The sequence below is a fragment of the Thalassophryne amazonica genome, chromosome 10 (genome assembly GCF_902500255.1).
Source record: "Thalassophryne amazonica chromosome 10, fThaAma1.1, whole genome shotgun sequence".
Classification (NCBI taxonomy): Eukaryota; Metazoa; Chordata; class Actinopteri; order Batrachoidiformes; family Batrachoididae; genus Thalassophryne; species Thalassophryne amazonica.
In genome coordinates, this window is record NC_047112.1 from 44,617,816 (window position 1) to 44,689,904 (window position 72,089).

General features: G+C 41.0%; 1 protein-coding gene across 1 annotated transcript; it reads left to right on the plus strand.

Moving 5' to 3' along the window:
- The first annotated feature begins 751 nt into the window (after nucleotides 1-751).
- vtg3 (vitellogenin 3, phosvitinless) lies at nucleotides 752-37,064 on the plus strand. The gene is made up of 28 exons (XM_034179161.1): nucleotides 752-791; nucleotides 1,340-1,360; nucleotides 1,490-1,641; nucleotides 2,390-2,641; nucleotides 2,724-2,885; nucleotides 7,001-7,149; nucleotides 7,236-7,386; nucleotides 12,755-12,912; nucleotides 13,191-13,356; nucleotides 13,467-13,607; nucleotides 18,939-19,157; nucleotides 19,479-19,696; nucleotides 19,792-19,889; nucleotides 19,973-20,097; nucleotides 20,189-20,269; nucleotides 20,400-20,519; nucleotides 20,615-20,804; nucleotides 20,909-20,993; nucleotides 29,930-30,115; nucleotides 30,215-30,317; nucleotides 30,425-30,590; nucleotides 32,466-32,575; nucleotides 32,665-32,754; nucleotides 33,037-33,243; nucleotides 36,187-36,332; nucleotides 36,420-36,558; nucleotides 36,668-36,728; nucleotides 36,863-37,064. Coding segments are annotated over exons 1-28 (3,738 nt in total). The 3' UTR covers nucleotides 36,865-37,064.
- The last annotated feature ends 35,025 nt before the right edge of the window (nucleotides 37,065-72,089 follow it).

The window sequence follows — 72,089 nt, forward strand, 5'->3', positions numbered from 1 at the left end:
AGGTGCGATTAAATTAAAACAATCATATTGTGAACACTGTGACAAAATGTTAAGCCAAGCTGACCGGTGACACTGACACAAGTTGCATGTCAAAAATAAGTGATTTTTCTCATGAAAGATAAATGATTAGATGAGACAGTGCTGGAAAAACCCCAAAGCACAGCAGAGTACAAACTGAAAATCACTTCAAAGACAAATAAACAAGCACACTGGTTGTTCTGTGATGCCCCCCCCCCACACACACACACACACCACACTTTTCACGCTGATAAATGTGTATGTGTATGCTTCTAACAAAGTTTTTAGATAGAATATATGAGTTCCCCCAGTTTTGTTAAGCAATTAAATGTGCGATTTTTACGTTGTTTTTAAAATAAATCATGTTGTTGCATCCATATTTATTTAAGGAATATTAAATAACTGCATTTAAAATACATTATGACTGATTATCAAAGAATAAATACAGCACTACTATTTCCAGCAACATAACATTTTTACATTGTCCAAATACTATTGCTATAATATATTATTAATTATAAAAGCTGATTTTTTACATCTGTCTTCACCATTTATTTATTTAAACTTATCTTTGGCATTCATCCATGTCACTCATGTCAGTGTCACCGGTTTGTCCCTTGTTGCTATGATCACACTGTGTGGTTCCTTTTTAAACCAAACCCCCAGCCTGCCCACAAACTTTGAGTATATAAAGTAGTGATTTGAAAAATTACGTCTGCACCTGACTATCAAGATGTGGGGTCTCCTGTTCTGTTGCCTTGTGGCCTTGGCCAGTAAGTTTTTGTTTTGTTTTTTCCCATTTTCCTTCTTTCTTAATTACAGCTTAAATGCCTCAAAGTGTGTGGCTGAGTCACTAAATTCAATAAGCTTTAAACAAAAAAATAAATAAATAAAACTGTTTCTAAAATATTGTTGTATTCAAAAATAAAGAAAACTGTGAAAGTTAAGAAGTTTGGAACTTTTGGGGAAGTGATGGTTGAAGCAGTGGGCTCGGTTCAAATGCCTGTCAAACTTGAAAATCACTCAGAGCCCTTGGGCAAGGTCCTTAGTCCCCAGGTCGCTCCCGGTCTGTAGTGAGTGCCTTGTATGGCAGCACCATGACAATGGTGTGTGAATGGGTGAATGTGAGGCATCAGTGTAAAGTGTTTTGTCCATAAAAAAACTGCTCTCTAAATGCAGTATATTTATTAATCCATTTATTATTTTTCAAAGTATCATATTCGCCTGCTCTGCTAACTTGTAGTAATGTATGTGTTCATGCATTTACAGATGGTCTAAATGTTCTAATATTAACTATTTGTTTATGTTCTCACAATTTTAGCATGCCAAAGTCTCTCCTATGGTGAGTTTTTATTTGTTTTACACAAATAAACACATGAAATATTCTCTTACAAATGCTTTGTTTTTAAATATAAAGAAAAAATACAATAACTTAAAATACCTAATATTTAATCTTGGAATCTTATTGCAGAGCCAAGCCTAAATATAAAGAAAACCTATGAGTACAAGTATGATGGGCAGGTGAATTTTGGACTTGGCTTGCCAAATCTGGCTGAATCTGGTGTTAAGATGCAGTGCAAAGTCAAGATTATCAGCATGTCTGAACAATCATTCCTTCTTCAGGTAAATGACTAATCACACTTCCTTAACTTAATTATGAACACATTAATAATAAAGTAACAATACAAACACTTCGTTAGAAGGCCTGATGATGATTTTTTTTAATACTGGAGTAAAGCAACAGTTATATTAATTGATAATGTGGCATATGTAATTTATTAATTGTTGAAATACTATAAGTCTATTAACTAGTAATCTGATGAAATGTTTTGTACACTTTGCTGACAATTATTTATTTTTAGATATATTTATCAATGGAAATTGTTAAGATTTTTCATGTAATTTTATACAAGAAAAAAATTCTAAAATTAAAAAAACAAATAATTAAATAGGTATTTAATTAATGTTAGGACCATTAAAAGTGCCTATTTTATTGGAAGACTATCAAGTGCCTGGTTCATGCACTTTATCTAGACATTTTATCTATCATGTAAAACACAATGGCAAATGTTTTATATTTGTGAGACAATCACTCTCCGCCGGAATAAGGTTAAGATGTGAGTAGGTTTGACTCGAAGATTGTTGAAGTTTTTTATTTAAATATTCAAATCATAGTGGACTATGTCTAAACAACCTGATAAAATAACTGACACCAGCATATGTTCACTCTTGTTTTGAAGACAGCGCCCCTATCTTGGTGCATTTTCTGAACACTATAATGACAATATTTTCAAATACTTTCTTTTTAATTATTGTGTTGAATAAACACATAATGTGATGCAAATACTAATTTTGTTTTTCTGGTTGAAAGATTATAGATCTGGCTATCAAGGAGTTTAACGGTGTACCAGGGAAGAGTGATTTCAATCCCTCACCAAAGCTGACCGAACGTATCGCTGCCGAGTTGGCCAAACCCATTGTGTTTAACTACACCAATGGGCACATTGATGAAATCCATGCTTCTGCTGACATTTCACCTACTGTGGTCAACATAGTCAGAGGGATACTGGGTTTGTTCCAAGTGACTGTCAAGACTAGCCAGACCATCTACCACCTGGAAGAGGTTCATCATCTCTGACCATCAGAACCTACAACAGACTGTTATTGGTTACAAATAACATAACAGTAAATGGTCTTTTCTGTAGGTTGGAGTTCATGGTATGTGTCAGAGTTACTATGCCAATGAGGAAAATAACTCAACAAAGGAACTGAAGTTGACTCGGGTTGTTGATGTGAATGACTGTAAGCAAATATCAGCTGTGTACAAAGGAATGGCTGCTGCTCTTCTCAGCCCTGTATCCAGACAGGTCAGTTTATCTCAACATACAAAATCAAACATTTAAACACCTTTGCACTTTCACTATTGTTTAACACAAAACTCTAATAGATTATGGATAAATGGACGTGTACAGATCCAATATCACCAAAAAATGGTATACTAATAATGAATGTTTATGAGTTCAATGGTACAGGTCAAGAATACATCTTGCAGATGCACTAGGACACATCATCAGTGATGTAACCTGGGGTCACTGGGTGTTTTGGGTCTTACAACATCAGACACACTCGCCCAGGCGACCCGACTGGGGTTGATCAGACTCCGGCCTGTGTCCCAGCAGCGTTTACCCACAGATCTGCCTCTTGCTCCATAGCCACCTTGTGGCTTTCTCTGCGGCATCAGTAGCAGACCTAACTGTCTTCCTCTTTGCCTCACCAGAGCGGTCCATCAATGTGAGAACTTTGCAGGGAGACCACCCTACAAATCCTCGGCAACCCACCTCCAAAGGTTCGCAGCACATCTTCCAACCTTGCCTCCTGCTTTTGTCCACGAGCTCCTGGTACTTGGCATGCTACATCTCATTGGCTTCTTCCATACAGCCTTCCCAGGGCACTGTGAGCTCCAGAATGGTCAGCTGCTTGGTTGAGTCTGACACAATGATCATATCCAGTCGGAGCCGTGTGGATGTTATCCTGGCTGGGAACTTCAGCTGTTTGCCCAAATCCACTTCAAGTTGCCAGTCAGTGGCAGAGGTGAGGAGGCCAGACTTCGTGCATGGTTGACTGTTGGGCTTCTCCCCCCGGCTCTATGGAACCTGATAGTCTTCGGCTTGTGGTGTCCCTTCATGGGGTTGATGGCTGTAGCTATGCTGTCAGCAACTGCCCTAAGCACCTGGTTGTGGTGCCAGTGATAGCACCCATCTGCAAGGGCCTTTGGGCAGCTGCTGAGGATGTGTTCCAGGGTTCCCCGGCCCAGACACTGGGGGCAGGCTGGTGATTCTGACTTGCCCCAGACATGGAGGTTAGCTGGGCTTAGTAGGACATCATAAACAGCCTAGACTAAAAACCTGATGCACCGGAAGTCTGCTTTCCAGATGTTGGACCAGGTGATCTTTCATTGCAGGACATTCTCCCATTTAGTCCAAGCTCCTTGTTGCCCTATTCCCACCATCCTGCTAGCTCGTTCTTCCTCCACGTCTGCCCGCACTTCCTCCTGAACAAGGCGCTGTTGCTCTTTACCCTTGGGCTTGTCCACCCTGGTTACTGGGAAGTAGCCAATCCCTGCAAGCCCTATGGCTATGGACCCCACCAGTGTCTTCTGTCTCAAATGTGACTCTGCCACCTCCAAAGCTTTATCTCCCCTTCATTTCCTACCTGTACACACCTGGATGCCAGCCGCTGCCACCTTTGAATCCCTGGATTCCCTATGCTGCCAGACTTCCCGTGCTCTGGACACCATGTACAAATATTTCATGAGGTGAAAGCTGAATTAAATATTTATTCCACTGAAAGAATGTAAAAGCATTCATTATTTGTTTTATATAATGGCTAAAATAGATCTTTGTCATTTGATATTATATTAATTTATAAACAACAGAAAAGGGTGCCTTTGGGTGGCAGTGAAAGTTGAGGCCCTCAATGGACCAGACCTGGGCAGCAGGGGCTAGCTCTGGGGGTGTGGAATGTCACCTCGCTGTGGGGGAGGGAGCCGGAGATTGAGCAGGAGGTGGAGCAATACCAGTTAGATCTGGTGGGCCTCGCCTCCCTGCACAGCCTCGGCTCTGGAACCACTCTCCTTGATAAGGGTTGGACCTTATTCTTCTCTGAAGTTGCCCAGGGGGTGAGGCGCCAGGTGGTGTGAGGATAGTCACAAGTCCACAGCTGAGCGCCGCTATGTTGGAGTTTACTCTAGTAGATGAGAGGGTCGCCTCTCTGCATCTTCAGGTGGTGGGGGGAAAACTTTGACTGTTATTTGTGCCTACACACCAAACAGCATTTTGGAGTATTCGGCCTTCTTGGAGTCCCTGAATGGAGTCCTGTATGGGGCTCCGGTGGGGGACTCCATTGTTCTGCTGGGGGACTTCAACGCACACGTGGGCAATGACAGAGACACTTGGAGAGATGTGATTGGGAGGATCAGCCTCCCTGATCTAAACCCGAATGGTCGTTTGTTATTGGAGTTCTGTGCTAGTCACGGACTGTCCATAATGAACACCATGTTTGAACATAAGAATGCTCATAAGTGTACATGGTACCAGAGCACGCTAGGCCTAAGGTCGATGATGATTTTGTGATCGTATCATCTGATTTGAGGCCGCATGTTCTGGACACTCGGGTGAAGAGAGGGGCAGAGCTGTCAACTGATCACCATCTGGTGGTGAGTTGGATCAGAGGGTGGGGGAGGACTTTGGACAGACCTGGTAAGCCCAAACGGATAGTGTGGGTGAACTGGGAATGTCTGGAGGAACCCACTGTCCAACAGATCTTCAACTCACACCTCCGGGAGAGCTTCTCTAGCATCCCTGTGAAGGTTGGGGACATTGAACCAGAATGGGCAATGTTCAAAGCTTCCATTGCTGACGCTGCAATGGGGAGCTGTGGCCTGAAGCTCTTAGATGCCTCAAGGGACGGCAACCCTCAAACACCATGGTGGACACCAGGCTGGTGTCTCCCTTAGAGATAGGGTGAGAAGTTCAGTCATCCATGGGGAGCTCGGAGTAGAGTTGCTGCTCCTTCACGTTGAAAGGAGCCAGCTGAGGTGGTTCGGGCATCTGGTAAGGATGCCTCCTGGGCACCTCCCAAGGGAGGTGTTCCAGGCACGTCCATCTGGGAGGAAACCCTGGGGAAGACCCAGGATTAGGTGGAGAGATTATATGTCCACGCTGGCATGGGAACGCCTCAGGATCCCCCAGTCAGAGATGGTCAATGTGGCATGGGAAAGGAAAGTCTGGGGTCTAGAGCTAGAGCTGTTGACCCCGCGCCCCGAACCCGGAAAAGCGATTGAAGATGAGATGAGATGAGATGAGAAAAGGGGCTTACATTTTGGTGCGCCACTGCACTGACTTTGTGTACCTCCATAAAAACTTTGTGTACTTCCTCACTCCAGCGAAACACGTCAGAAATTTGTCCAGCTTTGGTGCATCACTGCTGCTCTGACATCAACAATCCAACATGAACTTTAAATAGAAGTCCAAAAATAATTCTGACAATATAGTCTGCGATGCCGTGCACCGACTTTGTGTACTTCAAAAAAGAGAGAAAAAAAAACAGACTGTGTACTTCCTCAGTGCAGTGAAAAAAAAATCACATCAGAAATTAGCCCAGCTTTTCATTCTATCTTCCTCCTACCAGCTCTTTATACCTCCAGATGGCTTACAGCGCAGTGGATTTGTTTTGTGTGTATGTGTGTGCACGTGTGTTCAAAGAATTAGCACCATCAATGAGCTCCTTCAAGTTGTCATCCGTCAGCAAAACAAACTCCGCATGTTTAGCTAAACACTGCCCCCACTAGTGGGTGGGGTTCGCAGTGTGCAGGTACCAAATGTGTGGAACCAAATTTGCACCCTAAATGGAACCAAATTTGCATGCTAATTTGATGTGTATACTTCCATTTATCCAATATCCATTAGAGTTTCATATTACAATTTGATTTAGATCATTCAGAGATTTTTCATTAAAGACAATAAAGAGTATACTTTAAAACAACTTTAAAGCAAATCCTGTCTCAAAATTTGACAGAAGTATGCAATAGCCTAAGGGCTTGGAGACCATCTTTATCTTCTGTTGATGCATCTCAGTCTATAAAAAAGCCCATCTGCATTTTTAAATACTGTATTACAAAATGGTCACGGGAAGAGGATTTGGGCTCGGGGTGCTGTAGTAAGGCATCCCGCTAAGCTGACGACAACATATCCAAAAACGTTACACACAAAATTTACTATATTTCATTTCAACCCCTACTGTGTGCAAGGACATCAAGCACACACTGAAACACGCGCGCTATCCGCATCACAAAATTATTAGATGCTAGAAAAAAGCAAGCAAGTGTTGCTGTAGCACCTCCAGCACCCCCACTTCCCAAGGCTATGTACTCGTGCTTTGTACTACTATATTCAGTTGAGTTTTTCTTTTTCGTGCTGTCTAGAGAGGAGACTCAATTTCTACAGATGTCAAATATGTTTACACAATCAAACCAACAAATGAAGGTGGTGTGATCACTAAAGTTCGTGCCCGGGAGCAACAACATGTCTCACCCTTCAATGTGAAAGGTGGAACTTTCAGGATGCATACAGTGTAAGTCAAACACACGTCTTCCTCTGACAACGCCTGTTTATCCACAATGTGCAATTGTTGTACAAAATAAAAATGGTATCTTCCAGGATACAGATGGAGCTGCTCAGTGAGCTTGACACACATGGCGCCCACACCATTGGTCCAGTGAAAAGCAAAGGCAACATTACATATACGTTTGGAACCGAGGAGCCAAATATACCCATTCTACTGCAGGAACAACAGGAACCAGTATCAAAGGTAACTAAGAAGGCTCTGAGAGAGTGCACACCTCTACCACAGTCCAGTAGTCCAAAGATGAGATCTCTGTTCAGTTTTTAAGAAGGTTATTCTGTTGATGCTTTCTCTAACATTTCTTCTGATTGATGAACTTTGATTTTAATGTTTGTTCATTATCATCCATCTTTGATGCTGTTCCGTACACTTTAATCCTGTCCTTTGATTGTGACACACAGAGCTTTGATCCTCATCTTTGTACCTGATACCTCAGCTTTAATACTGGTTGCTGATCTTTGATCCTTGCCAAAGAGATTATATTTGTCACCATTTGTCTCTCTGTCTGTCTTGTGCTGATCCTGTCAAGATCAAGGAAATCAGGACCAAGGGGACTATCCAGACCTTTAATTATTATTGCTGAACTTAGATCCTATGGTATTATCTACAAGATCCACAAGTTCCACAAGATCAGTCAAATCAGAATCATAATATATAATAATAATAATAATAATACACCTAAATTCTGGGTCTTTTAGTGAAGCTTAGGGCAATCATCTTAGTATTTCCTGTATTTCTTGTTGTCTAATGCTGACTAATTATATTGTATTTCTTGTCTTTCTGATGGCTGATTCTGTTTCTCTCTCTCTCTCTCTCTCTCTCTCTCTCTCTCTCTCTCTCTCTCTCTCTCTCTCTCTCTCTCTCTCTCTCTCTCTCTCTCTCTCTCTCTTTAAGGTGCAGCTCCATCCAGAGATGAGTGTGGTATTTGTGCTGGAGACCCTCCTGTCCTGTGCACCAACAGCATTTCCTGTATATTTGTTTTGTGAATTGTTCTGTAATTTATGTCTGTAGCATGGCCCAAGCAGATAGTCATCCCTTTCAGTCTGGTCTGCTTGATGTTTCTTCCTCAGAGGGAGTTTCTCCTTACCACTGCTGCTCTGGGGGTTAGTAAGGTTAGACCTTACTTGTGTGAAGCGCTTTGGGGCAACTCTGTTGTGATTTGTGCTATATACATGAAAATAAATTGAAAACTGAAACTGAAATAATATATACATGCAGTGAAGGAATCAGGATCAAAGAATAGTGTCATTACCCATTCTTAAATGAAGCCTTCTCTCTCAATCAAGAGAGAGAGAGAGAGAGAGAGAGAGAGAGAAAGTTACTATTATGGATTCATCTCAAGCAACCAATTACTGTACTAAGTTGCAGTTACTTTAGTTCCATTTCATTAGTTTTAACTTACTCAGTTTCAGGTAACTATTTATATTTATGTACTCTCACATTAAACCAGTTACAGTTTACACAAATAGCAATACCCAAGCCCATACTCTGCAAATGTTCTTTTACTCAGCTATATTTACCAGCAATCACATAACTGACAGCCAGACAGGATCAGATCAGGAACAAAGGAATGAGGATCAACAATCAAAGCTCAGTGATCAAGGCAGGATTCACCTCTTGATAAAGATCAAAGTAGGCAGAATAAAAGATCAAAAGTAGGATCAGCATCAAAGGCAAATAATTAAAGATCAAAGGCAAGATCTGCACATGGTCCAGATACACACCAAAATTTAATTAGGTCTGACTCTCCACCAAATCTTACAAAAATCAACATCTTTTTGAGATATACATTGCTGATTAACTAACTACGTAGTTAGAATAGAATAGTCTTTATTGTTATTATACAGTGGGGAGTGGTATAACGGAATTGGGGGTGCTCCCGCAGAGCTACTGTACATCACAAACAAAAGACAAGACATTTTATATGCTACAAAACATTGTTTAAATATGAAATATGTACTGCATACTGATACTGTATGGAGTAGTGCAAAGAAATATACACACACATAAAAGTGTGTGTGTGTAGTTGGGGCCCGTGAGACTGTGGGCGGCTGGTCAGAAAGTTTTTAATCCACTTAAAGGTGGGGAGGGAGACCTGTAATTTCATCAGTTTGGTGATGAGAATGGTATGATGGTGTTAAATGCTGAACTGCAGTCCACGAAGAGCATCCTCACATAGCTCTTCTTGTTCTCCAGGTGGCTCAGAGCTGTGTGGGGAGTGAGGATGATGGTGTCCTTCATAGATGTGCTGGGAGACTGAACGCTCCAGGCACTTCATGATTACAGACATCAGGACGATGGTTCTGTAATCATTCAGACTGTCTATGGCAGTCTTTTGGGGGGATGGGGATGATGGTGGAGACCTTCGGACATGTGGGAATGGTGGCATGTTGTGTCAGGGAGAAGTTGAAGAGTTTGATGAGGATCCCTGCCAGTTGGTCTGCACATGCTATAATCACCGGCCGAGGGTATCTTCAGTGCCAGCAGCTTTCCTGGAGTTCACTGCTCTTGTGTTTTTCCTTACCTCCTGCTCCTACAACCCCTGGCAAAAATTATGGAATCACCGGCCTCGGAGGATGTTCATTCAGTTGTTTAATTTTGTAGAAAAAAAGCAGATCACAGACATGACACAAAACTAAAGTCATTTCAAATGGCAACTTTCTGGCTTTAAGAAACACTATAAGAAATCAAGAAAAAAAGATTGTGGCAGTCAGTAACGGTTACTTTTTTAGACCAAGCAGAGGAAAAAAATATGGAATCACTCAATTCTGAGGAAAAAATTATGGAATCACCCTGTAAATTTTCATCCCAAAAACTAACACCTGCATCAAATCAGATCTGCTCGTTAGTCTGCATCTAAAAAGGAGTGATCACACCTTGGAGAGCTGTTGCACCAAGTGGACTGACATGAATCATGGCTTCAACACGAGAGATGTCAATTGAAACAAAGGAGAGGATTATCAAACTCTTAAAAGAGGGTAAATCATCAGGCAATGTTGCAAAAGATGTTGGTTGTTCACAGTCAGCTGTGTCTAAGCTCTGGACCAAATACAAACAACATGGGAAGGTTGTTAAAGGCAAACATACTGGTAGACCAAGGAAGACATCAAAGCGTCAAGACAGAAAACTTAAAGCAGTATGTCTCAAAAATCGAAAAATGCACAACAAAACAAATGAAGAATGAATGGGAGGAAACTGGAGTCAACGTCTGTGACCGAACTGTAAGAAACCGCCTAAAGGAAATGGGATTTACATACAGAAAAGCTAAACAAAAGCCATCATTAACACAAACAGAAAAAAAAACAAGGTTACATTGGGCTAAGGAAAAGCAATCGTGGACTGTGAATGACTGGATGAAAGTCATATTCAGTGATGAATCTCGAATCTGCATTGGGCAAGGTGATGATGCTGGAACTTTGTTTGGTGCCGTTCCAATGAGATTTATAAAGATGACTGCCTGAAGAGAACATGTAAATTTCCACAGTCATTGATGATATGGGGCTGCATGTCAGGTAAAGGCACTGGGGAGATGTCTGTCATTACATCATCAATAAATGCACAAGTTTACGTTGATATTTTGGACAATTGAAAGGATGTTTGGGGATGATTAAATCATTTTTCAAGATGATAATGCATCTTGCCATAGAGCAAAAACTGTGAAAACATTCCTTGCAAAAAGACACATAGGGTCAATGTCATGGCATAGGGTCAATGTCAACGAGCAGATCTGATTTGATGCAGGTGTTAGTTTGGGGGATGAAAATTTACAGGGTGATTCCATAATTTTTTCCTCAGAATTGAGTGATTCCATATTTTTTTCCTCTGCTTGGACTAAAAAAGTAACCGTTACTGACTGTCACAATCTTTTTTTCTTGATTTCTTATAGTGTTTCTTAAAGCCAGAAAGTTGCCATTTGAAATGACTTTAGTTTTGTGTCATGTCTGTGATCTGCTTTTTTTCTACAAAATTAAACAACTGAATGAACATCATCCGAGGCCAGTGATTCCATAATTTTTGCCAGGGGTTGTAGAAAGAGAGGTGAGGTGCTGGAAGCAGGGGGAGGCAGGGACTGCAGGTGTGTGATGGCGGTCTCAAACCGAGCACAGAAGCTGTTTAGCTTTGTGGGTTATTGTCTGTCAGGTATCCCTCTGTTTTCTTTTTGTAGGAGTCTTTAGTCTGTTTGATGACCCTCCTCAGATCAGCTCTGGCGGTGCTGTAGAGAGCTCTGTCTCCCATCCTGAAAGCCGAGTTACGAGCGCTGATCAGGGTCTGGACTTCCTTTGTCATCCAGGCTGTTTTCAGTGATGTTTTCTACACAGCACCTGATAGAAGAGAACAGACTCGGCATGTGTATCCAGGTTGTGATCTTCAAAAATGCTCCACTCTGTGCAGGCAAAGCAGTCCTGCAGCTGGGCAAGGGCATTTTCAGGCAAAGCGTTGATGGTCTGGGTGGATGGTTTTGTTTGCCTCCTGATGGGAGTGTAAGCTATGAAAAGGAGCAGAGAAAGGTGGTCTGGGGAGGGGAGGTCATTCTGTAGGCATGCTTTATGTTACAATAAACATGATCATGTGTGTTTTCTCCCCTCATTGCACACTTCATGTGCTGGTGGAGTTTGTGGAGAACTGTCTTGATGCATGCTCTATTAAAGAGTCCTGGCAATGATGTGCACGCCATCCGGATGAGCCCTCTGCTGATCTGAAGCAGGCCGAGTGCTGTGCTAACATTAGCATTGGGAGGCATGTAAACAGCAGTCACAATGGCTACCGTTACATCCTGTGGCAGGTAGAAGGATCACAACTTGACAAACATGGCCTCTAGGTCCAATAAGCAGTGGGCATCTATTACTTGGCTGTCCAAGCACCCGTCTTAAAACACGTAAACACAGAGACCCCCTCACATGGTCTTAATGGAGGCTCGTTCCAGTCGTAGCATTGAATGGTGCGACCTGCTATCTCCACTGTGGATCCAGGATTTGCTAACAATCAGGAGACAGCACTCACAGTTGATGCAGTTGTGGGCAATCTGTGACTACAGCTCATCCATCTTGTTTGCAAGAGATCTGGAGTTAGTGGGGAACATAGTTGGTTGCGGAGGTCTGTGCGGTTGGTTCCTTAGCTGGGCTCACTGGCCTGCCAGGCATCTGCATTTCTGCTTCCTCTCCCTGCGCTACCTCCGGCGCCTGCTAGGCCTGATAACAAACCACAGGCTACCCGGCAGTCTCGCTATCTCCGCTGGCATGTTGTGGGTCCATGAAAAAACTAATGAACTGACATAAACAAACTGCACCGGGAGGAAACAATAATATACAGTGTAACATAAGATCATATTTTTATATTTGGTAGCTTAATTAAAATGGAAAATATCAGCAATGTAATGACTGGGAATAAATAAATTCTCAAATATTTAAACATATCCATGAAGAAAATATCTCATTGTAGACAATTCATTTGAATTATTAGAATTGAGTTTATCTGCTTCATTTGTAAACATTTGTACATTACATTAATGCATCAAAGCCTGTTTCCAAAAGCTGTCATCTGTTCCTCTCCACAGGCTGAGGAGATGCTCAAGCGTTTGGCTCAAGCAAATGCTTACCAGATTGACAGCGTCTCAACTGAGGACACAATAAAGCTGTATCAGCTTCTGCGAAGGATCTCTTTTGAAGGCTTAGAGGGACTGTGGAAGAAGATCATAAACAATGAAGAAGAGAGGTGGGGGTCTGGTTACAATTCTTAGGGAATAAAGAACCTGCTCCATTTAGCTCAATTAAGAAAGTCAATTATGAACATGTCTTTCGATTTCAAGTGCATAATACTGTATATGAAGTGATTCATTTCTGGTTACATTCTGAAACATCTGGAAATAACACAGTGCTTTTAAGGATGATGCCCTTATCTATCACACATTACATTTTCTCTTTTGATTAATTTCAGCAAAATTAAAGTAATAAGATGCCACAATGTCTTATGTCATCTCATTCCCTTATTAGACGCTGGTTTTTGGACACAGTTTCTGAAGTCAACGATGAGAGAATCCTTCAGTTCTTGGAAACACGATTCCATGCCAGTGATATAACCATTTCAGAAGCTCTGCAAACCCTTCTGCTGTCATTTAACCATCTGCAAGCTACTTCAAAACTTGTTGACAGGGCTAAAGTAAGCAAAAGTCATGAAAGAGACATTCATAGAAAAGATCAAATGTAAGCTATTACAAAATCTTTATTATTAACCATCTTCACTGTTTTTTTTTTTTGTTTTTTTTGCAGAAGTTTCTGGAACTTCCCTTTAGCAAATCCTGTAAGTATCTTTGGCGTACAGTGGTCCTTTCTTATGGCTCACTGGTCTATAAGTACTGCTCTCAGTATTACCCTGACCTGAGCAGGCCGTGTCCAGTAACTGCAGTTCAGGTAATTGAATGCACAAATACAGCAAACACTCTTATTAAATATTCCACAGAGTACACTGTTATATGTTTTATAGAATACACAGGATGTTTTGGCTTGTAAGTTATATGTTACACATTGTTAAAAGTTATAGGAGCCATGTGATATGTGAAGCATGTCCTGACCATCTAACCGTACGTGATCTATTAAAGATTCCTCATAATTCCTTTTGACTGATGCTCCAGACAGTTCGGTAATAGGTTTAACATATAGATAAAAAAAAAACTTTCTCTGTTGCATGCCATCTATGTAAATTGGTGATACTTAACTAGTATAGACAGCACAAATCTACATTATAATAGCCAAGTGACCTCTGTGTGTATGGGTGCATCTGTATGGCTTCAATCACGCAGAAAGCAGGGAGAGCTGACATTTGCCGTTTGGTATGGTTATATATTTTGGGTCATGGATGAACATTGCAAAAACAGATAGTTGATAGGAATAATATTTTTGGAGAAATTATCCATTTTAGCTAACCAGTAAACAATGGACACTGTGCTGCAATGCACCATGGGAGTTCAGGGTTTTGGTGTTTTAAATGTTGTTATTGTGGTTCATGTTAGTTCAACAGGGTTGTTAGTGTTATTGATTTATTGTGATTTTGTAGGTCAATTGGTTTAGTGAGTTTAGTTATGTGTCATGTTGTCGTTACCATGAGTGAAAAGAGTATTACTTTTTATGTCTTACGCAACCATCTCTGTTTGTGTGTGTGTGAAAATTAAAAGCACCTGCTTGCAGCAGAATGCAGAAGAAAACAAAAAGCTCTGTCTGCGTGTGATCGGGCACAGCTGACATTTGCCATTTGGTATGTTTATGTACTTTGGGTACAGGATGAACAGCGCAAAAATGTAACATTGATAGGACTAATATTTTTGGAGAAACTACGGATATTACTTGTACATAGTGGACTAAAGGGCCTTCCACACTGGAAGCATCAGAGGCCTCACAAATCGGTCTAAAAAGCCTAATTTTCAATGAGGCGCATTGCTTTTTAGAGGTGTCAGAAGGGTTGCGTCAAAAGCCGAGCTAAAGGGATGCTTCTGACGGGAGGATGTATTGCCGCTTGTCGAGAGGCTGACGTGGTCAAAGTTCAACCCAATCCAACTTTCGCCACTCTGCGCTGTGACGTAGCTTCACGCTGTCCAATAAGAATGACGCGTCGGGCCAAAACACAGAAGACTAGTGGCAGAAACCACTGATCTCTACAAAACAAAAATGTGTCACAGGACTGCTCATTTATAGAGCAGTTTTCTGAAGAAAAATCCTTGCAAATGTTTTTTTTTTTACCTCAAAATTTTTGATTACTGTTTAAAAAAGTTTAGAACACTTGTAAATAAAAGAGCTAAATAAATAAAAGGTTCTTTAGAAACCTTTCTTCATCTGTAAATTAAAACCACCTGTAACCTTGGATATTTATTTTTCGACAAATAAAATAACATGGAAATTTTTTTAAAGTCTGGTAGATTATTCATAGCGCATTTCAACCAGAAAAACAGACACTGTAAATAAATACAAATGTTTATTATAAATGCAACAGGAGATAATTTAAGAATGACTGTAGTGTGATTGGAAAGTAGGATTTCTGTGACATTAACATGATTTTTTTTTTTAAACTGAGTCATTTCAACTTGTCATTACATAAAAATTTGTGATTGCCTTTAATGTTGTGATCAGGACAGAGCCATTTCTAAAATATAAATTTGACTAGTGACTGAAAAGCAGAGATGTTTTCTTCCAACTGGACTTCATGGTGTTCAGCTCATCAATGGAAGTTTTGAAGTGCATCTGTACTTAGGTTGTCTGCACAGCAAATGTTCCTGATTGGGACAAATAAAAACATTTCTTAAAATATAAAGAAACATTGCAGTATATATTATATATATATAATAAAAAAAATTCAATTAAATTTTCAATTTATTTTCCTTTATATAGCGCCAAATCACAACAAAGTTGCCTCAAGGCGCTTCACACAGGTGAAAAACTGAACCATTTACAAATTAAAGTGTTCACTCAGATCAACTGTGGTAAAAGGCTAAGGGCCCTGTCCCACTGGTGAAAGGATTAATTGCGCATGAATTGAGTATACAAATTGCGGGCGTTCATTGCCGTCCGCAACAAAAATGGCCAAAAATGACAAGTGTCCCAGTATGAATTACGGATATATTAATAATATATAGCGAATATATGACGAACAATCACGGTTATATAACGTATGTAGTGAGGACACTGATCTGACACATTGAGATTATCACAGCAGTATTACGGGTGTAATATGAATGCATCGCGCATGTGTTGCACATGCACGGCATCTGCATTGCAGTCATAAAAGAAGCGCACTCGCTCCTTTCGGCATCACTATTCACACCAACAATACAGCCTCTGGAGCATTTGCTGGACTTGGACAAGTTGATCACAGAGTTTGTTCATGTTGTCATGTGAGGGTTAACTGTTCAAGAGTTTGGGGAGCGGGAGGGGGGAAGCCGCTCGGGGTGTGAGATGGTGTTTTTTATTTGTTTTTTTTTTGCGAGTGTCACAGAAAACAGACTTCAGCGTGAGCTGTGGCTAAACAAGCAACTCTTCCTTTTGTTGGTGTTAAATAAAAGTCCTGGATTGCAGCAGCTATTACGTCTTTGTGGATTTACACAGCCGGACTGGCACTGACTGGCAGGTATGTCGCTTTCTGCCACATATAGTACTTTGAGTTTACGTGACGTGTTTGTTATGCATTCACAGATTGTCCGCAAATCAGCTGCAAAGCAGATGTAATAAAAACGCTTTATTCATAGCCAATTTGTATGCATTCGCTACAGCTTATTTTAGTTTGTGATGTGGACATGATAGGCAAGCAATATATCTGTTTTACACACTGTCCCGGTCTGCTGCCAAGCCGCAAATCCCCGCCAGTTGCGAAAATCAGCGGTTAACGGCAGATATACAGCGCATAGAGCGAGTATGTATTGTGTATGAATTCAGTATGTATGGAGTATGTAAGGCAGATATTATCCGCATCCAGATTTTTGAGCTACTCAAAAATCCTGGCTGTGGACATGCGTGCCTCTGCGGATGATCACGGGCATGTTCGGATGACGGCCGACTCATACAGGCATGTTACACGGATATGGCGGATGTTTGGCGAATATGGGCCAATTTTGTGCGCAATCCATACGCAAATCCTCCTACACGCCAGTGGGACAGGGCCCTAAGCTAACGTTAGCCGATCATTAAACCTTCACAGCAGTGGAGTAAACGTCACGTTTTATTTTTATATTATTCTCACCTCGATAAAGCTGCAGAACTAAAACCATTCTGGGACTTCGCATATATCCAAAAAGTGGGAGATTTCAGACTGAGTGGGTCTGCTCCATCACCCCGGCTGCCTGCCTCATTCTGCCCGGGGATGATGCCTCAACCCCGGCTTCTCCTTGCGGGTTGGCCCGCTGTCGCGGTTCGATCAATATCCCACCAAGTTGTCAGTCCTCCCTCGGTTGGCGTCACTCCGAAAAGTAGCTGAAAAAACCTTCTCCCAGCAGGGTGATGGGAGAATCGTCCTACTGCTGTTTTAAAGCTTTTTTGTGGTTCTATATATGCAAATTCAAGATGGCGATCGCTTCGACTTTTTTCGGGTTATGAAAACAGCCAGAGTGTGACGTAGCCACAATCTCCGTCCCCCCTTGCCGCTTCCAAAGCGAAGCGTCTGATGTCACGACGCGTTGGGGGCATTGATGTGTCGGGCTGACGCTTCCAGTGTGAAAGACCCATAACATGCCATTCCAGCAGAGGGTGATAAATCATCTTTATATTAAAACCGTGAGTGTGTGATTTTATTTAGTAAATTCAAGGTAAGTACATAATATAATAAATATAGTATAGTATAGTATATAGAATATAGTAAATATGTAAAAAATACACGGATGACCCAAGAAAGTGAAAACATGGACCACATTTCCATTGTGGTCCTTTTAAAAATCAAATGATAATACTGAAGAATAAAATGTAACAATCATAACAATAATAATAATAATAATAATAATGATAATAATAACACTATGTATAGTGTGTATATGATAACAGGACTCTAAACAATTTATACATACATTAAGGCAGTAAATTAACATTAAGAATACACAATTAACAGGAAATAAAAGGGTTGAGTTCCTCATAAAAATTGTTGTAGCCTAAGGTTCTAAAAACATTCTGGACTCACATACCATTCCAAATCATACAAGCTTTGCTTAATTTATTACCACCCTTGAAAAATGACAGCTACCTATTTTACAAACACTACCCAATCTAGTAGTATAAACCTACTAACAACATGAAACACATAATTCCATTAATGACAGCATATAACACATTTAGTAAATAACATGACCGTAAATTATGCAATTAATGCATATCTTTGCAAAAAGATTTGTTTAGACCAAATCTTCTTTTTGTACAAAATAAATACATAAATAAATTTAATAAGACCACTTTTTTCACTTTTAGGACCACAGTAAGTGTGTCTCACTGTTAATATTTCCAAGGTGGTCTTTTTTTTTTTTGGCTCACCATACTCTAATATTACAATCAGTCACACCACATTTCTTGGCTGCTTGAAAGTTCTGTGATGTCCCCCCCCCCCCCCCCCCCGTATTTATCAACATGATCTTAAAGTTTGCATCATATATGTCTCCTCAGTTGCTGTGTAACGTAGCTATCCATCATGCAGCACTGTAAGCTAGCTGGGAGTGGGGGGATTAGTTTCTGTCCTGCATGGCATACTCATTTCACAGGTAGTTCATAAAAGTTACCTTGCATTCCATGAGAAATATACATCTCTTAAGTGTATAAGAACAAAGTCCAGGAACACTGCTTGCCTCATTTTTTTTTTTTTCTGTGTATGCTAAAGCAGTGGTGTCCAAAGTATCCCAGAAAGAGCCAAGAGGGTCCAGGTTTTCTTTGCAGCCACTGACTCCAGCAGGTGATTTCACTGATTAACATCACTTTGAGCAGACGGGAATACTTTGGACACCACTGCATTAAAGTATTATACCGTGAATGCAATATTGTGGGTTCAGTATCATAAGTACTGAAGAATAATGCCTTTTGGTGATATATGTTGATAAGCCAGTAATTTACCACAGGTTAACATAGTTGGCCCAACATACTGTTAGCATGGTGGGTGCACTGAGGTTGGGAGTCTTCGCCAGTTAACTACACTGTGGAGTCACAATTATGTATAATATAATAACATAACATGAATGGGTTTCAAAGTAAGCACTGATTGCATACTTGGTTCATTGTTTGTATTAGCCACTGTTGGACATGGCTGCAGCTGCTCTGAAAAATGGCCAAAATGAAGACATGCTCCTCAATCTGAAAGCCCTGGGGAATGCTGGACATCCAGGCAGCATTAAAACCATTATTCGCTTCATTCCTGGAGTGGCTGCCAACCCTGTGAATGTCAAACCACATTTGCAGAGCACCGCTGTGCAGGCACTGAGACTCATAGCTGCTAGAGACCCCCACGGCGTAAGAAAACAACAACCTGTTAATGCAGAATGATTAAAGCTATATTGGTTTGATGGGACAATCTGGTGTAATTGCATGCTCTGTATCCCATAATCAAACTACATGTAGCTGCATATAAGAGTGTGTTGAAATGAATAATACATTTATGCATGATTGCTTATTTTAACCTTTAAAATGTAGATGTGCCTACATTTTGATTATTCATGCTCAGATTTACAGCATACACTATCTGCATCTAAAAATGTTTATGTCTTTTTCTGAGCATTGAAACTTAAGAACCCCAGAAATCAGGATGGACAATAATAAAAACTGTGCTTTCAGGTCCAAGATGTCACCATGCAAGTGTTCTTAAAGAAGGACCTTGCTGCTGAGGTACGCATGCAGGCCATTTTGATCCTCTTTGAGACTAAACCACCCAAGGCCTTGGTGTCTACAGTTACTCAACTTCTATTGGAAGAAGAAAACCTTCACGTTTCTAGTTTTGCATACTCCTACATGAAAAATCTTGCCAGATCTAAGACTCCAGAGAATCACTATCTGTGAGTTCAGTAATGGTGTTAAGGTGTTTATTAATATTTATGTTTCTTGACATTACCCCACAATCAAACATTCTATTTTATGGTCTCTATGATAGATCAATCGCCTGCAGTGTAGCTGTGAAAGAGTTGAAGGACAGATTTGGTGACCTCAGCTTTAACTACAGCACAGCTTTGCACATGGACTGGTTTAATAGTACGGTCAAACACATCAGTGCACAGACGTTAAGGCAGTTTGCCAACGACTTCCTGCTATAATTAATTTCTCTTCCAATACAGATGACTTCCTAATGGGTAAGGCTATTGAATTCTTCATGCTAAGAAATGGAAAGAGTGCCATTCCTGTTGAGATCATGATGAAAGGAAAATATAATTTTATTGGCAGAATTCTGGAGCTAATGGAGGTACAGTGGAAATTGCTATATAATTTCCAAACCAATTGAAAGTAATGTGTTTTCTAACTTATAATAAATCTCATTCCCATGCATCCTCAAGTTGGGTATCAATAACAACAGACTTCCGGAACTGTTTCCTACTAATTGGAGTATGAATTATTCGCAAGCTATTTTGAGTGTGGTGAGTATATTAATAAGGAAGGTAAAAAAAAGTTGTAAATATACCATCCCAGAAGTGTCAGTGATTTATGGATCATATTATTTATTTATTTATTTATTTAGTGAAACTAATTCGGCCATGTCATTTACAGATTCAAAGATTGAACAGTATGGCTCAAGACAAGAGCTTCCTCACTGTTTATTCACGGGTATTTGGACAAGAGTGGTTCTTTGAAGATGTTAACAAAGAATTCATTAACATGGTCCTCAAGGTGAGATGATAATTTAGCTCCTTAAAAAAACCCTAAAGATACATGTTGTCTAAAATGTTTGTGACATGCCACTCTCCTGTCTTATCTTCATACAGGCAGTTGGACCTTCTGCAGGAAAAGAAAACATCTTGTGGAAAGCGATTGAGAAATTACAGAATAGATTGTCATGGCATCAAACCAAGCCATTTTTGATCTTTGAGGCTCGCTTCATCCAACCCACCATCCTTGGTCTACCAGTGGAGATCAGCAAGTACTACCAGTCAGTCAACGGGATAACTGTTAATGGTGGGAAGCTACACAGTCCCTCATATGGGCATCTGACAAAGAAGTACTGAGAAGCAGTAATTTCACTTGTGACACCATGAATATTTTTCCCTCGCTTTTTGCAGCAAAAGCTACCATTAATCCAAAACCAGAAAGTCTTGGAAATCTTCTGGATTCTGAATATGTACTGGAGACTGATGGATTCATTGGGTAACTACTATATTGGAGCTTCCCAAAATGTGGAAAGGTTGTATTGTCAAGTACTGGATTTCCATTTGCTATACTTTGATGTGGAACCTGTGTATGTAATTTTCAGAGAAATATGACCAATGCTTTACCATTTAAATAATTTTAGATTTGTGCTGAGATGAGAGCCTAAAGCAGGCCCATGAGCTGGCGATACAATACCACTGCACAAAATACTGACAGATTCACAGACAAAATTTAGTGAGTTTTCATCCACTGAAAGCAGCTAATAGCTGCAAAAAAATGTGCCAGATACAGTTGGGTTTGTAAGTATTTAAAAAGTTATATATATATATATATATATATATATATATATATATATATATATATATATATATATATAGTCTCTGTGCACCACCACAATGGATTTCAAATGAAAGGATCAAGATTTGCTTGTCATGTAGATTTTTAGCTTTAATTCAAGAGGTTTAACAACAACAACAAAAAAAAAGCTTAACTATTTTGGAATTATCTCTCTCTCTCTTAGGTGGTCTGCTCTTGGGCAGGTCCAGCATGCACAACCGCACACCATCTCTTTTGATCCATCGCCATCTCCTTTATGATGTGATAGCCACGCCCTTCTTGTATGTTGTCCAGCATTGCCAGCCTCTTCCTTCCTCTCCCTCTCTTTGCATCTGCTCTCCCCTCCAGCACTGTTCTTAACATTCCTTCTGATCTCATGATGTGGCCAATCCATCGCGCTTTCCTCTTCCAGATTATAACTTTTAGGCTTCTCTTTTCTCCAATTCTACTCAGTACTTCTTCATTTCTCACGTGCTCTCTCCAGCTGATCTTTTCCATCCTCCTCTAAAACCACATCTCGCAGCTCTCTAGTCTCTTCATGTCCTCTTTCTTCAATGTACAGGTTTCTGAGCCATAAAAGAGTACACTCCAAACTAAAGTCTTGATTAGTCTCTTCTTCAGGTTTTGGTTGGTCTTTCCAGTGAGTAGCACTTGATGTTTGTTGAACGCGTCTTTTGCCATAGCAGTTCTTTTCCTCACTTCTTTTTCGCTACGTCCATCATCTGTGAGCAGGCTTCCAAGATATTTGAATTGTAGGACTTGTTCTAGTACCTGGCCATCGATGTTGATCTGCAACTGCTCATATTCACCTTTCCCAGTCTTCATTACCTTCATCTTGGTCTTGTTTATTCTCATTCTGTATTGCTCCACCACCTCATTTAGCTTCGTCATGATGGTCTGGAGTCCTTTTGTTGTGTTCGCTATCATTGCCTGATTGTCTGTAAATCTCACAGCTTGGATCAAGTGTCCTCCCATCTTCACTCCTTCTTCCAATCCTTCCATGGCCTCCTTCATCATTGTCTCTGCAAAGATGTTAAAAAGCAGCAGAGACAGTAGGCAGGCCTGTCGCACTCCTCTTCCGATGATACATGGTCCAGCCATTCACTGGTCAGTTCGCACTGTTGCCGTCTGTCCCATGTAAAGGGCTTTGATCAATCTCCTCTCCCTCCAATCTGCTCCCAGGTCTTTCAAAACGGCCATCAGTTTCGTCCAGTCCACCCGATCGAATGCCTTCTCGTAGTCGACAAAACAAACATAAACATCTCGGTTGTGTTCGATGTTACGTTCTGATAATATTCTCATGATGGCCACTGCCTCTCTTGTTCCCATCCCTTTCCGGAATCCAAACTGATCCCATCCAATGTAGTCCTTCGTTCTGGTTCTCAGTCTGTTGTTAATTACTCTCAACAGGATCTTTGATGAATGGGAGATGAGGCTGAGTGTTCGATGTTCTTCACATCTCTGTGCATTGAGTTTCTTCTGCAGCGGCACGATGATACTGCGCAGGAAGTCCTCAGGCCATGATCCAGTGTTATATATGGTTTTTCACAGAGTGATAAGGTGCTCCTCTCCTTTATCTTGCAGTGCCTTGAGCATCTCTGCTGGGATGCCATCTTCGCCTTCTGCTTTGCCGGTCTTCAGTTCTTGTATGGCATGTAGTATCTCACTTTTCAAGATGTCCGGGCCAAGTTGCTCCCTCTCTACCTCTTCCTCTTCTTTCATCTCAATTTGCTCAGGCCTCTCTTCTTTTTTGTAGAGCTTCTCTATGTACTCTTTCCACCTCTCAATGATCTCCTCTGGTTCTGTCAATAGTACACCTTGCTTACTCATGATGGTCTTCGTTGACTGATTCTTGTTTTTCCAGGTCAGTTTTTTCACCTTCTGGTACATTTTGTCAATCTTTCCAACTCTTTCCAAGTCTTCTATCTCTTTGCATTGTTCCTCCCAATACTTTTCTCTCGCTGCATCTGTATTTCTTCTCAGTTCATTGTTAAGCTTTCTGTACATCCTCTTTCCTTTCTCTGTGTTCACTTTTTTCCACCGTCTCCTCTCGTCCATCTTTCGTATCATATTTTCTGTCACCCACGGTTTCTTTGCTCCCCTCCTCTGTTCTCCTCCAATGGTCTCCTCTGCACTTTCAGTAAGTGCTTTCTTTAAGATGTTCCGTTGTTCATTTGCACCTGTCTCTGTGTTTTGGTTGCTCTGTAGTCTGATTCTAACTCCGTCATTTAGTTTTTCTCTGGATTCATCTTTCAGAGCTTCTAGTTCCACTTTTTGTGGATGTTTGGTTTTCTCAGTCGCTTGAGTTTCAGGTTGACTTTCATTGCAACAAGGTTGTGGTCTGAGTCCACATCTGCACCAGGAAAGGCATGGGCGTTCTTTACATTGTTGTGGTACCGCTGATTCACCATGATGTAATCTAACTGCATTCGTCTCACGTCTCCTGGGGCCTTCCATGTGTACCTCCTACGTTTGTTATGCTTGAACCATGTGTTTGTAATGCAGAGCTTATTTCTTTTACAGAACTCGAGTAGCATTTGTCCTCTGTCATTTCTGCTCCCTAATCCGTACTTGCCAGCTACGTCATTCTCACCTTGCTCTCCCACCACCGCATTTAGGTCTCCCATTACAATGACGTAGTCATCTCCTCTTCCTTTCCTGATCGCATCCTCCACTTGTTCATAGACTTCCTCAACGTCTTCATCCTCGTAGTCTGTTGTTGGCATGTATACTACAATCACCACTATGTCTACTGGTGATCCTCTCAGTCTCACTCTCATCAGACGGTCGCTGATGCATTCCACTTCACTCACACTTTGACTAGTTGTTTGGTCCAGTAATATCGCTACTCCCCACTGGCTCTGTTTTCCTCCAGAATGGATCACTCTATACTTGTCACTGCTGACATCCCCGTCTCCTTCCACCTGGTCTCTATCAGACCGAGCATGTTCAAGTTGTTTCTCTCCATCTCTCTCTTGATGTTTTCCAGCTTCTCAGCTCTTCGCATGCTTCGCACGTTCCATGTCCCTACTTTAAGGGTCTTTTTGTTGCAAGGATTTTGCAGGTTGACGACCAGGGAGGCCCTGCACCCTCCCATGCCGGACGAGGCTCCCTGCCCCTGTACGTCGTTGACTAGTCTACTTCTACTTCTAGTTGGAACTGTCCACTCCCCCTTCTCCTCAAACTCCTTATGTACCTCCAGAGGAAGAGCTTTGAATGATGTGACAATGTGGTCAGCAGCAGTGGCGATGCCCACCAGTGCAGCAGTCTTCTCTGGTCAGAAGCAGAGAAGAAGTAGAGGCTGATATATCTTGCCTCTACTGGTGGTTGGCTCTCACTGCGGTATTGTATCACTTCCTGTTCCGGAGCACAGCGGTGTTTTGCTGTATCTGTTAGCTGTTTAATCTGCGCAGTTAGATTGATCTAGTTACCTAGATAACGATTTGTTTCACAGTGTTATCTTCACGTGCCTTAACTAAAGCACTCCCTCTGCTGAATCACCTCTAAATTATTTACACGTTATTCACTTTGCGTGTTTTTAGGAATCCGCTAGCTTAGCGCAGCTACTAGCTCTTAGCAGGTTTAGCATGGCAGCTTCTCCTGTCTCTCCCGCACTTTTCTGCTCTGGGTGTGAAATGTTTAGTTATTCCTCGGCCTCCTTTAGCAGTAATGGTACTTGTAATAAGTGTAGCTTATTCGTAGCTTTGGAGGCCAGGCTGGGCGAATTGGAGACTCGGCTCCGCACCATGGAAAATTCTACAGCTAGCCAGGCCCCTGTAGTCGGTGCAGACCAAGGTAGCTTAGCCGTCGTTAGTTTCCCTCTGGCAGATTCCGAGCAGCCGGGAAAGCAGGCCGACTGGGTGACTGTGAGGAGGAAGCGTAGCCCTAAACAGAAGCCCCGTGTACACCGCCAACCCGTTCACATTTCTAACCGTTTTTCCCCACTCGGCGACACACCCGCCGAGGAACAAACTCTGGTTATTGGCGACTCTGTTTTGAGAAATGTGAAGTTAGCGACACCAGCAACCATAGTCAATTGTCTTCCGGGGGCCAGAGCAGGAGACATTGAAGGAAATTTGAAACTGCTGGCTAAGGCTAAGCGTAAATTTGGAAAGATTGTAATTCACGTCGGCAGTAATGACACCCGGTTACGCCAATCGGAGGTCACTAAAATTAACATTGAATCGGTGTGTAACTTTGCAAAAACAATGTCGGACTCTGTAGTTTTCTCTGGGCCCCTCCCCAATAGGACCGGGAGTGACATGTTTAGCCGCATGTTCTCCTTGAATTGCTGGCTGTCTGAGTGGTGTCCAAAAAATGAGGTGGGCTTCATAGATAATTGGCAAAGCTTCTGGGGAAAACCTGGTCTTGTTAGGAGAGACGGCATCCATCCCACTTTGGATGGAGCAGCTCTCATTTCTAGAAATCTGGCCAATTTTCTTAAATCCTCCAAACCATGACTATCCAGGGTTGGGACCAGGAAGCAGAGTTGTAGTCTTACACACCTCTCTGCAGCTTCTCTCCCCCTGCCATCCCCTCATTACCCCATCCCCGTAGAGACGGTGCCTGCTCCCAGACTACCAATAACCAGCAAAATCTATTTAAGCATAAAAATTCAAAAAGAAAAATAATATAGCACCTTCAACTGCACCACAGACTAAAACAGTTAAATGTGGTCTATTAAACATTAGGTCTCTCTCTTCTAAGTCCCTGTTAGTAAATGATATAATAATTGATCAACATATTGATTTATTCTGCCTTACAGAAACCTGGTTACAGCAGGATGAATATGTTAGTTTAAATGAGTCAACACCCCCGAGTCACACTAACTGCCAGAACGCTTGTAGCACGGGCCGAGGCGGAGGATTAGCAGCAATCTTCCATTCCATCTTATTAATTAATCAAAAACCCAGACAGAGCTTTAATTCATTTGAAAGCTTGACTCTTAGTCTTGTCCATCCAAATTGGAAGTCCCAAAAACCAGTTTTATTTGTTGTTATCTATCGTCCTCCTGGTCGTTACTGTGAGTTTCTCTGTGAATTTTCAGAACTTTTGTCTGACTTAGTGCTTAGCTCAGATAAGATAATTATAGTGGGCGATTTTAACATCCACTTAGACTCAATTGGCTTTGCTCAAAATGTAAATGAGTCCACCCACCACTTTAATCATATCTTAGATCTTGTTCTGACTTATGGTATGGAAATTGAAGACTTAACAGTATTCCCTGAAAACTCCCTTCTGTCTGATCATTTCTTAATAACATTTACATTTACTCTGATGGGCTACCCAGCAGTGGGGAATAAGTTTCATTACACTAGAAGTCTTTCAGAAAGCGCTGTAACTAGGTTTAAGGATATGATTCCTTCTTTATGTTCTCTAATGCCATATACCAACACAGTGCAGAGTAGCTACCTAAACTCTGTAAGTGAGATAGAGTATCTCGTCAATAGTTTTACATCCTCATTGAAGACAACTTTGGATGCTGTAGCTCCTCTGAAAAAGAGAGCTTTAAATCAGAAGTGCGTGACTCCATGGTATAACTCACCACCTTGCAGCTTAAAGCAGATAACCCGTAAGTTGGAGAGGAAATGGCGTCTCACTAATTTAGAAGATCTTCACTTAGCCTGGAAAAAGAGTCTGTTGCTCTATAAAAAAGCCCTCCATAAAGCTAGGACATCTTACTACTCATGACTAACTGAAGAAAATAAGAACAACCCCAGGTTTCTTTTCAGCACTGTAGCCAGGCTGACAAAGAGTCAGAGCTCTATTGAGCCGAGTATTCCTTTAAGTTTAACTAGTAATGACTTCATGACTTTCTTTGCTAATAAAATTTTAACTATTAGAGAAAAAATTACTCATAACCATCCCAAAGACGTATCGTTATCTTTGGCTGCTTTCAGTGATGCCGGTATTTGGTTAGACTCTTTCTCTCAGATTGTTCTGTCTGAGTTATTTTCATTAGTTACTTCATCCAAAACCATCAACATGTCTATTAGACCCCATTCCTACCAGGCTGCTCAAGGAAGCCCTACCATTATTTAATGCTTCGATCTTAAATATGATCAATCTATCTTTATTAGTTGGCTATGTACCACAGGCTTTTAAGGTGGCAGTAATTAAACCATTACTTAAAAAGCCATCATTTGACCCAGCTATCTTAGCTAATTATAGGCCAATCTCCAACCTTCCTTTTCTCTCAAAAATTCTTGAAAGGGTAGTTGTAAAACAGCTAACTGATCATCTGCAGAGGAATGGTCTATTTGAAGAGTTTCAGTCAGGTTTTAGAATTCATCATAGTACAGAAACAGCATTAGTGAAGGTTACAAATGATCTTCTTATGGCCTCAGACAGTGGACTCATCTCTGTGCTTGTTCTGTTAGACCTCAGTGCTGCTTTTGATACTGTTGACCATAACATTTTATTACAGAGATTAGAGCATGCCATAGGTATTAAAGGCACTGCGCTGCGGTGGTTTGAATCATATTTATCTAATAGATTACAATTTGTTCATGTAAATGGGGAATCTTCTTCACAGACTAAGGTTAATTATGGAGTTCCACAAGGTTCTGTGCTAGGACCAATTTTATTCACTTTATACATGCTTCCCTTAGGCATTATTAGACGGCATTGCTTAAATTTTCATTGTTACGCAGATGATACCCAGCTTTATCTATCCATGAAGCCAGAGGACACACACCAATTAGCTAAACTGCAGGATTGTCTTACAGACATAAGGACATGGATGACCTCTAATTTCCTGCTTTTAAACTCAGATAAAACTGAAGTTATTGTACTTGGCCCCACAAATCTTAGAACCATGGTGTCTAACCAGATCCTTACTCTGGATGGCATTACCCTGACCTCTAGTAATACTGTGAGAAATCTTGGAGTCATTTTTGATCAGGATATGTCATTCAAAGCGCATATTAAACAAATATGTAAGACTGCTTTTTTGCATTTACGCAATATCTCTAAAATTAGAAAGGTCTTGTCTCAGAGTGATGCTGAAAAACTAATTCATGCATTTATTTCCTCTAGGCTGGACTATTGTAATTCATTATTATCAGGTTCTTACTTCTTACTTATAAGGTTTTGAATAATCAGGTCCCTTCTTATCTTAGGGACCTCATAGTACCATATCACCCCAATAGAGCGCTTCGCTCTCAGACTGCAGGCTTACTTGTAGTTCCTAGGGTTTGTAAGAGTAGAATGGGAGGCAGAGCCTTCAGCTTTCAGGCTCCTCTCCTGTGGAACCAGCTCCCAATTCGGATCAGGGAGACAGACACCCTCTCTACTTTTAAGATTAGGCTTAAAACTTTCCTTTTTGCTAAAGCTTATAGTTAGGGCTGGATCAGGTGACCCTGAACCATCTCTTAGTTATGCTGCTATAGACTTAGACTGCTGGGGGGTTCTCATAATGCACTGAGTGTTTCTTTCTCTTTTTGCTCTGTATGCACCACTCTGCATTTAATCATTAGTGATTGATCTCTGCTCCCCTCCACAGCATGTCTTTTTCCTGGTTCTCTCCCTCAGCCCCAACCAGTCCCAGCAGAAGACTGCCCCTCCCTGAGCCTGGTTCTGCTGGAGGTTTCTTCCTGTTAAAAGGGAGTTTTTCCTTCCCACTGTCGCCAAGTGCTTGCTCACAGGGGGTCGTTTTGACCTTTTTGGTTTTTACATAATTATTGTATGGCCTTGCCTTACAATATAAAGCGCCTTGGGGCAACTGTTTGTTGTGATTTGGCGCTATATAAATAAAATTGATTGATTGACTTCTACGGCTATGCATGGTTTGACTTGGGATGTAATACTGGGGTGGTTTCCCGTTGCCTTCCCCAGGGAATGATGGTGGTAGGGCGGTCACTCCATCTATCCGCTAACCCTCAGAGGGTCTCACCACCAGATGCAGTTTAACGTCATGCCCAGAACATGACAGAATTATATATTTGGAATTATAGCCATTTGTATACACAGTCCTTCCTATGTATGGTACAGAACATTGGTTGTCACCTAAGCAACATATTTTTCATCTCTCCCTGCTTAGCCACAAGCTGATCATCTTATTCAAGTGTGCCGCAAATCAAGTACTAACAAACACCTCAATGAGCTAATCAGCTTGTGGCAGAGCAAGAGACAGAGGATACTATTGAGGTGAGCCACCAAGAAGACACAAAATTGAATTTAGAATTTGCCAGAAAGTATATAGCATTCAAGCCTGGATTTGATCTGTTTTCATGTATGAAAATTCTTGTCATTGTCCAGTTAGACTGTATGTTGCTATAGGCCAAGGTATTGATTGCTTTATTTTAAGGAAACATTACTAAAGGAGCATCAGACTTTTGTTGTACATACAGTATACATACATGATTAGATAGATAGATAGATAGATAGATAGATAGATAGATAGATAGATAGATAGATAGATAGATAGATAGATAGATAGATAGATAGATAGATAGATAGATAGATAGATAGATAGATAGATAGATAGATAGATATTTTTAGTAATAATTACACCACTTCAAATTGTCTTACCTTTGCCACATCTTTATATAGTAACACATTGTATTTGTTGTATTTCTCTATCTTCATTGTTTTAGTTACACAAAGGATTTTTGGCTGTACTATGGCATCAACACAGAGGTGTTCCAGTGTGGTTCTGAGCTGAAGGCCAAAATGCCTGTCTCCATTCCATGGAAGCTGACAGCCAAGGTCAACGTCAAAGAAAATAAATTTGAACTTGACTTCCCCCCATGTAAAAATGAGCTTGAACTTGTTTCATTCAGGTACATTCACTTTTATAGTCCCTGCATTTTTGCATTCTCTTTTGAACTTCTAAGCAGCCAATTTGTCACACTCACGAATTTTTCATTTTTTTCAAACAGCTCCAATGTGTATGCAGTGTCTCGGAACACTGAAGATATGACTTTGGACAAAAAGACACCATTGCTGCCTAATGATGTCAAGGATGCCACTGAATTGCAAAAGGTACAACTAAAACATTTATAACACAGTTATACTTCAACTACTTACAATTTAATGAAATTAAGATGAATAAACATATTCATGCTTTTTTGTTTCTTTAACTTAAACAGATGTTCCCAAATGCTTGGCACCCAAAAGCCAAAACCTGTTTCGAGACAAACATTTATGGAGCAGGTCTCTGCATGGAGTCTGAGTTGATAAGAGCCTATTACAATGAAGAATACCCCCTGTACTATGTCCTGGGTCAAACCAACATGTCAATCAAACTCATACCAGGTGAATGCAGAAACAGAGTAGCTCACACAAACAGCATTGTGCAGTATAAAGTACCATCTTTACCTTTAAGTCTTGTTGACCCTTCCTATACTGCTGCTTCACTGACCCATTTGCAAACAGTGCCATTACAGTCACTGTCAACTATTGCAGATCAGGTTGCTTTTGTCAAGGAAATTACTTTCTTAATACCAAATGCTCCTGCAGCTGGCATTCTGCTAAATCATGTCCTAGTTCTCAAAGACACCACAGTCGATGTGGGTTTGCTGTATCAGCAGCTGTGCAAAGTCCATTTGACTTGCTGTCAGGAAATGTGCACACGTGACATGATTGAAATGGCACTAGACCTAACATCTCAATTCCTCCAAATAGTCACCCATCAAAATAACTATGCCAGAGCTGTATGCTGCAGATTAGAGTTTTAGCTACTTTATCAGAGTAACGATTCTGCATGCGTTATCCTTAATTTAATTTTCATAGAAAACGTACAGAATTTTTTATTACTTGAAAACATTAATGAAACAGGTGTGATGCAGATGTGAAGGGTTCAGATGCAAAAACCAAGTATCTCCAAAACCACATATTTTTAGTTAAGGCAAACTTGCTCTTGGCTGCTTCGGTGACTATGAGTATGCAAATTATTAAATAATTTGAACATACCATTTTCATCTTATTGATTATGTGCATTTTCTCATGCATTTTCCATTAGCTCCTCATTTTAAATGGCATTTTAATCCAGTTTTTTTAACTGACTTATTGGATTTACCATCTGAACCCTTCCTGTAGGTAAAACAAGACTGCTCTCTCTGACCATGATTACTTATTTGTTTGTTTGTTTATTCACTGCTAGAAAATGCAAATTTTGGAAAAATGTAGTTTTCATTGTAAAATAGAATCAAAATTTTCCATGTATGCAGATTATACCTTTCTGTCTTAAAATATAATTGCAATATACTGTATGTATAACTAAGTTTCAGTAATCAATTCAGAAAAAATGTTATTTTTAATATGATACGATTGTAACAGAAGAGTTAGAAGTAAGTCCGAGAAAAGTCCTAAGGCCCAGTGGTGATGGTGCTTATCTCCAGATTTTGTAGCATCAAGCAAATGAGAGTCTGCAAATTCCTCTGGATGGGACACCAGTCTGATGCAGATTACTTCTGGTACGCATTTACAGCTGGCGGACTGACACAATGTAGATTAAGTGTCTTATCCAAAGACACAGACAGGTTGCATGAGTGGGATGAGAGAGATGAGAATTGCCCTCTATCACATATTTATTTCTGTTAATGCTTTTATACATCGAAAACATTTACATACAATAAATTTAGAAAAATTACTGAAACTAATATTTTCAGAAATATACCCAGTTATCCATATTTCTTCAGTGTTTTGCAAAGCTACCAACAATTATTAAAAAGTAGATAACTATCATTGCCAATGGTTGTAAACTTTGTTGAGTTGTGAATTTACCTTTCATATCATATAAAATTCATAATTTTATCCTCCGGGCGGTGGGGGAGGGGGCTCAGGCTGCGGAGTGGCTTAGTCTTTCTTAGCTATAAGGAGGGAGGCTCCAAAGAAAATGGTTTGGATCCACCGAACTAAAGATCCTAATTTCACCCTTACATTTGTTCCTTTATAGGATTTGTTGAACGGAATTACCATAAAACTATTTTGACATGTTTCATTCAGTTTGTTATACAGCCGCCACTCTATAAACAGCACATTTGTAAGACAGTCACCAAAACATTAATACCATAAGCATCACATTTTATTTAAAGAGCTACTGTACCAAATTTGTTAATTTTGAAAATCTGTTCCTGTGATTGCATGTATACATTTCATTACATGTTGTTGTCTATTCACTTGTGTTAGTAAAGCCAGAAAAGCCCGTTGAGAAAATCCACTTTGAGCTTAATGCTGCAAAAAGCAGTCCTCCAACAAATGTGCATGAAATACTTCAATCTCTCAGGCAACATGCCAAGGTATTTGTCTACGCTTTCAAAGTCATGAATAATGCACTTGTCTAGGCATTTTAGTCATTCAAATTGTTCTGGACATGACGTGTTTGCAGGTAGCCAACAATCAGCTTCATCTGGTCCCTGGTGCTACCTCAAGCATCACCACCAGCAGCAGCACCGGCCATGAGGACACTGAAACAGAAGTATGCTTAACATGCTCCAGAGTGACACAAAAACTATTTTAAAAAAGCAACTGGATCACGTTTCACATTGCAAATAATCCATGTCAAGGCATTTAAAGTATGCATGCTATATGATTTATTTTACTATTTACATTTTCTGCATACAATGCTACCACCTCCATTCATTTAGATTTTAGAACTGTAAAGCCGTGAAATCATAAATACTGAAATTATCATTACACCGCATATTAGATATAATGCACACAAAAACAGGTCTAATGGACTTTGTGTCTAAATTAACAGGATGTGACCTCAAAACCTGAAGCTGTGTTGCACATGAAAGCTCTGGCCATAAGTGACAACCAGAAGGCCGAAGGTTACGATGCAGAACTTTACTCCACACCAGATTCAAACTCAAAGAATGCTCAGCTGATTGTGTCCAAAGTTGGAGAAGACACCAACTGGAAAATGTGCATTGACAGCAGTTTGGAGGCCTACAGTGAGGCTAAGGTAGGTGTCATCAACAACAGATTAGAGATGGGTACCAAAACCCAGTATTAAAAGGGCGCAGGGGCTAAATTATTAAAGACCAAAGTAACGATCATCTCTGCCCTTAACGGTCTTGCTTTTGGTATGGAGAAATTGAGGAAATAATTTAATTATTACTATATACAAGATAGGTCTCTGTCCATCTGCCTGTCTGTCTCTCTCTCTCTCTTCCCCTCCATACTGTCACATTAGTAACAAATGAGGGTGACAAGCAGTTGGCATTTGGCACTTGACGGACGTTAAGGGCATGACCAGCTTGTGGCTACTTGGTGCTTACGTGCACAATGTTAAATGATAGATTATAAAGGATGGGAAAAACCAAACACTGTCCCCATAAGTTTTTCCTCCATGCTTGACTGTTTAACAGAATCAAAGTTTGCTTCATCTGTTTCAGTCCAGTGTCTTTCACAGTGATGTTCCTGTATTGGAAGGAGAGAGCATATCTCACCCATATTGGCCTCTCTTCATTGGCTTCCTGTTAATTCTAGAATAGAATTTAAAATTCTTCTTCTTACTTATAAGGTTTTGAATAATCAGGTCCCATCTCATCTTAGGGACCTCGTAGTACCATATCACCCCAATAGAGCGCTTCGCTCTCAGACTGCAGGCTTACTTGTAGTTCCTAGGGTTTGTAAGAGTAGAATGGGAGGCAGAGCCTTCAGCTTTCAGGCTCCTCTCCTGTGGAACCAGCTCCCAATTCAGATCAGGGAGACAGACACCCTCTCTACTTTTAAGATTAGGCTTAAAACTTTCCTTTTTGCTAAAGCTTATAGTTAGGGCTGGATCAGGTGACCCTGAACCATCCCTTAGTTATGCTGCTATAGACGTAGACTGCTGGGGGGTTCCCATGATGCACTGTTTCTTTCTCTTTTTGCTCTGTATGCACCACTCTGCATTTAATCATTAGTGATCGATCTCTGCTCCCCTCCACAGCATGTCTTTTTCCTGGTTCTCTCCCTCAGCCCCAACCAGTCCCAGCAGAAGACTGCCCCTCCCTGAGCCTGGTTCTGCTGGAGGTTTCTTCCTGTTAAAAGGGAGTTTTTCCTTCCCACTGTAGCCAAGTGCTTGCTCACAGGGGGTCGTTTTGACCGTTGGGGTTTTACATAATTATTGTATGGCCTTGCCTTACAATATAAAGTGCCTTGGGGCAACTGTTTGTTGTGATTTGGCGCTATATAAAAAAATTGATTGAATTGATTGATTGATCGTATTGCTAGTTAGCATGCTAGCATCTCCGTATTATCTAGTTACAAAAACAGCATTTTTAGATTTAAAAGTTTCTTTGTCTTGCTAACTGTTACAAAATATATGTGGAAAAAATGGCAAAAATATCAGATTTAAACAGAAATGCAACTGTTTTTGTGCATATTCCATCATCTTGGATTGTTTTGTTCAAGCGAGCAACCAGCTAACGTCACGCTGTCTTCTTAACTTGGATTGACAGTTGACATGTCGCGTCGCTCAGTATTTGTATTTTGGCCCTGCCTAGCTGAAGGCATGTACTGTTGCCTCTTGTTATGGCAAAAATGCCCCATCTGATTAAAAATAAATGGCAGCTCGTCACGTTGCCTGCCTCTGTTGCTTGCTTTCATTTGTAGCTTATGAGACCATAGGCTCTCTCTCAATTCTGCTTTTAATTTGATACTTTTTCTCAAAAAATACCATAAGATTACTGTTAAAGTACCAGGCCAATAAACAGCATCGCTAATGGTGTGTTTACACATAAGCAAGATGTGTTACAAATGTCATATTTGCGTCATTCTTTGCACATTCCTGACATTCTTAACATGACTTAACGCATATGAATAGGTTTGTTAGTAGTGCGTGTTGGTGCGTGATATTCGTGAAGCATGTTTTTGGCTGTCAAAAATCTTCCATGAATGTCACTCACCACCCTCATTTCGCCTCATGTCGTGGAGGTCGCAAGTGAGCGTATTGATCCATCTTGATTAGTGGTGATCCTTAATAGAGCGTGTTCTTCTCTGAAGTGCACACAATTAAACCCTGCTGCACCAAATTCAGGTTCATTGCTGCAGTATGCTGAAGAAGGACAGTGACATCAAGTCAGCGAAAAGTCTTGTTCCAATGCGTCACAGCAGCAGCAGGTGTTCTGCTGCTGCTGCGACTGATGTTTAGGAAAATGCGAGAGATGAGAGCCGCGTGGAGCCACACATCTGGCTCTTTCAGTCTCCTCCTCCTCTCTGTGCCACTCCATGGCACAGAGCCCAACTAAGCATGCAGTCACAAAGTTCTTCTGCTGTGGATTTGAGGAGCAAACTGGAGCGATCTGAATTGTTCAGCAACTGACGGTAGGGTGTGTGTGTGTGTGTGTGTGTGTGTGTGTGTGTGTGTGTGTGTGTGTGGTGTGTGTGTGTGTGTGTGTGTGTGTGCAGAGACAATTTGCCTCATTCACAACATGACAGAACATAACAATGTCCTGTTATGCGCAATAGCACGCAACAGCGCGGAACATTATTCTTGACCGTGCGTAATGGTTCCTGATAATTCTCAAGCAACATGAGCTATTAATCATGGTAACAGGTTGCAGCAGTTCCTGAGGACACCTGACACCTCTGCCCCGAATCATCACATTCATGATCAATGGCCAAGAATGTATACTTCGTGCCATTCGTGACTTGCCATCGTTATGTGTAAACACAGCATAAGAGTAGTAGTACCACGTTAATCGTAGAGATATCTTTCATTATGCACAATGCAACAGTATGAACTGATGTAATGCTGTGGTTTCACCATCACGAGGATGCAACAAGGCAACTTAATGGGGTGCTATGGTTTCATTACGATGGCGATGCAGCAACATGAGCACACACTCCTCAAGTTGATGAGAACTAACAAGGCAGGTGTTTGTTTTCTTTCATGAGTGCTCTCTTTTGCTTGGTGTAGGCACACTTACGATGGGGAGCTGAATGTCAGTCCTACAACGTGTCTGTGAGCGCTGGCGTTGCGCACCTGCCTGATCTCAAGTCTGCACTCATGGCTAAGCTCCACTGGGCAGCTCTTCCACGAAGTATGGAGGAAATGGGTGAAAGGTAAGATGGGTACGGGAGAACGAGGAACAAAGACATTATATGCAGACAGTGGAGCATAGTTGTAAAAGAACTTTTTGCCTTTCCCAGAATTAAGAGATGCATCCCACACATGGCTTTCCTTCTCAGCTTCGACCAGCAGTTTAAGAAAAATACCAATCAGGAGGTTTCTGCTTTAGTGGTTCTGACCACACCAGACAGCGCAAATGTGACAGTTAATTTTCCAGAGGTGAGACCCTTCTTTATTGAGGAAAACATCTTTTGCATTGCATTTATCTGCCCTGATGTAATTAGAAGTAGTTGATGGGTTGATGTTCTTTATTTTTTTTTGTCATTAGTGCACCGTGTACCAGCAGGCTGTGAAGCTTCCACTGCAGCTTCAGGCGGGCACAAGGACATGTGAGTGGCAATAACCACTTTGACTGTGTTTATAACTGAATGTATATCCTGAATATCTGTTCCTAGCAGGTTTCCAAGCAAGGCACATGAGCTAAAGCAAGCATTTAAAAAATAAAATATGTTTTGTGTTGCAGAAATACAACGACGACCAGATGGGAGACAGATGCCTTTTCACAACGATCATACTTCAAGCACAAATCTCACCACAGCGATGAAAGTGTGAGGATCATGAAAAGCCACATTCTGCTTATTTGGCAAATCCAGATCCTGTGTGAATGTCCTGTAGCATTCATTTGTCAGCATGTTAATATTTGATGACCCTCTTTTGAAGAATTTTATTGTAAATTAATGGTTCTGTTGCAACATGGTGATTTTTTTTGCCATAATTGGTTCACCAACATCAGGTTTGGTCTGATTCTTTCAGATTCACTCTGTCCATTCTTGGAAACCCATTTACCTAAAAAATAAATGTAAAGCAATCTGTGCTTTTTATTTTACTTATGTGTCATTTGCCCTTCATAATGCGAAACTTGAAACCCATTTTTAAGTCTTGGTTGGATGGATTCTGAGTTCCAGGAGGCAATAAAAGAAACAAGTCTGTAACCTATGTATAACCTGCCTTACATGACTCTAAGCATCTGTACGTGTGTACACAGTGAAGGTGGCACAATTTGTGTTCTGGCTTCCAGTGTGCTTACACCACTCAATGGAGAAACTGCAGCACACCCTTCTTTCATGATCTGTTTGGCTAATTAATCACACAACAAGCCATATTATTACAGCTATTTCTAATAAAACCACAAGGGAAACATTAATTCATGCAAACGTTAGTCATTAGTATCATGCTATGTGATGCTCATCTATCTATAAAGCAAGAAATGTCTGTGTTAGTGCAGCAGATAACAGAATATTTGCAGAGGAATCCTTCAAATCTGGTTACAAGCACCAAAGTTTGACTGTATACCTTTTGGTACATATTTTAGGAAATAAACGTTAGCCATTTGAATTTTCAATAGGGGCCAAGTAGGGGTCAATTGAAGAACTGCACAGGGGTAAAAAAAAATGTTCCAATCGTATTGAAAGCTATACTACATTATGTACTACATTATGTGTCTGATCACAAAGATTGCAAAAACGTATAATCTGGACTATCCATGACTGAATGTTCTGGAGTTATGGGGTAAAAACTGCAAGCATGGCAACAAAGGTCACTTTCAGTTTGTACAGGGGTCAAAAGTTAAAGTTGCTCCAATTATGGTAAAACATGATGCAAATTATTGGTTGAGTTAGTAGGATTTTAAAAAGGAATACAAGTAGTTTGCACCATGTGTCATGCTTAGTTATCATATTACGGGGTAACATATGTCACATCCAATGGACGTCGACATTGTTTGACCTTTACTTTGGAGACCAAACATTCTACACAGTCAGAACTATTCCATTTGTTAATCCTATTAGTTCAACCAATAATTTGCACCACGTTTTACCAAAACTGGAGCAACTTTAACTTTTGACCCCTGTACAAACTGAAACTGACCTCTGTCACCATTCTTGCTGTTTTTACCCCATAACTCCAGAACATTCAGTTATAAATAGTCCAAACTCTACCTTTTTGGAATCATTGTCATCAGATACATAATGTGGTATCACTTTCAATATGATTGGAACATTTTTTAAATTTTGACCCTGTGCAATTCTTCAATTGACCCCTACTTGGCCCCCTATTGAAAATTCAAATGGCTAAGGTTATTTTTCTACAATATGTACCAAAAGGTATACACAGTCAAATTTTGGTGCTTGTAACCAGATTTGAACGATTCTTACAGTTATCTGCTGTACTTTGTGTGGGCAAGTGGCTCGCATAACCCTCTGACTGTCAGATCGCCCTCAGCTTTCGGACATGGCTTGTGCATGGCACAATGATGCACATCCTCTATTATGAAAACTTTGGGGATTAATTTTCAAAACCTTTATTTTGAAACCTTTATTTTGATTAATATTGTAACATTCTTACTTCCAAGATGGCATGGCTCGCTGATGTTACTGGTAGCAGAGTTAAACAACATCAGATAGTTCATGTTGCTCGCACCATTTCACAATAAAATGTTTAATGCCAGCATCCCAACAAATACTTCTTTTTTGATAATACCAACAAATATTTCATGCTATTTGTGCAACATTTCATTAAATACATAAGCTGGAGAAAATACTACATTTTCCAACAATTTGTACAATGTTTCATTAAGTACATAAGCTAAATAAAATCTTATATTTGTCGTGAGTTCAAGTTTAAATAAACTCTGTTTGGGAGGTGGGTTACTGTTGTGCTGTTTTAAATATTCTAAATGTTCTGTTTAATTTTGTCTGACTCTCTTTCAATAACCTGTTTAAAAGGAATCCTTTTATTTTCATATAATTGATAAGAAAAGTGATTTTTTTAAAACAATATGAAATACTATAATTCAAATAATATTGAATATAACATATAACATAAACTTCTTTCTACATCCCACCTTCAAACAGAACTTGATATGACCATCCATGAGAAATCTATGTAAGCTCCCAATTTTCTACAAGAAAACAAACTTCCTTCAGGCACTACACTAGTAACAGATGATGTTTTCAAATCACCATGAATGATTAATCCATCATCAATCACTGCTTTAAGGGGCCAACCTTGGTCACGGTGTCAGCCATGGTCTGAAAATAAACTTAACACTATTAAAATGATAAAAATAAAATTTCTTCTTTGTGTTTTTGGCAAATTGAAAATCAGCTTTAGAGGTGCATGCTGCCACTTACTGTATCAATGTACGTGCACTAATGGCATTATTTAAGTCAATACAGTACAGAATGTGAATGAATGAATGAATTTATTCGGCACACACAGGGCAGAACTGCAAAACACTTACAAAGAAAGAAGGAAAATAATCCCACAGTGTACCCATGCACCCGGAAGGGTTTAGGCAGAAGCAAAAGCTTGTGAACGCCTACCCCTTTAACCAAAAATAAAAATTATACATTTGTATATAAAATAATAAATATACTCATCATAACTAATACAAAGTATACATTGATCCATGAGTTTGAAGCAAGCAGCAGTGCACCAAAAAAAGTAAAACAGAATCAATAAACCTAATTTAGCATGCTGTAGAGCTGTAGTAGTTGTATATATATATATATATATATATATATATATATATATATATATATATATATATATATATATATATATATATATAAACTTTCAGTTGTTGTTTAATATGATATGAAAATTCAGTAAGGTATATCTTATATACATATTATATTCCAGTTGTAAGGTGGAACTATGCTAGTATATAAAGGTATATCTAAATATCTAAAAAGGAAGAGTAAAATAGGAGAGTAGAAAAGAGTAGAGTAGAGCCACTTAGCCACACAGTAAATTCCCCAAATTTCCACACTTTACATAAAACTTTTTTTTTCTACCCAGACATGTATGGGTTCATTAGAAACAGCAATTAAAGGGCTTTAAAACAAGCCTATTTTTATTAAAATCTGTTAACAAATAGCGACAATAGAGTGAGAAAAGCAGCACAGTTTGTCATAATTTCCCCAAATTTCTGCATTTTACATAAAGGTTGTTTTTTTCACTCACACATGCATAGGTTCATTGGAAAGAGCTTTCAAAGGGCTTTAAAACAAGCCTACATTTATTAAAAATCCATTAAGAAATAGTGACGCTAGTGCAAAAAAAAACAGTCAGTTTATTATTGATGATCGGCACATCTCCCCCCTTACTAATGGCACCTTCCTGTCCTGAGCGATGCTAATAGATTGACACACGTCCATTCCAGGTCTATATTTCCATGTGCAGACTCACTCACTCATCTTTGACTACTTACTCCATTAAAGGGTCACAGGGGGCGGTGGAGCCTATCCCAGCAGTCAGGGCATGAGGCAGCGTACACCATGGACAGGACGCCTGTTGCAGGGCCACATATAGACAAACAAACACAGTCACATCCGCATGCACACCTACGGACAATTTAAAGTTTCGAATGCACCTAATCTACATGTCTTTGGATGTGGGAGAAAGCAGGAACCCGCACAAACACGGGGAGAATATGCAAACTCCACACAGAATAAGGCCACAGGTTAGAATCGATCCCATGACCTTCTTGCTATGAGGCAACTAATCACTAATCCTCCGTGCTGCCTGATGTAAGACTGTGAATCCTTTGTTTGAATACCAAGACATAAAATTATAATAACACTTAAAAAAATTCATTTTTATGACATATAATGTAAACAATCCAAAGGGAGTATGTCAGTAAATATGTCACTGGATTCTGGAAAATACAGATTTTTATGTCCGCCAGCGATGTAATAAAATGACCTGCGTTTATTTGTCTTGTCTGTCTGTCTTTTAGCAGGATTATGGCAGCTTGCAAAGAATTGGTGTTCATTATGACTTGAGACTTGAGTTGGGAATTGTTTTGAGACTTGTGACTTGCCGATTCATGACTTGAGAGTGACTTGCTGGTGACTTTGTGCCACCTCTGGAAGAATCCATTAAAATTTGTAGGTGATCTGGATCCGGATCCAGATTCTGGATCAAGTTTCACTTTATATATGCTATGAAGCATTACGTCAAAACTACTTCACAGATTCTCACCAAATTTTTACTATCAATAGATATTTGGGCATGGAAGACTCTGCTGAATTTTGGAGGTGATCCAGATCCAGATTCTGGATCAATTATTCACATTATATAGCCTTTGAAGGATTACGTCAAAACTACTTCACGGATTCTCACCAAATTTCAACACAGATACATACTAGGTCATGGAAGACTCTATTAAATTTTGAAGGTGATCGTGATCCGGATTCTGGATCAAGTTTCACTTTATATAGTCTTTTAAGTATTATGTCAAAACTACTCCACAGATTCTCACCAAATATTCACCACTGATACATATTAGGCCATGCAAGACTGCATTAAATTTTGGAAGTGATCCGGATCTGAATCCGGATTCTGGATCAAGATTTCACTTTATACACCCTTTAAAGGATTACGTCAAAACTACTTCATGGATTCTCACCAAATTTCAACACAGATAGATATTGGGCATGGAAGACTCCACTGAATTTTGGAGGTGATTCGAATCCAGATCCAGATTCTGGATTCTGGATCAACTTTCACATTATATAGGCTTTGAAGGATTACGTCAAAACTACTTCATGGATTTTCACCACATTTTCACCATGGATGCATATTAGGCCATAGAAGACTACATTAAATTTTTGAGGTGATCCAGATCCGGATTCTGGATAAAGATTCACTTTATATAGGCGTTGAAGGATTATGTCAAAACTACTTCACAGATTCCCACCAAATTTGCACCACAGATGGATATTAGGGCAGGAAGACTCCACTGAATTTTGGAGGTGATTCGAATCCAGATCCAGATCTGGATTCTGGATCAAGTTTCACATTATATAGGCTTTGAAGGCTATGTCAAAACTACTTCATGGATTTTCACCACATTCTCACCATGGACATATATTAGGCCATGGAAGACTCCATTAAATTTTGGAGGTGATCTGGATCCGAATCCAGATTCTGGATCAAGATTTCCCTTTATATACACTTTGAAGGATTACGTCAAAACTACTTCACAGAGTTTGACAAAATTTTTAACACGGACACATATTAGGCCATGGAAGACTCCATTAAATTTTGGAGGTGATCCAGATCTGGATTGGCGGACGTCGCTCTTGTTGCAGATGCTTTTCTGTTAGCAGTAGATTAGGATGTTTTCCTTTTTGGATGTTCCTAGTGAAATGGAACTTTGAAAGGTCTGCGTGACCTCTTTTGTTTGTTTGGTCAACTGATCCAACAGGACTGTTTGCACACAACAGAGCACAGCGTCACTATGTACGATGACCTTAAAGTGCACATGCAATTCTCTTTGCCTTTTGACAATCCACAAAGAAATTTGCAGGTATCAGGAACAAATATTTCAAACACATACTTAAAAAAAGCAGGTTTGTATTATTAGTTGGGAATAGAGGCATTAGTGAGTCATATGACAAACATTATTTGGCACTCACACACTAAGCCAACACCAAATCCCAGCTTTGAGTCACAGCAAATGGTATCTGTCACCAGCCAAAGTTAACAGTCGCCTCATAAACAAGACCGGTTGTCCTCACAACTTCTGGCTCCATTTCTCCTGCACACACACCTACTCAGCCAGATGGTGTTGAATTGCAGAAAAAAAAGACATTACCATCAAAAGCTGAACAAGAAGACCACATACATAATGACACCATGATGTTCCATTTATATCTCTAATATCCTGCAAGGTTTTAAGCATCAGGTGACGGACTGATTGCATGTCTGTTTAGTTTTTATGCATCTCTCCCTGTTATCGAGAAGCTCAGGTCACCATGACCTTGTGCTGATGCAACTCATGTTAAAATTGGATGGCAAGAAAAGCATTAATGAATGATCGATCAGGTAATTTGTTGGAGGGAGAAGTCATCCCTCCTTTGTTATTTCAGCTCGCTCTTATTGTAGCACGCCTCATTAGGCCAACCAGTCAAGCCAGGCTAAAACCAATCAGACAGGAATATCTGACAATTTTTTCTAATTACTCTACAGTTTGTTCATGGAATACCACATTTATTGAGTAAAATATACCATTTCCACAAAATTTGACTTTAGAAAAGATGGTATTCAACATTTGCTCAAGCAGGATATACAGACATAAAATAATGCTTTGGGGAAAAAATACAGAAGCAGTATAAGATTTTGGAAATGCTCTCAAACTCAACTGCAGAATTTCATTGATAGAAAAGTACCTGAAAGGTTTTTAAACTGATCTTTTTTTTCATTGTGGGGTAATGAGCGAGCGTGCAAAGCTGCATGTCTGTGTTTTATTGTGAGCACTAGAGGACAGTGTTTACCAGAGATAAAATAAAAATATGTCCAGCACAGACCGTGCTAAAGCTCCTGCACTGATATTTGTTCAGTTCACAGGCAGAACAAATTCACACTGCGTGTGGATCATTTAAAAAAAAAAAAAAATGAAGATATCTCTGCAGGAGGAAAGGAAGGAACTCTGTTCAGACATAAGCTTTGCATATATTCAATAAAAAAGTAAAGTTGGATTTTTATTTTATAAAAGGTACTTGGAGAGCACGTAGAGTCAGGTCTGCAAGTGTTTAAACAGCAGCACAATTTTTGTTGTTATATTGTCCCTTTACACCATCACAGTGGAGCTGAAATCAAACAAATTGAAGTGCATATTGTCAACTTTAATTCAAGGGGTTAAACAAAATCATTCACCATTTAGAAATTTAAATACATAGCATCTAACAGTTTAAATACATAGCAAAGTAACAGTTTATACGGGCAGCACAGTGGCTTAGTGGTTAGCACTGTTGCCTCATAGCAAGCACTTCATGGATTGGATTCCCACCTGAGGCTTTTCAGTGTGGAGTTTGCATGTTCTCCTCATGATTGCATGGGTTCCGTTCGGGTGTTCCGGCTTCCTCCTACATCCATAGACATACAGGTTAGGTGAATTGGAAGCTTTAAATTGTCCATTGTGCGGGTGTGAATGTGTTTGTTTGTCTATATGTGGCCCTGCGACAGTGTGTACCCCTCCTCGTGCCCTGTGACTGCTGGGACAGATTCCAGCTAGGGTTGCCAACTCTCTGAAAAATAAATAAGGGACACCTCACTGCCAGGGCTGGACCGGCCGACCTGACCATTGCCTTCACCCTTCCCAGCGTCTGTGTGAAATGATTTTTAACCATTTGACTGTTGACTTGACCCTGAATTTAGGTAGATGCATACATGCATTGTTCTGATACGAACACGTGGAAAACAAATTATTATTTAGCAATTTATTTTAGTGCAAAATAAATTTTCACTCACAATTTAATATGAGCATTCTGTCTTCTTTAAAAATAAATCTCTGTAGTGCTATTGCTTAACTTAAAATTGTATAAATTAACAAAAAAAAAAAAAAATAAAAATTTGCATCATCCAAAACAATGTAACAGTGCAAAACAATGTAACACTGCACATTTACACATTTGGTGTAATAAAAAGTGCAAAAATAAAGTCTTAAAAGTAAACAATACTGTTGTCGCGCACCTTTTCGATCCAACCCAGCCATTTTCCTTTTCTCATTCTCCCCTGTATTTTTGCATTCTTTTTGTTTGTTCTTTTTTAGGAGGAGGAGTAACGACGTTACAGACATTGCTGTCCGTAGGCATATCTGCAGTGCCAGTGTCGGTGTCTGTATCGATATCAGCCATGCTGCTTTGTTATTGTCGTCCAGCGACCGTCGTCGGCTCATGATGTCGGTATCTTCTTGCGAGCAGATGTCCCTCAACCAATGAGATAAGAGTGATTCTGTATTGTCAACTCGTGTCTGTCAGCTCATTGGTGAAAAGCAGGAGAGAGGCTGGGATCAAATTTACCGTAAGTTTCCATATAAGCGCCAGTCAATTCCATTAACATTTTACAGACATTTTGATTCTCACAGAAATACGGGACAAACTGCGTCCCGTTTCAGGTCAATACGGAACGCACACTTTTATTTCCAAATAAGGGACGATCCCATTTTTCAAGGGATGGTTGGCAACGCTAGCTCCAGTCCCCGCAACTCTTAATTAGAGTAAGCGGTTGAAGATGAGTGAATGAGTGAGAAGAAGAAGAAAATTGGCGACAACAACAACAACAAGTCATAACTAGGTACTATTATATCACTATAAGTTAGCATGGTCATTTACTATATAGTTAGCCTGTGGCATTCCAGTAGCCAATAAGATATACCTACAGTTATGCTCAAAGGTTTACACTATATCTAGAGATATTTATATAGGGATGTAAAAAGATATCCAAGGGACTGAGAATGCTAATCAGCAATGTTCAAACCCTAATTAAGAAGTGGGAAATGGGGGATTCTGTTGGAACCAAACCACAGTCAGGTAGACCAACAAAAATTTCAGCAACAACTGCCAGGAAAATTGTTCGGGATGCAAAGATAAACCCACAAATAACTTCAGTTGAAATACAGGACTCTGAAAAAAAGTGATGTGGCTGTTGCACAATAAGGAGGCACTTGAAGAAAAATGGGCTGCATGGTGGAGTCACCAGAAGGAAAGCCATTACTATGCAAATGCCACAAAGTATCTGCTTATAACATGCCAAACAGCAGAGAGAACAAAGTCATTTAGAATGACAAGACCAAAATTTTATTTTTTGGCCACAACCATAAACGTTACATTTGCAGTGGAGTCAACAAGGCCTATGATGAAAGGTACACCCTTCCTATTCTGAAGCACGGAGGTGGACTGTTGATGTTTTGGGATGTGTGAGCTACAAAGACTGGTCAGAATTGATGGCAGGATGAATGCAGCATGTTATCAGAAAAAAACAACTGGAGGAAAATTTGCACTCATCAGCCCAGAAGCTGCACATGGGACGTACTTGAATGTTCCAACATAACAACAATCCAAACACAAGGCAAGTCAACCTGTCATTGGCTATAGCAGAATAAAGTGAAGGTTCTAGAGTGGCCATCTCAGGCTCTTGACCTCAAAATAATTGAGCCACTCTGGGGAGATCTCAGTTCATGCAAGACAGCCCGGAATTTACAGGAACTTGAGGGTTTCTGACCAGAAGAAGGGCAGCTTACCATCAGATAAAATAAAAAGCCTCATCCACAACTACCACAAAAAGTCCAAGCTATCACTGATGTTAAAGAGGGCAACATACAGTATTAAGAACTGGGGTATGTAAACTTTTGATCAGGGTAATTTGGGTAGTTTCTGTTGTCATTATAATTTAAAAGAGGTAAACACACTTGTTGATGATAAATGGCTTCACACAGCCATTAGCCATGAGTGAACAAAAGTTTTTGTGTTATCATTAGACCGATCAAGATCACAAGGCAGACAACGAGCCTCAGGGATGAAGAGGTTTAGCAGCACCAGGGCCTGATATGATCCACACCTACTGGCTGAAGAAGCTGACAGTGCTCCATGTGTGCCTGGCAGTACAAATGGGTGGGGTACTAACAGCAGGTACTCACCCAAACTGGCTAACACAGGGCAGGACAATCCTGATCATGAAGGACCCCCACAAGGGTATGATATCCTCAAACTACTGACAAATTACCTGCCTCTCAACAACATGGAAGCTCCTATCAGGCCTCATAGCAACCAAGTTAAGTAGGCACATGAGTCAACACATGAGTACAGCTCAGTAAAGCATTGGAAATAAAGCCAAAGAGTCGAAGCACCAGCTACTGGTTGACCAAGCAGTACACCAGGACTTGAAGATCAGGCAGTCCAACCTGAGCACAGCTTGGACTGACTGCAGGAAGACCGATGACTCAATGCCTCATACATGAATACTGGAGTGCATGGCACTATACAAGGCTAACAGTGCAATGATAAACTTCATCAGGAACTAAATGGCACTGTGGAAGAAGTCACTGGAGGCCAACTCCAAGGCAACCTCACAAGTCACCATCAAGTGTGGAATGTACCAAGGTGGTGCACTGTCCCTACTGCTGTTCTGCATAGGCCTCACCTCCTCAACCAACCTCATCACAAAGAGCGGCTACGCATATCAATCCAGGAATGGAGCAACCATCAGCCACCTCCTGTGCATTGATGACATCAAGCTGTATGCCAAGAGTGAGCGAGACACTGACTCACTGATCCAACTCACCAGGATCTACAGTGAGGATATTGGGATGTCATTCGGATTGGATAAGTGTGGCTGAATGGTGACAAATAGTTGCCAGAAGGCAGGACAGGGGACATATAGGACAGCGACAAGTACCTGGGAATCCCACAAGCCAATGGGAACCATGATGAAGATGCAACAAGGTTGGCCACAGCCAAATACCTCCAGAAGGTAAGACAGGTGCTGTGTCTGTGATTTGTTCATCCCATTTTGTGATCGCTCTTCTGGTATGTTGTGTCTGTGGTTTTGGCATTATTGTCTGGACCCTTATGTGATGTTCTTTGTGTTTTGATCTCTGTATGCCTATCATGTTCCTCTGCCTCCCCCTTGTGCCTGTCCTTGGTTTTGCGTTTAGGGTTTTATTTCAGTTTTGGGCCTTGTCCTCTGACTCCCCCTGGTGACTGTTTCTAGTGTTGCCTGTGTCTAAGTCAAGTCTAAGTCAAGATCAAGCGAGCATTTGTCTTTCTGTTCCAAGGGAGGTTTCTGTCCTCTCCGAGCTCAATTTAAGACACCTGCGTTACTCTTTGAGAGGTGCACCGCCCAGTCAAACTCCTCATCTGCCACTGTCCAAGGAGCAGGGTCATGCCCGGAGGAGTCATGCCTGGCAGGGCCAAGCACTTGACGCCAGGAGCGAGAGCCCACTCGGAGCTCTCAAGGGTTGTATTGGTTTGTTCACCCACTAACAGAGAAGTGAAGGAATCCAACGTTCGCATGAGTCGAGGGGTGGTGCGAACCCCTACGGCACAATGAATGTGAGAGGCATTCAGTCATAATCTTACAGACCCACTATGGGCTCTCGCCTCCTGGCCTCACCGGGTGTAGTGACCCACCCCTCCCAATTTTTTTTTTTTTTTTTTTGCGAAGATATAGATCAGTGTTTCCTGAAGTAATTGACCTGTAACTACTTAAACTGAAAGAAATATATATCATGAATGATATCACGTTTTTCAACTTATGTTTTGAAAGACCTGTGTTCATGTTTGTGGAATATTTTATTCACAGTTTGAAGCAAAATATTAATGGTTTGCGGATATTCATGGTTGCATGAATTTATGTTCCCAGTTTTCAGATAATTCATGATTCAGGTTTTGGGGGTCAACAGCCTGCATTTTTTGGGTTTTGTTTTGCACGGCAATCATAACAGCTTCAGGCAGCTGAAGACAGACGGTGATAAGGAACAGGAGGAGGAGATATCATTGAAAACCAAGCCCCTCATGGGAAGTACCATGGACAGACAGAGGAAGTGGCTGACATCAAGAGACCTACCAGTGGCTACAAAGGCTAGCCTAAAGGACGGTACAGATCATGGTAGCACAAGAACAAGCCCTAAGTACCAGAATCTATAGAGGCAGGAGTCTACCACAGCTGACAGACACGCAGTTACAGGCTGTGCAAATGTGCCCCAGAGACAGAGCAACTCATACTAGCAGGATGCAAGATGAAAGCTGGGACATACTAACTCATATGATAAGCACAGTTGTCAGAAATTGTGAACAGGAACATCTGTGCTGCATACGGATTAGAAGTCCCCAAGTCCCAAAGGTGGTTTGAGAATGGCAGGGCTAAGGTCCTGTGGGAATTCAATTCCAGACAGACCAGGAGCTGCTGGCCAACTAACCAGGCTTAGTGGTGGCTGACAAAGGAAAGAAAACTGCAGTTGTGATCGATGTGGAAATCCCAGCTGCCAGCAACATCACAAAGAAGCAGCACAAGGAAAATAAAGAAGTACCAGGGGCTGAAGGAGCAACTGGAGCAGATGTGGATGATAAAGGCCAAAGTGGTCCCAGTGGTAAGAGAAGCACCCCCAAATTGGAAGAGTGGCTACAGCAGAGTCCAGGCACAACATCAGAGGTCTTTGTGCAGATGAGTGCAGTCCCAGGAACAGCTAGATACTGCGCTGAACCCTCAAACTCCCAGGCCTCTGACAGAGGATGTGAGCTTGAGGAACCAATATGCCAACTTCCCAGGTGGGCACAGCTAATTGAAAAGTTAGCTTCAATAACCACTAATCCACTAACTGAAAAGTAACTTTCATAACACTAAATCAATAAACTCCTAAAAGAATTAGCGGAAGTTACAACTAACTGCTAACTTTTAACATTGACTCGGCACACTGTTGGCAAACCGGTTTTGACTTTTAGCGCTGCAGAGCCTTCAGAGTAAATCAAGTGCAAAGCGATCACAAACCTAAAACAACAAGCCAGCACTTGTGTCGGTTGCTGCAAAGAGTCTCATTTACCTTTCACAGTGGCAGTGTCGATCAAATGCAAGGCATTTTCACTCATGGTTTCACTGATAAACAGACTAATTCTGGACAGTTTATCAACACATTAACAGCAACTCTGTCATTTTCACAAAGTGAAAATATCGCACTTTTAAAGTAATGCTGTAATTCCTATGAGCGTTAAACAGACATAAGCACCAAAAGGCAATTATGGGAAACCAGACTCGTCTGATCATCCCCCCCCCCCCCCCCCCATCATAGTGCATAGAACTCTGCCAACTACTGATGGGAGTGTGAAAAGTGGCCAACATGCTGAGTCACACTTGACAAACAGAATTTTCAGTTTTGCAAATTACTTTTTTTAAGAAATGGAAAAAAATTACACATCTATTGGAAAAAAAACAACACAAGTACAAATCGGAAATTTGTGTTTGTGGATCACAAACATTTGTGCAATTCAAGGACTATTTGTAAATCACCTTCTGTGCATTTCCAGGTAATTAATAAGTGTTGTGTGGGCCGCCCGAAGAGGAGGTACTGCTGGCCCAACACCAGAGGGCGCCCTGCCTGAAGGCGGGCTTCAGGCACTAGAGGGCGTAGACGCCGCAGAGGAGGTCCAGGAGCCCAGAGCTGACAGCTGTCACCACTCATCAATCATCATCACCATAAAAGCCTGGAGGAGACACCACATCTCTGCCGAGAAATTGTCTTACCAACTGGTAAAACTCTCAGCTATTTTTGGTGCCAAACAATTGTTCTGAATTTTCTGCAGGCGTACCTGTTGACTACTCCACAGCTGGAGGCTGGGTTTGTGGAGGAGACGGCGTTCTTTGCTCCTCGGATAAGTAGTCACTCTGGCGCTGCATGTATATTGTTCCCGTGTGGGAGGTGGAGATTCTCCCACAAAAGGAACTGAACTGAGTTGCCTATTGTTCTGCTGGGTGTGCACACACCCACTTGATCTGTTTTTGCTTTCTGCCAGCAGTACCCGGTCCGACAGCTGAAGGCGGTGGCCACCTGCAGACTCAGGACTTGGCGGCTCAGGTGGCTCTCGGGTCTCCGCTGGCAGGAGAAATCGTGTGGGTCCCGACTCTTCTCTGGACAGGCGTCTCCTATCCTCGAGCCTGCCCACACTACGCCGACTGTGTAATTGACTGTTGTTCAAAACCGTATCTGTATACCGTTGTGCACTTTTCACAACATTAAATTGTTACCTTTTGGCATTTCCATTGTCCGTTCATTTACGCCCCCTGTTGTGGGTCCGTGTCATCACACTTTTCACAACAATAAGACAAGTTTGACTTCATAAATTTTCACTTAAACAAAGTAAAGGTTTGCATGTACACACTGTCTTTTAAAGCAGACACATTGTCGATCATAATGCATTGCAGCAATGCATTATGGGAGTTTGGGGTTTGTTTGTTTTTTATTATTATTATGATTATTATTATTGTTGTACATGTTAGTTTAGAAGTGTTGTTAGTGTTATATATTTGTTGTGTTTTTTATAGTTCAAGGAATGTAGTTAGTTTTGTGAAGAGTTATGTTGTGACCATGAGTGAAAACGTTGCAATTTACCTCTTGTGCCACTGTTTAAGCTGCTGTATGTTGAAAGTAAATGATGTTTTGTTTTTTCTTTTCCCAGCAGCAGTGGCGGTCAGCCTACTCCCTTCTGCTGGGGGAGGGCTGAGCTCCTTATGGCAGTCTGGCTGTTACAAAACATGCAACAGACAGGAATTAATGTTTGGGTATAGGGTTTCTGACCATTCAGTCTGACTCACCATGCAAGTAAAGAAATGTTAGCAGACTCAAAGTTAGCAGAACTAATTTTAGCGAATGCTAATTAACCCACTGATGGGTTTCAAAATTAGCTGAAAAGATAATCCACTAACTAAAAAGTTAGCTTTGTTAATTAGCTGTTAGCGGATTAGTGGAACTGTGCCCACCACTGTACAACCCCATTGCCAATGAAGTTGGGATGTTGTGTAAAATGTAAATATAAACAGAATACAATGATTTGCAAATCCTCTTCAAACTTTATTCAATTGAATACACCACAAAGACATTTATTGTTTTTGTGCAAATATTTGCTCATTTTGAAATGGATGCCTGCAACACATTTCAAAAAAGCTGGGACAGTGGTATGTTTACCACTGTGTTACATCACCTTTCCTTCTAACAACACTCAATAAGCATTTGGGAACTGAGGACACTAATTGTTGAAGCTTTGTAGGTGGAATTGTTTCCCATTCTTGCTTGATGTACGACTTCAGTTGTTCAACAGTCCGGGGGCTCTGTTGTCGTATTTTGCGCTTCATAATGCGCCACACATTTTCAGTGGGTGACAGGTCTGGACTGCAGGCAGGCCAGTTTAGTACCCACACTCTTTTACTACAAAACCACATTGTTGTAACAGGTGCAGAATGTGGCGTGGCATTGTCTTGCTGAAATAAGCAGGGATGTCCCTGAAAAAGACGTTGCTTGGATGGCAGCATGTGTTGTACCTTTCAGCATTGATGGTGCCATCACAGATGTGAAAGTTGCCCATACGATGGGCACTAACATACCCCCATACCATCACAGATGCTGGCTTTTGAATTTAGCACTGGTAACAATCTGGATGGTCTTTTGCCTCTTTTGTCCAGAGGACACAGCATCCATGATTTCCAAAAACAATCTGAAATGTGGACTCACCAGACCACAGCACACCTTTCCACTTTGCATCTGTCCATTTAAAATTAGCTTGAGCCCAGAGAAGGTGGTGGCGTTTCTGTATGTTGTTGATGTGTGGCTTTTGTTTTGCATGGTAGAGATTTAACTTGCACTTGTAGATGTAGTGACGAACTGTGTTAACTAACAATGGTTTTCTGAAGTGTTCCTGAGCCCACATCGTAATGATGTCAGTTTTTAATGCAGTGCCGCCTGAGGGATCGAAGGTCCCAGGCATTCAATGTTGGTTTTTGGCCTTGCCACTTAAAAGTTCTCCAGATTCTCTGAAAACGTCTGATTATACTATGGACTGTAGATGAGGGAATCCCTAAAAAGAAATATTGTTCTTAAATTGTTGGACTATTTTTCATGCAGTTGTTCACAAAGTAGAGAAGCTTGAATCTTCAACTGGACTGGGTTGCTTGACGCGAGGATGTTTCGCTTCAAATCGCAGAAGCTTCCTCAGCTAAAATTCTTGCTCTGGTGGTCTGACTCTGTCTTGACTCTTGTAGAGAAGAATAATCAAGAAGTCACAAAAGCTGGAGTTTTAAACCTAACCAGACCCCTCCTACCGAGAGGCAGACTGCTATAGGCTGGTGACTAAACAATAGCTCTAATTAGCACCTATTGTGCTCTAGTTAGCACCCTCTTAATGACAGGGCAGCTGTCCCTCTCCTGATGGCTCCCATGACGACTCTGCTGATGACGTGAATGACTCATTACCATGAACAAAAGACTGAAACTGCTTTGACCTGAGTACCCTGTTGGAGTTATTCTGTAGATACAGAATAATCTACAGAACTGTAGATTATTTTATCATGCATGTTTTGTGTTCTCTGCTCTGGTAGTCCTGAATGTATTGTGCAATCAGCGGTTCTGCGGCAACAGCTCACGCGCTATCACTCCTCCCCTTAGGAGCTGTACCGCCCATGTATGTAGGGAAGTCCTAAATAAAAGAGCAGGAGCGCAGGCCAGACTTTAGTGTAGCTTTGGTGTACAGCCTGACTGCACTCCGCGCGAGATAAATTTGACTTTCTGTCTCACTGGTGGTTCTTGACTCTGTTTGTCTTATCAAGGTTTTAAGAATGTTTGGAGGCGAAAATACCCAACATTGACTGGGGGCTACGTCCGGGATCTCAACAATACCGGAGGTGTCCGGCGGGGGTCGCCAAGTCCAGACGTAAATCCTTGGCCAAGGTCCGATCGATTGATCGTGTCTGCAATTGTCGACCACTGTTGGCATCGTCTGGTTAACGAGATTTTCCCGAAGAAGACAGACAGGAAGTCGAGTCAGTGAGTAGAATTTCTTTGTAACAGTACTGAGTGAATGGTGATCAGATCACATAAACAGTTAAATTCCGCAAGCGATGATACAGAATCGTCTGTTAATGAAACACAGTTAAACTCTGTAAGGAGGTCGGACTCCTCTACGATGGCGAGGAACGCACGTAGTTAAATTCTGAAGGAGGGTGCGGACTCCTCTGTTTATATACGCGTACCGGTAGGGAATAAAAGTGTGATCACATAAACAGTTAAACTCCGTAAGCGATGGCGTGGAATCGTCTGTTAATGTAAAGCAGTTAAACTCCGCGAGGAGGGCAGACTCCTCTACGGTTGCGAGGGACGCGTACGGACTCCTCTGTTTTAATACGAAGTAATACCGGTTTTTGAGAATAAAAGTGTGAAAGTGTAATACTTTGGACAACGTAAGTGACAACCGTGTGTGGAAGCAGAGGCAAGTGATTCCGCTTCCTACGGGGAGGTGAAAGGAACCAACCACACGACGGCAAATTAATTGTCACGTCCAAAGAAAGTGAAAACTTCAGATTTAGAACACCCTAGGTGTGCCCCCGTCTGAAGTCCAAATTATAACAAGGAATAATACGACTGGAAATTTATGGAAGCAAAAAATCCAAAAGCAACAAAGAAATTGGAGACCTGGATAAATAAACATGACTTTGACGGACGACTAAACCTGACTAGTATTCAAAAACTGAAGGAAAGGTTGGAAAAGGAACATAAAGGTGATAAAAAAAAGAAGCAGAAAGTAGGGGCAGATTTAGTGGCATTTTGGGAGGAGGAAGCAGAGAACAGACGGAAGGGAGCAGAGAAGCGACGATTAGAGAAAGCAAGGAAAAAGAAAGCTGTAGGTAAGGCAGAAGAAGATGTGATAATTCAGCACAGAGAACCTGAACAACCTCAGAAACCACCGACGGCTGGACCGCCGGCAACAACGCATTTGTACCCTCCTCTACCAGAGGATGATGATGTGCCGCCACCGCAGTATGATATGGCGGTGCGACCTAAAGTAAAAAGTGAAAAACAAGAAAAGCCACAAACACGCAGTCAAACAAAAGTGCCTACAGCTCCTCCCATGGAGGAACACAGTGACCAGGAAGGTACCTATCCTTTGATAGAAGTACCAAATCCTCGTGCAGGAACTCCAGGGCACCGATCAACCATGCTCGTATATCGAACATGGAATGCTGATGATATCAAAGCAGCAGTTGACATGATACCATCACCTCATGTTGACATTGAGGGATTCATGCAAGACATAGAAAACATTAGAAAGTCGTATCACCTAGATGGAACTGTGGAAGGTGTAACTCCCCCACGAGAAGATGTAGCCCAGTACATTATTGACGTAACCGCTTTGGTTAAATCCTACAATCTTAGAGGGGATTGGGATCCTGCAGAGGCAGACCACACTCCATTAGCCCATGATAGTCAGGAATTGGAAGATCGATTGGCCGCACTATTGCTGAGAATTAAGCAGAAATACCAGCAGAAGTCAAATTACACAGAAATAAATCGCACAAAACAGAAAGATGATGAACCATTCGAAGACTATCGACATCAAATGGAAAAAGTTTTTAAAGTGCACAGTGGTCTTCTACCACTGAAAAATGATAGCGTGTATGAACAACAATTGAAAAATGCACTCCATGCCAACTCCAGATCAGATATCCAAGCATGGGTAGACAAACACATGATAACGTTCCCAACAGCTGGGTTACAAGAGTATGTAGACCACGCCATACACGCAGAAAGAAATCTGAAAACAAAAAAGGCAGCCCGCTACTGTATATACAAATTTGGCCCAGGCCTGGCAGTGCTCTTTGGAACTGTCGGAATTGAGACAAACTGAACAATTATTGGAGGAAGGTCTGATGACCTGTGAAAACAGAGAACATGTAGTAATGATGTCACCTAAAGATCTACACATAACTATACTATTCACTCCACGAAAGGATGAAAGGTATGGAGCAGGATTTCTGAAAATTCCATCAGAATTACAGACAGTAGCACACCTATACACAGACAGAAAAAACCACCTCTGTGTGTAGTGTAGTGCTGACCCAAAGTGCAGACAAATGGTACAGAGGAAAACCTGAGGCTGTGCCGCATATTTCACTGATAAGGGCAGACACTCAGTCCTGGAAGGACCTTGGAGGAATTGTTAAGATAGCTGAGGAAGCAACTGATTGGCATGAAGCAGATGCAATGTCGGTGTGGGATTTCAGTCCATCCACAGGCTTGTATCGGAAATACAAGTTTGTAAGTGCTTGAACGACACCGGTGATACATGAAGTAGATCTGGATGATTGAAATTTAACAACATCTGTGTTGTTGACACAGGAAGATGAGACTTTATTGGCCAAACTGCCTCCTCATCTCTGGGTGAAAGCACCCACAGATGTAGGACTGTTGAAAAATATTCCGCCAGTCAAAATTAAGCCACGATCTGATTGGAGACCACGGATCAAACATATCCGTTAAAACCTGAAGCAGAAAAAGGAAATGATGACTTTTCTAGGTATCTGTAATTATTGCAGAGCCTGGATTCCATGTTATGCAGAGATGGTGCAGAAATTGCAGGATTTAATACACTCTATACCAATGGATATGACTGACAAAATACAGTGGAATAAAGAAGCTGAAGAACAGTTTACAGCTCTTAAACAAGAACTTGTGAGTTCCACAGTATTATCTCTGCCCAATTATGCCAAGCCATTCTCATGGTGGACACAAAACGGGGATTCATGTGTGCAGTCTTGCTACAACAACATGGTAATAAAAATAAACCAGTTGGCTATTATTCCAAACGTTTGGATACATTCTTATCGCCTGCCAGACAGACATGAACCATTAATAGATTCTGACCTTTTATTGGATATGCAAAAACAGGCACCAGCGCAGGAACGACATTTGTGGTTGAAAAATGGGGCAACCCCAACCCCAAAGGACTTTATTGTATACATAACAAACCCATCCTACCCAAAAGCTTATTCAAAGCAGCTGCAATTGCGACATATGGGTGTGTCGACAGGGGGGATGGTATATATGGTAGACCAATACTTTACTACCTATGAATTTAATTTATACTCAAAAAAAATTTTTGTAAAGCCTGTGTTACCTGATTGAAACACAACCCACAGGGAAGTATAAGACCCCGGAGAGAGCAATTCCCAAAACCACAGTATCCTTTTCAAATTGTCCATATGGACTTTATTGAACTAAATCGATGTGGACCTTATCAATACAGTCTAGTATTATGGAATACCAGAGACATTGTACAGTGATAATGGAACACATTTTGTAAATGAAGTTGTACAAAGAGTAGCAGAACACATGAAAATTAAGTTAAAACATCATTGTGCTTACCACCCACACAGTGCAGGATTAGTGGAAAGGACAAAGGGCACAATAAAAATAAGATTAAGGAAATGTATAGAAGAGACAAAACGAACCTGGATTGAATGTTTGGACCTAGTAAAATTGTATATGAGAATAACACCAACACCATCAGGGTTAACACCATTTGAGATACTTTATGGACGACCATATCGTCTACCAATTTTGACATGGATACTAAAACAGCAGATGAGGAACAAACATTAGCAAATTTTATGAAAAAGACATTAACACAGAAAGAGATAACTTAAACACATTTACTGCCGAATAATTTTGATCTTCCACAGGATGGCCTTCCAGTAGTCCAGCCAGGAGACTGGGTGTTCATCAGAGTGATTAAGAGGAAGAACTGGTCCAGTCCTCGTTGGGAAGGTCCATACCAAGTGCTGTTAACAACACCAACTGCAGTAAAGATAGCGGAGAGATCAACGTGGATACATCACTGTAAGATACAGCGTGTGTTGGCTGCCTCCACAGTGTAAGGGGAAGTCTGGCTACAAAGGGAGTCTATTTAATTAGTAATAGATTGTCTCAATGCCAGTGAAGCAGGGAGATCCTTGCACTATTAGGTGAGGTTGGTTAACAACACTGTATCCTAGCAATCATGACTGAACTACAGCAGACCCCGGAGCGGCGTGCTCAGCGCCGCCGCTGCCGGACTGTTGGTAGGGCAGCCGGTTGCGTTGTGATCTTAGTGTGTTTCGTGCTCCTCGGATTCCTGGCCTGGTGGTTGACCCAAGAATTGCAGCTCACTGTGGACCGAGCCAGAGAACAACGCAAGCAACGTCAGAAGAGGTTTATTCATAATGTGAATGAGACAGATGGACACCTTCATATATACCATACTAATATGTGGTACAGATATGTTCATTTATTGGCTATGGAATTACGTTACTAATTGTTATGTTTGTTCGCAAATACCTATATCCTCAACACACCCAGCTCTGACGGCTAAACCGTACCCTGCTAGGGTGACAGAATGTCTTATCATACGGATGCATAATCAAACTGTATTTCGGGGGCAGCAGTTCTCAGCAAATCTGATAAGATGTAACACCACTTGCCTCAGTGCAACCACTTATATGATAGGGATTTCAACAGAGGACGTACAAGCGTGCCCAAGTGCTGCTCCATTGACTAGACTGAAGGGAAACGCAAAAATATCATCACGTTAAATTGTCATCACAACGGCCATTCCCAATTTGCTTTTACGGGACAGGGAATAAAACTGTAGGTAAATTAAGAAACGTCTGTGTACCCAAACGTATGTTTTATCAAATAATTTAAGCCTAACCAAAACATATATGTGGATGGTACTTATCTTCATCACATTGGACGGGGATGTAATTATACAGGCTCCTGTCCATGGGGAACGGATGAATCATGTGCTTATGTTAGTAAGTTTTTGCTACCACCTGTAAATGGTACTCCGGTGTATGATGACATCTATTGGCTTTGTGGTTCCAGACTGTACATGAGTCTCCCACCAAATTGGGGTGGTGTGTGTGCACCTACCCAGGTGACTGACCATACATATGTGGTAGTGCCAAGGACCTCCACAGAGAAGAATGGCAGCACCAGACGGAGGAGATTGATATACCCAGATGTGTTACCACATGATCACATGTGGGGCTCGGATGTACCAAAGGACCAAAAATTGTGGTCTGTAGGAGATAAAATAGCACATTCATTGTTCCCCTGGATAGGAGTGGGAAAAAATTCATTAATGATTGAAACTCTGAATTATCGATTGGGTCTGTTCATGAATGTAACTGAAAAAATAGTAGCAGCTCAAAACACTGAAATAGATGCTTTACGTACCATGGTGATGCAAAATCGCATGGTTTTAGACTTGCTTACTGGTTCACAGGGAGGAGTTTGTGTTCAGCAGAACACAACATGCTGTACTTTCATCCCAGACTCCATTCATTCAGTGGGATATGCAGGACGCATTGGAAGAGCTGAATAAACTTCGTGATGCAATGCATAAAGACACCCTAGCCGTGAACCGGGGGAATCCCTGGTCCTGGTTGACTTCAGGACCATGTTGGCAGTTACTATTGAAAATGGTGACACCAGTTATTATAGTCCTAATTCTGATTGGACTTTGCATGTGTTGTGTGATCCCTTATATCAAAACAATGGTTGGCAAAATGGTGTCAAATACATTTGTACAGTGTAATCTGGCCTTCCAACAAACTATGCCAAGATATCAAGCATTGAAACAGTCAGACCTTAGTGGAGAAAACTATAATGACTGTACTGAGAATTATGATGATATTGAAAAGCTCACAACTCCAGTTCAAGCTTGAACTGTTGACGTGATGAGTTAACACACTCTTAGCCTATGAAGCTTTAGCTGAAAATGTAGTAAGACAAGTGGTGTAGTCGAATAATACAGATAACGGTTCATTTATACCAGTCAGCCGAAGTGGCGTGTGGTGGTGGTGTGGAGATAATAGAATTTTTGACAGATTGCCTAGGAATGTGTCAGGCTACTGTGCTTTAGTGTCCCTACTCCTCCCAGTAAAAGCCATTCCCATTTTAGCCAAGGACTTGTTGACGCACCTAAAGTCTGTGGTGCCTGAAAATTGCAGCTGAAAATCTGAATAAGAAGTGGTTGCTTAGTAACAATTGTTTACTTTTAGGTGAAGCTGTAATACCGTTGGAATGCATGATAAACAGAGGGGAATGTTGGAGTTATTCTGTAGATACACTGTTTATTTTATCATGCATGTTTTGTGTTCTCTGCTCTGGTAGAATGTATTCTCTCTGCTCTGATAAAGTGTACTGTACTGATGTGATGGGTGAAGGTTACTTAAGATATGTGACATGACGTGCTTCTGCAAGTTGTGGTATCTCTGTGTGCACGCTAAGCTCTTTTTCAGGACATGTGAAGATGACCCAGGCAGAATGCAGCCATAAGCGGAGCAGTGAGATAAAGAATAGAGAATTGAATGTTCCAACCACAGTGTGATTATGATACATTAGTCCTGTGTCAGAAGAAGTGTGATTAATCGTTAGATGTCTTAAACACATCTTAATCGAGCCCAAGATTAAAAAGGTTCTGAAAGTCCTGAATGTATTGTGCAATCAGCGGTTCTGCGGCAACAGCTCACGCGCTATCACTCCTCCCCTTAGGAGCTGTACTGCCCATGTATGTAGGGAAGTCCTAAATAAAAGAGCAGGAGCGCAGGCCAGACTTTAGTGTAGCTTTGGTGTACAGCCTGACTGCACTCCGCGCGAGATAAATTTGACTTTCTGTCTCACTGGTGGTTCTTGACTCTGTTTGTCTTATCAAGGTTTTAAGAATGTTTGGATAGGGGTACTTTACAAACAGGGGATAAAGTGTGTCTCAGACCCCCTCCCTGGTTAAGGCTGGGTTTCAAACGTTTCACAAAGAATGCCTCCTTGACCCCTCTCTCAAACCATTTCTTCTCTCTGGCTAATATTTTAACTTCCTTCACAAAGTGGTGATCCTCACCCCATCTTTGCTTGTGAATGGCTGAGACTTTTGGGGATGCTGCTTTTATACCCAATCATGAGTGTCCTCAGGTCCCAAATTCTTATTGAGTGTTGTTAGAAGGAAAGGTGATGTAAAACAATGGTAAACATACCACTGTCCCAGGTTTTTTGAAACGTGTTGCAGGCACCCATTTCAAAAGGAGCAAATATTTGCACCAAAACAATAAACTTTATCAGTTTGAACATTAAATATCTCGTCTTTGTGGTGTATTCAACTGAATATAGGTTGAAGAGGATTTGCAAATCATTGTATTCTGTTTTTAATTGACATTTTACACTGTGTCCCAACTTCATTGGAACTGGGGTTGTACATACAGTACAGTATATAGTTCATGAATGTTGTAATGCAACTGAACAGGCATGTTTTTCATACAAACACACACACACACACACACACACACACACACACACACACACACACACACAGATCACAATAATACTAGCTTATGTGATAACAACAGCCATTCTGAAAATTGTTGTATTTCTTTGACAACTCCATTGATCATCCTCACTGTCAACTTACAGCACCTTGGAATGTAACTTTCCAAGGAAGGTGAATCCAACTTCACCAGCAAAAAGATGGATGCAAAGACATGCATCAACCTTTTTGCTTGTTTGTAGGTGTGTCGACATATCCGTGAACATCTGTGGTTGGTTTGTTAAGAATTAGAGTCAAAAATCCAAAGAATGCTATTTCCCTAAATCAAACTTCTTCATAATTCTAACTTCAGGATGTCTTTGTTGGGGATCCACAAAAGTCTGTGCAAACCAATAAGCCCTGGGGTAAGAGCAGTTAGCAGGCTTGCTGTTGTTTCTGTCACACAGATTGTTTCCAAGGAAGAAGCGAGTTTGGTAGCACATGAAGAAAAGCCACCACAAATGATTGATTGGGTAATTTGGAAAATGCATGCGATTCACCATCATTCATCTGACTTAACTGTCTCCTCTTCTAATTTCAAGCTCTTCAAGCTGAAATTCAGTCTGTATGATGGGAGAGGTGAAAGTGGTTACAGCCCTGACATTATCACTGACATTATCAAGTGGGCACATCTAGACTCTTTTGCTTCGTGACTCTTCCAAAAGGCTCACAATCTGACAGTGAGGTCACATTATCTCGCCCAGTAATTTCAGCAGCACTCTGGAAAAAAAAATCAGCCTGCTGCCATGTTTGGAACAACATGATGAGATGTTGTTTTTGGCAGCATATGTTGCTATTGATTTGTTTAACACAAGACTTTTGGTTTGTTTGTATGTTTCTAAAGTTCATTATAGAAAAATGCCTCATTTGAAAATTAGTTTAATAATGCAGTAATGATTGAAGTTGAAGTTCTTTTGATTTCTCAGAAGACTGATGAAATTTGCAGAGGTGGGAGGAATTCACTGTCAAGTCATTCTCAAGTCAATCAATCTGCAAGTCCCAAGTCAAGTCTCAAGTCAGCTTGCAAACAATTGGTGGTCATTATGACTTGAGACTTGACTTCAGACTTGCTGATTCACGACTTGAGATTGACTTGATGTTGACTTTGTCCCACCTCTGGAAATTTGTGTTGAAATGTACACTCCCCGGCCACTTTATTAGGTACACCTATTCAATCCCTTGATCACATAAATAACTAATTAGCCCATCACATGGCAGCAACTCTACATTGAGGCATCTTGACATGATGAAGCTGACTTGCCAAAGTTCGAACAGAGCATCAGAATGGGGAACAAAAAGGGACTGACTTTGAACATGGCATGGTTGTTGGTGTCAGATGGGCTGCTCTCAGTATTTCAGAATCTGCTAATCTACTGGAATTTTCAAACACAACCATCTCTAGAGTTTACAGAGAAAGCCCCATAAAAGAGACAATATCCAGTTGCATGGATGAAAATGCCTTGTTGAGGTCAGAGGACAATGGGCAGACTGCTTGAATGGGCAACTCCATAATGCAATCATGACAATATGGACTAATATCTCTGAGGAATGTTTCCAACACCTTGTTAAATCTATGCCATGAAGAATTAAGGCAGTTCCGAAGGCAAAAGGGGGCCCAATCCAGTACTAGCAAAGTGTACCTAATAAAGTGGCCGGTGAGTGCAGCTATGGTAAAGTGCCTTCAGTTCTGTGATACATACAAGATGTGTGGAAAAAAAAATGCAGTGGCAGCTATCCTGATCGTCATTTCTGGAGTGTTGGGAGGAAAATGCACCCATGTCGTCAATGATGACACCACAGAAAATGTGACATGGCATGTTGTGACTGTATTTTTAAACTACAGTGTGCTTAGAATAAAGCATTCATAACCATCTGCTCATTAACATATAAATTACATGCAACAATCAATCAACTGTGCTTCTACAAGAAAATGTTTGGATAAATCAAAAATAAGCAGTTTAGCAAGTGGCAACTATGGTGCATCCACAAAGTATTCACAGCGCTTCACTTTTTCCACATTTTCTTATGTTACAGCCTTATTCCATAATGAATGCAATTATTTTTTTCCTCAAACATCTACACACAATACCTCAAAATGACAATGTGAAAAAAGTTTTTTGTTTGTTTGATTGTTTTTTAGATTTTTGCAAATTCATTAAAAAAAATTTAAAAAAAAAATCTAAGAAATCGCATGTACGTAAGTATTCACAGCCTTTGCCATGAAGCTCAAAACTGAGCTCAGGTGCATCTTGTTTCCACTGAGGAGATATTTTTACAACTTAATTGGAGGCCACCTGAAGTATTCAGTTGATTGGACATGATTTGGAAAGGCACAGACCCACAGTTGACAGTGCATGTCAGAGCACAAACAAATCATGAAGGCAAAGGAATTGTCTGTTGACCTCAAAGACAGATTGTCTTGAGGCAAAAATCTGGGGAAAGGTACAGAACATTTCTGCTGCTTTGAAGGTCCCAATGAGCACAGTGGCCTCCATCATCTGTAAATGGAAGAAGTCAGGATCCACCAGGACTCTTCTTAGAGTGCTGGCCACCCGTCTAAATTGAGTGATCGGGGGAGAAGGGCCTTAGTCAGGGAGGTGACCAAGAACCCTACGGTCACTCTGTCAGAGTTCCAGAATTCCTCTGTGGAGAGAGCAGGCCTGTATGGTAGAGTGGCCAGACGTAACCCACTCCTTAATAAAAGGCACATGGCAGCCTGCCTGGAGTTTTCCAAAAGGCACCTGAATGATTCTCAGACCATGAGAAACAAAATTTTCTGGTCTGATAAGACAAAGACTGAACTCTTTGGCATGAATGCCAGGCATCATGTTTGGAGGAAACCAGGTGCCATCCCTACAGTGAAGCATGGTGGTGGCAGCATCACGCTGTGGGGATGTTTCTCAGGGACAGAAACTGGGAGATTAGTCAGGATTGAGGGAAAGATCAGTGCAGCAATGTACAGAGACATCCTGGATGAAAACCTGCTCCAGAGCGCTCTTGACCTTGGTTCATCTTTCAGAAGGAATACTTTTGTGAATACTTTCTGGATGTACCGTATATCACATTCATAGAAATAGCCATTTACCAAGCAGAAATATGATGAAATGCATTAGTTAGAAATACAAACAAAATATGTATAATATTTGTGACTTATTACAGTATCATCTCAAATTTGTCATAAAATGCAAATGAGGCAGTCTTTCTTGGCTTTCAGCTTGCATGTGGAGCCTGCATCCAATTGACATTATGGATCAGCACAGTGTGTAGCAGTTTTTTTCCCTTCAACAAAGCACATAATGGCCTCTATTAATGAGAAACAACCAAAAAAGTACATTTTGAATATTTTGGGATGCTGAAATGGAATAAAAACACTGTCGTTTCAGTGGCTATCACAAAGTCAACATGCCACACTGTGTTTGTGATGAAATCAAAGCATGACATAGTGTTTCACCTCTGTTTCTCATTTCAAGTAATTGAAAGGAGCCTGAAGAAAAGGTGTGAAAACCTTTTTAGTGAATAAGGCAACAAATTCACACAGGTTTTGAAATAGAGCCCCGAGTGTGGTTTTGGAGCTAAAATATCACCCCATTAGTGAGCTTACAAGCTGTACTTATTGTGACCGTCATGCTTAATGGTGCTTTGCTTTGTGCGGGCTAAAAGCCCAAATGTGACTTCCAGGCTTTCATTAAGATATTATGAAGAAATTCTCAAACATTTAATGGGGTTCTACTTTTTATGCTTTTTTGTATACTCTTTGCAACTGAATATGGTTAGAATTTTGCCATATACATCCTGACAGTTCTGTGTTGATCCATGTATGTATAAAGCTCCTATAGTGAAATTTCACCCATACGCAGTTTAGACTTCAGTAACATGCGTTCTTGTCTTATAGCCCCACTGGCAAGGTCGTCCACCACCACCACCACCACCAGAGCAGCCATCCAAACACATGACCATTACACACAGCTGCAACTATAGCACCCACAACCAAAAAAACAAAATCCTAATGGCTCCAGTGGGCACTCAGAGATTGAAAAATTGGGGCCTTACATGTTTGACACAGAGTCATGTGCGGTAAATTATTTTTTTGCGATTCAGTGATACCACAATATGCTCCATTTGCTTTTGATATCATGATGCTATAATTTGAGAAACATTTGTCCATTGGTTCACCTACTCCTCCCAGGTCTTACGACAGATTTCCACCAGTCTTGGTATGTGGATGACAGGCAGTGTGTGAATTGTCCTTAAAGTGCATATCACTCATAAATAAAATGTCAAATGAGCTGTCTATTATAAACATTCAATCATGGGAAAATTTGGTATGATTTCACTTGCCTCTGATAAATGCTCAGAAACATCAAGCTGTCAGGAATATGAACTTTGGTGACATCATCTCAGGCCATACCTCTTGAGATGCCCTGTTGAAATGAATGGGGAAAAACTGAATTTTTTGCAGTGTGAAATCAGTGTTTTTGTGAACTTTGACAGGGAATATGTCAAAATGGATCAAAATGTGTTATGAGAATGTACTAAAATGACTAGTGATGCTTATTGGGTGGACAGATTTTCCAAATAATATATTTTGAGGAGTTTTTTTATAGTGTGTCTCGGACAAGCATAAGTGAAGCCCAGCACAGCATAAGAATGGTCTTCCAAACATGGATCTAATCATGGATTTTATCCTTTCCTTTCATGTGGCCAGAGGAACATTCTTAACAAAGCGCATTTCCTCTCCCAAAAGCGTGGATTCGGCCATGTTTGTGGTTTGTGCTGCAGCATCGCACTATGCTCAGCTAACCTACTACGTGTGTTATGTGTCGGACGCAGCTCGGAGAACCGACCAGCGTTTGAAGGACCCAGTATGAAATAAGCAGAGCACGGTACAAAGGCTAACTGAATTTAATACATAACAGTGATAATACAAAAAGGTGCGGTCTGGCGTGGTGCGCTCCCAGCAGCGCTAACGGTCCGGAGCCAGAAGCTGTTTCGGACCCAAGGACCCCGCCGACACCCCCCAGGTGGCCGCAACAACCGAGTCTGTGAAAGAAGGAACCATTATGTGAGTCCACACTCTACACACAGAACACTTAAAGGTGTACAAACAGCAAACACTTCCTGGCTTGATTACTGATCAGCTTCCCAACCTGCAGGCATGGAACATCCCGTTCACAAACTCCACCGCAGTGGAAGCTGATACATGACTAACATACAGCTCAATACAATAAGGTGTGAGGGACACCACATTTACTGACTGTATAACTGTTAGTCACAAAATCCAACGTACCTCAGGAAGTGTGCTGACGAGCGTGAGACCTCACCCCCTCCTCTTTCACAGACCGTGCATCAAACCTGGACATTCTCAGCGTCCGCTGCTGATGAGATGGCTCCCGAGACGACGATCTCACCCGTCTGGTCACAAGGTCGAGTCTCTGGCCAATACACACTGTGCACTCCAGTCTTAAATGCCAACATGCTCCAATCCATCCAGATGCACCTCAGCTGTGAGTCCTGACGAGTCGCAGGTGATCAGGGTGAGGTCCTGACAGCCTCAGCAACACAGCCACTCAGTCCCAAATGCACGCCACCTGGGAGGAAAACAAAAAGACAAACAAACCGGCAGCCAGGCCCCCCCCAGCCATATAACAACGTGCCAGTCTCACTGAGGAAGTAGTTTCTGTGGTCACGGAGTCGGACAGAAAGGTAACAACAAGTGGCCGCTGTTACCAGGACAGCTGTGATATGGACTAGCTCCCAGATCTTTGAGATTTTGGCTAAGCTGAGCTAAACCGATGGCTAAGCTAAGTGCTACTGGGAGCCCCAGTGTCAGTGACACCGGTCTGGAGAAGAAGGCTGACAGTGGGACGTTGGTTTTCTGTGGACTGAAAATAGCGTGGAACAATAATTCCACATGACTCTGTGTGTGTGAACACAGCAGGAGTGAAATCAGACACACCACTTTCACGGCATGTAATCATTGCCACAGATATCTGAAGCCTTTGAACAACAATCATTTCCACATAAATTCACCATTATTTCATAATAAAAGAAAGAGGAAGCGATCAGAGCGCCACAGCAGCACGAGCTGCTGGTGCTGTGTTCACTGCGTCTCTGTCATTTCAACACGTCAGTAGCAGCTCACTGATTATCACCTCGTTTCTGCATAAAACTGACTAGAATGATTTAAGAGGATTTACCTTGCCATCTGATGGTTAATAATCCCATTATTCCCTTTGATCGCTTTGGGTGAAGAGACTCCATCTTAGACGAGCTGCTGTGGTCCCAAATGATGCATGCGCAGTGGAGGCAGGGTCGACCAATTTTTAGGTGGGGATCGTTCAGTCTGTGACACTGGAGTAAGTTGTGAAGTGGACACAGGCGGAGTGACCTTCATGCAAGTAATAGTCAGCACCTAAGGATATGTCACTTTTATGGCTAAAAATAGCTCTGAAACTATGTGCATTTTTCAGACGCTGTATGGCTAATTTTATTTTTATCAGCTACATCAGGACTGACACAAGTTACAGAGCTACAATAGAAGTAATGATTCATAATCTGGTATACGAGGTCTGTGAGAAAAGTATCCGACCTTTTATTTTATGCAAAAAATATATGGATTTGATTCATATGTTTTACGTCAGCCAAGCTTGAACCTTCATGCGCATGCGTGAGTTTTTTCATGCCTGTCGGTTGCGTCATTCGCCTGTGGGCAGGCTTTGAGTGAGCACTGGTCCACCCCTCTCGTCGTTTTTTCATTGCAAGGAAATGGCGGAATGATTTGGGCTTTGTTCCATCAGAATTTTTTCAGAAACTGTTAGAGACAGGCAGCTGGAAACCATTCGGAAAACTCACATGGCTTTCGGTGAAAATTTTATGGGGTTCACAGAGATTAAGGAGTGTTACTACCGCTTTAAGGACGGCCCACAATGGCGCATGGCGCGCCGTGCTCTGAGCTGCGATCGACAGGCAGAAACCACCAGATCATTTCTAAATGGATGGCTGTGTGGATCCGGGACCGTCGTGTGCAATGCAAATGGAGACAAAATGTGACAAGTGATGTCAACATAAAAAAAAAAAAATAATAATAATCAGTAGCCGAAAGCTAACCACTTGTTCCCAGCCTTCAGTCCCAAACACTCAAAGTTCACACACGAGGGACCCGGAAGACCCCAGAACTCTGGACTCAACGAAATCCAAGAACTGTTTGATGGAGAGCTGCGATGTGGAGAAGCTGGAGTAGAGTTCGATCTTCAGGTTGGTGTTTTTCTGGAGAGACGTGAAGATCCTCATTTTGACATTTAACCAGATGTGGCACTGAAATCAACAAACGGGCTGACGGCTACATCCGGTGATGCTGACACGCGCTGTCCTCTGTCGGCGTCCACATGTGTCCCCGCACCGAGTCCTGCAGTCCATAAAGTCCATAAAGTGACGAGGTACAGTACCAGATGGGAATAAAATGCACCCTTCCTGGATCTGGATCAGCGGCAGCACGCGCGGCTCCGACGATGACGTCACACTCATTAATATTCAACACGGATTCGCCACTTCGCTGTAAGTGACGTGTGCTTCATGAATTATTCATAACGTGCCTTTGTGACGTCACCACCAAAGGCATGGGGTCATGTGATGACTAAGGTCACAGAGAGAAAAAAATCTTCACTTTAGTGTCTGGTCCTTCATTTCAGTTGGTGTCCAGGCAAACTGTCATAGCTGATTGTTACAAGTCTTAACAACTGAATCAAAGGTGACTGTTACCAGGTCTTACAAGACAATCTTCAGTCAGCTGACCGTTGCCTTTTCTCAGCAAGACTCATTTACTGGAAGTGAATCATCAGAAAAACAAAATGTTTTCCACAACACAACCAAAGGTATTTTTTCTCATTTCAGCATTTGATTCCCTGTTTGATTGTAACCCGTATTTTCTTTCAGTGTCCATTTTTAGAGAAGCTTACAAATAACTAGAAGTTAAATTAAACATCACATTGCCTCCATCTGGAGTAGGTCCCCGGGGACAGCTGGCTGTAGCTCTCCACTGCCCCTAGTGGTTAGACTGTGTTTAACTGTAATTAGGATGGGTTCAATGCAGAGGACACATTTTGTTGTCTGTTCAATGACAATAAAGGCTTTTTTTAAAATGGGGCCATTAAATGTAGCCAAAAGTAATGCAAATGCGTATTTTGATCTGTGCGTGTGTAAACAGATCCACAAATGCATATAGCAATCTGGTGTGTGCATATTTTAATCTGTGCATGTGTATCCGCGTGTCTGTGAAAATCAGGTCACCTGATTGGATGTAGCCTTGGCTGGTGCCTCAAAGAGATCAAAATACACATTTGCAAATACTTTCCTACAATAATGTAAATGCTTGCTACTGCCAACACACTGGAGTACTGACCACATGAAAAACATTGTGGTATGCAAATATCTGACATTTTCTGTGCCCTGTACTTGATCATTTGAAAGTTTATCATTAGTTATTTCTACATAGCACTAGGGTCAGGATTCGTGCCTTAATTTTAGTTTTGTTTTTGGAAATTGTTTACCCTTGATATTCTGACCACGAGCTGTGGAAAACTGCAATAAGTTGTAAGTTTCCAACTCTGATTCTGCTTATTTATTTAACTTATCTGGTTTACACAGACTAGAGAGTCAGTGTTTTGAAACATACATGTTTAAATCATTGGGTTAAAATGGTTGGAAGTGTGACTGAACTGTTGCACAGTGTCACTTTTACTGTAGCTAGTGATTCACTTATTCATGAATAAAATTGTATTTTAAACTGTCAAATCAGAAGGTTTTGCTTCCTATTCTCTTTGTCATCTGAGAGATTTTCATCTAAATTGATGGCCAAACATCCACAATCTGTTGATTTGCGGTTGTATGTTTGGTTTTTAGATGGGTGGATGGTCAAAGAGGCCTTGTCCCACCATGGAGACAGGACTGTGAAGAGGAGTCACTGCAGATAGCATTTAAAATTTGAAGGTTGACACAGAGTTAAGTTGTTGCTTAGATGGGTGAATATACATCGCATAAACATTTCTATCATCATTCACCGTACTGATGTTTTTAATTTACTTTTTTTATATTTTATATATATATTAGTGTGTGTGGTGTGTGGTGTGTGTGTATAATTACATAATTGCGGTGTTTGATGGGACATTTCCATGGGAATATGTGCCCAAACCATTTGCTTGTACTTGATCCAACATGGCTCCACAAGTTAATTTGGGAATGATGCATACCACAGAGTGGCATCGACTTTGTAGCTTAATAAAGATTGATTTGACAGCAACGCAATCGAAAGCGGTGTACATAATGTCTTTGATATACTTCTAATTTGTGTTTTAATGGGAGCTCTGCTGCCAAGTGACATTAACTTGGTCCCAAACTGTGTGAAAAACTGTTTTGAATATTTTTACTCTGCCAACATTATTAATCAACTGCATACGCTGCTTATTCTTGTGGTGTGCATGAATGATTACAAAACTGGAAATATCAGCTGCTGAAAGGTGGTTCAGACAAATTCTGCCAAACATTATCTAATCAAAGTGAAATATTGTAGTCAGCTAACAAAATTTGCATTTCTGGTGTATCTAATTTATGCATATGGGATCATTTTGGGAGTAGGAAACTAAATTGTGGCTACACCAAGTTGCAGTATGAGGGTGTTTTTATTTTTAAAGCTAATTCCATCATGGTATGTACGTCTGTGGCTAAACTGACATGAATGACCCAGGGAACAAATACCACTCAGACTACTGATTTTGACTTTGTCTTTATTCCAGTTTACCGGGGGTTGTGAGCAAGGGCGTAGGTTTGGTCTCAGCTTTGGTAGGGACAATACCCCCCCCGGCCCCCCTGCCCACCACCACCACCCCCTAACCCACTCATACCATTAGATGCACAAGTACAGCATAATACATAACATATGACGACATAATGCTGAATAATTTAACACTTTATTTACATTATTAAGTGTGTAGGCAAACAAACAAATAGCTTAAATAACAAAATTGCACCCCAAATCACTAATCAATTCTATAGGCCTACACCTGAGAGAACAAGACAACAAAAAAATACTTGTGGAGCTAACAAAAAAAAAAAAAAAGTTTTTGCAACCAAGATGTATAATCTATTCTCTTCATCAATAATGCAGTTGTAGGTATCTGGCAACCTAATTTGCCAAAAAAAAAAAAAAAAAAAAAAAGATTTCCAATGATATATATATGGTGTATTACGGTAAATGTAAGCCTGTGATGTCATAACGCAAAGGAAAAACACGGAAGTTTCACACTAGTGCGCCGCTGAAAAAAAAACAACAAAAAAAAAACTAGTGCGCCGCTGATTCTCATTACCGTAAGTTCTCATATAAGCCCTCACTCTGAAAAATTTGACAGCAAGCCAAGAACCCGTTCTTTCCAACAGTGCGTTCGGTGACTTTTGAAACAAGGGAAAGTATGAAAAAGAGCGCAAAAGTGACAGAAAAGTACAGGGACAGACAGCAAACATAAATGTAGTAATTTTTGAGGAAAGGCAGGATGTTAGTGTCATTTGTGAAGGTGTGTGTGCGTGTTTGTGTGGGTGTGCAGTTTATTGTAAGTGTGGCGCACAGCATTGTTCGCAAGCCCTCCACCCCGCCCTTCTTGTTTTTCTGCACCGGAGCAGTGTTGCCAGATATGAAATATGAAACTATCGTACCAAAACCTCAAAATGATCGTATTTTGGGAGAAATTATCGTACACAAACAAAACGCATACAATGTAGCTATTTTAGCGTTTTTTTTTTTTAATTTACAAAGAATTTTATGTCACATTTTTAAACAGTAATTATAGTAATGGGGAAACTATGGCACAAAAACAACGCAAATGCACTACCAGACTAGAAACATTTTTTTTTCTGTGAAGGGACACAAACGTGTTAATTATCAGACTAGAAAGAGTCGAATTCAACCTCGAGGTCACTGTTGTCATCCGATGCCATGGCCACTTGTGCAGATTTTGTTGAACACAGAAAAAATGTTGACAC

Excerpts from the sequence above, each read along its gene's own strand:
- vtg3 (XM_034179161.1), top strand. The coding sequence starts at position 752 with ATGTGGGGTCTCCTGTTCTGTTGCCTTGTGGCCTTGGCCA. Across the intron at positions 20,098-20,188 it reads GAATTCTGGAGCTAATGGAG|TTGGGTATCAATAACAACAG; the intron begins GTACAGTGGAAA and ends TGCATCCTCAAG. Across the intron at positions 20,270-20,399 it reads CGCAAGCTATTTTGAGTGTG|ATTCAAAGATTGAACAGTAT; the intron begins GTGAGTATATTA and ends TGTCATTTACAG.